The following is a 72,089-nucleotide window of genomic DNA, read 5'->3' as shown; positions in this document are numbered from 1 at the left end:
CCTTATGTACCGACTTGATAATGATTATCTCCAACACTCCAACTTGTTATAGCCTGCTCCTGATTAGCCAATACTGCTGCTATATGCACGCATGATGTTATGGAGATAACGAGGGTATAACGCTGAGATTCACGAAAACAAGGATCGACATCACATTATTTCCCAGTAGGAATTATTCATTGTTATGACGATGGTGATTACTATTTCTTATTTTTTAAAAAGTGGCCCGATTGCTCGTTATAGTTTATTTGTGAGTCAGAGGAAAAGCTTCTGCAACAGTTTGGATTTCTTTTCTCTGTGAGGTTGGCTCACAATAAAAGACATTGTGGACATTGAGCACGCCCTTTACACACGGAGGTCTCTGATGTCTCGATTATGATTGATGAGAAACGACCGTAGGTTCATGTAAAACATGCAGGAAAGAGACTCAATTCATCATTTGAATCACCACTCAGCTGTTCTCTTTTATCTTTCAGACAATGAGTGGTTGTAGGTAGAGCCTAACATATTGTAATAGGCTTTTAATTAAAATGGAAGACTCATTTTGATTTGGGGAAATATTTAAAATGTTAAAGGGGGACGTTTGCTTTTGGACCATAATGATTTTTGCAAAATAAAATTGACCCTTTTTTCTGTATAAATTGCCAATCAATAGCATTTTTGAGTTTTATCTGCGACTGTACCTTCAATATAAAATCTGAATTATTTGACTGCATAAATATGACTACACAGCCTGTTTCAGATCGTTCTTTAAATGATACATTGCTCATATTTTAAACACACACAGATGAAATGTACGTGTCATTTGCTGCTATTATATTGGACAATATGAGGAGCCTGATTAACTTTAACAAAGCAATCATTAATCATCAATCACTAAAAAAAGGGATTCTAAAATGGGAGATTAAATATATATAATTGATTGCATATAAAAATATCAACATTTTGTGAATATGGTGAAACTGGTTCAGTATATTGTGTAGATATTAAATGTGACTTTTAAGGTAATCATTGTTTTTCTTAATTCAAAATAAAGATGCATTATGAATAACTTCATTGCATATCTCCTCCCTATCGGAGTAAAACCCACGAGTTTGGTTGGGAAATTGTCAGTCCTCCTATAAAGTACATCTGTTTTTAAATACGGACGTGATTTTTGAATTGAATGTCTTATAATAAATGATTCATTATTATATCAGAGTATTCTGCACAAGCATACATTGTATATCCTGACCCATATCCCCCTAAGAGTCAGATTTTAACTTTAGATCGGCTGTTTTCTTTGTACAAACAAAAAGGTTATCTCTCTCATGAAACTGAAATGAAAACACACTCAACTCATCCATTGTAAATTTGCAAATGCATGCAGGGTGCATCAGTTCAGTTACATAGATCAATTCATGAGGGAAGTTCTCTGAATTTCTCCTCATCTTACATTAGCCACAGCACCTGAAAGCCTTTTCCTGTATTTATTACCTCTGTATCGTGCTGCTGCAGCCTTTAAAACATTGACCTATTTGCTCTTATTTCATGGAAGACACAGTTACGTTGTATACCTGCACAGATCTGTTTCCCTCTGTCCTTCTACTGAATGGCAGCCTGTCCAGAGCTGCCGGAGCAAAGGCTGCTGGGAGGCCGCCAGCGCCAGACTCTCCTGTTTGAAGTGGTAGATGATTAAACGGGCCGTGACAGGTGTAAAAGCAACCTTTGTCATTTCGGACATGTACCGTCCTTGCTTCCTCGGCTCGCCCACAACGGAACTCCTTGCTCACCTGCCTGCTTATGCTGAGTGTGAATCTGTGCGTGTGTGTGTGTGTGTGTGTGTGTGTTTGGGTGTGGAAGTCAGTATTTAAAGTGTATTTTCCGGTGGGGAGTTCAGGCTGCTAACAATCCCGCACCATCACACTCGACAAGCTCAATGTCTGCGTTGTTTTGGCCACAAGAACATGAAATGCCACCAACGACGGTGCACATTCCAGATGCATGCGTGTCTGTGGCTCGAGAAAGATGGAGGCACATTTATCTGTTGTTATGGGTTATTGTTTGTGTCTCCAGCAGCTTCAGCTTATCACGTCAGTGTCATGATGTCACATCAGCCTGACATCAGGCGTCAGGGTTCATTTGACCCATTCCCTTAACTTTGGCTCCAAAACATGCAATCAACTAGCATGTCACTTGTGCTGCTCTTGTCTTCAAGGACCCTGGATATCAGCGGGAAAACTCCAGTTAAACTGCGATAAGAAGAAATAAGATGAAAACGTTGGTTATAATCACAGATAGTTCACTTTAAGATTTGATATGCAGGGCTTGTTCTGTAATGGGGTTCAAACAATGCGTTGATAGGACAAAGTCAGGCTAAGCACATTGTCCTGTAACATGAGGGATTAAGTGGATTAGTAGAGCAAAGACTTGCTGCATGTAATTATGATATTAATTTGCACGCTCTCCAGGTTGTGCTCGGTCATATTGGATGTGGGATTAAAGGGAAGGAGCTCCTGTCGCAGAGGATAGTGAAATAAATATGAACAGCTTTTAAGCTGTGCTTCATTTTTGATGTTTTTATCGGCAGAAAGTTGTTCACCGTACGACAGAGAGCTCCACTGACGCTTTCACTTTTGGTTGTGGAAAAGTGAATTACGACACATGGGAAACAGAGTTTGCTGTATTTCTGAATGAAAGCAGAACAGACCATGAGGATTGAGAGCAAAATGTTGGCTCAGTCTTAACATCTTGGTTCATACTTTTGTTTGTTTAACAAGCAGTCGACTCACAGCAGGAATCTGGCAATGTTTTGGGGCCTTCAGGGAGCCGTGGTCATTTCTGTAGTCTGATCCCACGTCAAAGGAACCCTTCCTGGAAAGAGCCAGTAGTCAGATAAGCCCCCCATCAATCACCTATAAAAGTTAAGTGTTTAAAAAGCCATTAAAACAAGATAAGGGAGAGGTGTACAACTCAACACACTTAGCCAGGAATTGCATTTGTGACAGTGGAACTGTATTATGTGTTAAAGTGGAAAAACGTACCATTAGAGTAACATCTCGGCCACAGCTGCATAGAAACGGAAAAAGGAAAATCGACACTGTGTCAAACCCCAAAAAAGATGAGAGTTTATTTTCGGCTGCTTCATGACAAAGAGTATCGTGCAAAATTAGATCAAGATTTCATTTATGTCTCTTCGCGCCAAAACTGCTTTTGATTCATTGCAGTTCAAAATCGTTGGTGTTTGAAATCCAGTGGATTTGATAAACTGGTCTTAGACCTGGGGGTCGGGACCCCTCCACCGGGGTCACAGATCATTTTAAAACTTTCACATTTTTGAAGATATGCTGATTCACTTTCTTACCAAGAGTTAGAGGAGAAGATCTAAACCACTCTCACATGTCTGTACGCTAAATATGTACTTTATGGCGTATTTGTTTACCATTTGGACAGAGCCAAGCGAACTCTTACACCGTTTCCTGTTTTTGTGCTAAGCTAAGCTATCCGGCAGCAGGCTGTACCATAACATGTAGTATCTAACTCTTGGCAAGAAAGCAAATCAGCATATTTTTCAAAACTACATGTTTTAATGGCTCTAATCTTTTTTTTGTTTCTCCTTAGTTTTTCATTGTTTTAGTTCTTCGGGCCTTTAAAACACAAAGAAATTCAGCTTTCGATTGGACTGTTGACAACCCGCAGACGCATGCAATCTCACAAGCAGGGAAGTTTGGAAGCCGCCACACAACAAATGGTTTGAGATCAAAGAGGGATCGAGTGGACGCAGAGTTTCGTCACAGACGCCCGGCCGCCAGTCTTTCTGTCTCTGGAAAACCAAGCCTCATCTCTGGTGTAGATTCGGAGGCCGTGTTATTGTTTCCACGCTAACGCCTCCATCCTGTGGAGCCAGGCCCTCTCGATGTGTTTTGTCTCAGGAGAGAAGGTCAGGGCTCCAGTACACTTTGTGACTTTCTCTGAATCAGCTGTTTGGAGCCCCAGCTCGAGAGAAAACAGCCTTGGCCAGAGGTGACGTCACGGATAGCAAAACACAGACCATTTGGAGGTGAGCGGGTGGAGGTGGTGGTGGCGGAGGTGGAGATGGAGGTGGGGATACGAAAGGTTGGATACTTGGGCCTGGCACTGTGGTGGATTATGTACAGAGCAGCTGGCAGACCTTGCAGGCCCACTCATGCTTTCAAGGTCTGAGGAGGCTCAGCTGCTTGTTAGGAAGATAGGAGAGGAGCGTACGGTGCAACTGAAACAATCACCAATTGTTCGAGTCTAAATTATCAGACGAAATTAAACAGATGGAGCAGCCTAATTTAGGTGTCAACTTTGGATGTTGATTAAGAACGAGGAAACGCACGGTGAACATAATAAAAACGCTTCAGTTTCAGGGTCCTGGTCTTGTGCACGCTGGCTCACTGTCGCGATTCTCATTGAATACAACAGAGCCTTTGTTGATGTTCGCGGTAACGCCTGTGCTTCTCCTGCTATTACAAGACAATATGTCTGCTGTGAAAAAGGCCCATTTGTTCAAAACCAGACCTAACTTCTTATACTTACTACTGTTCTTACTGTCAGTACACTGGAAATACAAATAGACTTCTTCATAAACCTGCAAGCTTGTGTTACCCTGCAACCACCTACGTACTTTGAATAAATGTAAACGTCGCTCTCCTCTGTTTCCTGTCATCTTTTTTTCCCCACCTATATTTATTCATGGGGGAGTTTCAGTGAGAGAAATGCTCTCTTTTTCAGGAACGCCCTGATTCCATTAACACCTGGAAGCTGCCCAGTACAACCACGGTCTGATCTGCCGGCCGCTGAGCAGTTGTGGTTTGGGGCCTTGCTCAAAGGCTCCTCGGTTGTGGTAATGAGGGAGGGGAGACCCCAGAGACACCCAGTACCGACGACCTTCCACTCACAAAGCTGAGCAAAAGGCTCAACAGCTTTCTGCTGTTCAACACACATCTAGCAAAGCCATCTCTATCACAGTGCATTCAAGAACACAAACACAGTGAATGCAGTGGATGTATACTGAGAAGCAAGAGGCAATCATTCTATGTTTAAATATGCACACGAGGTATTATCTTATGAAATATGTGCTGATTTGCATACATCTCCAGGACAGAAATCTGAATATTGGTTAAAGCCCGGTTCAAAATTCTTGTTTTATTTTGTTGACATGTCAAAGAGTCAAAGGTTTTCACAGAAGTAATTCTGGATATCTTTGTATCACTCAAAACAAATCTTAAAATACCCTCAACACCCATTAAAAACAAATTAATTTTCGCCATGTTTTTAGGGATAAATATTACATAAAATACATAAAACAGGTAATGAATGACATATGAACAAACCCAAACTTGAGTTGAACAGGGTGAATAGGATAAATAAAAAAACTTGAATGTCACTCTGGGACTTATAAATCTCCTTGGCAAATAAAACCCAAACTATCTGCAAATGCACGGCTAGAAACCACTGGAGGTGAGGAAAAATATGTTTTTGCGCAAATTCGGGTGAACCGACCTTCTGAACGGATGCAGAAATAGCAGCAACATGCTAAACAATGTTTCAAAGAAACTGTCTCTCCAAGTAGGAAGTACCAACGTTTGGCCTTGACCTAAATACATTTCAACTTTCTTTCCGGGCGGAAAATGTGTTCAAATGTGTCTATAGCTTTTTCAGTCAGAAGAACAAATGAGCCTTCGGAGATCTGATAAGATTCGAGCTTCACTCAAAGGGGTCTGGAGCGCCACCAGACATGGCCGCCTTTTGCACTGCGCTTGTCCTTCCGTGACCGCGTAACCTCGCCTTCTCACACTCAGCACACAGGCAGACAAACACACACACTCGCACAGCTCCCCTTCCGCACACATTAAACACACTCTCAGACGGGACTTGGAGGTTTCTGTCGCCCTCTCCTTCACTTTAGTCAGTTGCCAGACAATGAAAACATTGAGCGGCAGTTTCTATGGCGTGACCAGGGCTTTTGTTTGACTGAAAAACATATGCATTCTACATGCTCCAATTCTGGTTTTATCAGATCGCTGTCAAACACACCAATCACGCGCCTTCCTTTGTGCCCTCTCTAACGGTGTGTACTGTACCAAGCGGAGCAGTGGCTCGCTGTGTTTGCATGTTTGCCCATGGTGGGAGTCTAATATCTGGGACTGCTTTTTGTCCCCCGTTGGCGGAAAACCCGCGGCTAAATCGAAAAACAATGCGTCATTGTCCCTTGTACCTCACAGTAACTGATTGGTTTCGAATAGCAGAACTTCCTTGTGTGAATATTTAATATTTCGGCAGAATTAAACGCGGCGTTGCCATTCTCCTAGGGCTCCTGTTTAAAAAACAGGAGGCCGTATCAGTGCGATCTGGAGCACGTACAGTTGAAACCTTCATTGTGACGCCTCAACAAAAGACACGGCTGATCGAACTTCACCGTTGGCTCAGGTCTCGATTTCCGTTCAGTGTCAAAGTCACATCACCAGCTATTTCACAAGACTGCTGTTATGATAACTTAAGTTGTTCCACCACAATATTAACATACATAGACTGTGTGGCACACCTGCAGCTGGGACATTGTTATTAGATACTTTTTATGAACTCATAAACTGTCTTTGAAAATAAAAGATGAACTTCAACAGGAGAAGTCGTCGAGTTTGACCCCGGCCAGTGTGCGCGCTTTGTTTTGATAGACTCCGATCAGCAGCGTAGGTGCTTAGGCTCCACTAAGCCCAGTGTTTACAGATCTGCTAGAACGCAGCCTTTATAGCCTCAATATGCCGCATGCAGGCAGGCAGACATCGCTGAGGTCTGGACCAGCTGATATTACCCATGAAACATGATTAACATAACATGATAATGACTCAAGGCGAGGATGGAGCTGTGGCCACAGACGGCAGCGGCAGTGTAACTCAATGTAAACTGTAAAATGAAATGTGTGGAACAACTGTAAAGATGACCACAGCATGATATACGGCTTTTTAAATTTTTTATTCTTTATTGCTTTATATTCGGCTGCTGCAAGATTTGGATTTTTCTGCCTCAGTGTCCTTGTTGGTCTGGACCAAAAAAAAAAGTCAAGCGCAAAACCAACTCTTTCTTCAAAGTAGATTGCAGCTGCAAATAAAAATGCATCGACTCCTGAAATGCTTTTTGAGGCGTTGACTTAGTTGACACAATACATGGAAAGACTGTTATGAGGGAAACTCTTAATTGCCTTCTGGCTGAGAATTCAATTGGGAAGGTCGATAGTCGACTTCTCCCATGGCGATTTGTCAATTAGCTTAGCTTAGCATAAAGCCTGGAAGTAGGGAAACAGCTAGCCCCGATAAACTCTAATGTTCAAAAGTTAACTTATCAAGACTTTCGAGGCTTACTAATAACACCAACATGTGTCTTACAAGTACAAAAACTGAAATTTAAAATAAAATGATTTATTTTTCGGGGAGTTAGGGGCTCTGAGGACTTATAAACGTAACTCTCTGCTGATTAAACAAACGAGATAAGACAAGTTAGTGAGTTCGTTATTGCGCTGTAGAGGTGTCGGTAGACACGTTTCTGAACTAAAGAGAGAGCTTCGCTAGCCGTTTCCTGCTGCTTCCAATCTTTGTGCTAAACTAGGCTAATCTCCTGCTGTGTCTCACTGCAAACTCAACGCCCAGACAACAGATCGGTATCGATCGACTCTCATCCAACTTGAGAAAAGGAAGTGCATCAGTGCATTCCGCCAAGTGTTTCCTTAAAGACACACATTTTCTCATCTGGTGTCATCTCAGGGCTGTGGGAACAATTGGTAGCATGTAGCGGTTGATAATGACAGCGGCTGACAAATAAAGTGAACCAACCGGTTTTAAAATCAACGGGTGGCATTACAGACCTTTAATGCTGTTTCATTTGATGAGAAAAATGTTTCTAAATTGCTAACGAGAGCCTTTATCTTCCTGCGCTGTGATGGAAGTATTACATTACGTAATGTCACATAAGCTCTGATCGCAAAGCGTGTTCGCGCCTTGGCATTTCCTCATCTCTGCGCAGAATGCCGTGCTGTACATGTGCTGTGAGTAATTCATCGGCGTCCTCTCCACCTTAGACTTTTGCCCCCACAGGAAAGTACCCGGGGCACTACCAACACGGCTCCTCTTGACTTTGCACAGGACACGTTTACGTCTTGCCGTTTTATGGCCGAAAAGGATAAAGGTTGCCGCGAAGGTTCGTTGAAAAGATTCAGCGAGAGGGAGAGAGAAGTGAACAAGCGTGCGTGGGAGGGAAGGGAGCAAGGAGGGGTGGAATAAAGGGAGGGAGAGGAAGAAGAATAACGAAGAATTATGACTGTAGAGGGGGAGGTTGCTTTCCAACACCACGCATTGGCGAAGGCCGGTGTGTAAAAAGCCACACCGTAAGAGCACGCAAACACACACGGAGAGGGATTCCTTCCTGCGACTCAGGCCGGTGGGAGCCTCGAGAGCGAGAGGCAGTAATCAGTAACGGTGTTATATGGCCGTGTTAATAGTTAACGTGGCCCCGAGAGACTGTGCCCCTGGCCCAAGCACCTGCAGCCCCTTTTACAGGCATCATCCATGGAAAGAACAAATAGTCTGAATGCTTGTTGGGCACATCGGCTGGACGTGAACCAACTCATCTGACATGCCAACAGGTGGTTTGGTGAAAAACACTCCCCCCCCCCAAAAGAGGTTTGGTTTGCAGAACACGGTCAGTTATTGGAGGTCCATAAAGCCCAAGGCATGCTCCATACAACTGTAGTGCCCAGTTATTCTCTCCTCTTCTCTTCCAGCTATCCTCTCAGGGTCATAGTAGGAGTGAGTGCTATCTGTCAGCCCGACTCCCCCAGACGGCCTTCTGGCTTCCCACATGCATATTTGTCAAACACCTATGTCAAAATCGTATAGTCGCTGCTTCAAAAGTAGCCCTCGCTTTCTATCGTCTCTCTCTCTCTCTCTCTACACATAGAGATACACGCACCGTCCATCCGTGCAGCAACAAAACAAACAACCACAGAGAAACACATGCCTCCCTTGGTTCTTGATAAATAGAAGCAGCATCAAATCAGGCTCAGGTCAGGATAACCTCATGGTGACCCACCGGCTCCGTCTCCTGTGTGTTGACCTCTCTCGCCCAGCTGCTGAGTGCGGCCTGTTGGGCCCGTCCCTGCTGCCGGGGTCAACCGCACACACCCAGCACTGGTGCACAAATCGACATGCACGCCAGCGCTTCCAACAACCTGACGACTTTCACGTCTCTCGTCTTTCTACAGTCGGTTTTGCGGCACCTTTATTTTATTTTTTTTTTCTTTCTTCAGCGTTCCACTTCTGAGCAGAATTGATCAAGTCTCAAAGTCCAAGAGCTTGATGCGAACGTAATGGCAGTGACATCAAGAGAGCACTAAGGCAATGTTGATGCTTCTCTACCCGGGCAGATGTGTGTGCACAGTGCAAACAGACCCTTGTACTGAGGAGGCTAAAGCTGGAGCACTCGGCAGTGTAAAAAAATCCGGACTAATGTCTGTTTCTCCCACTAAATTGTTTTTTGATAAGAGAATATCTGGAGATAAGTGTTGTCACCATCCTATCTGAGAAGCGGAAGCCAGTTCGATAAATCTCTGTAATCGAAGAGGAGTCATGGGCAGTAGCTGCTATCCAGGGATACTGTCTGCTGCGCTTGGGCTCAAGTGAAGACTTACTCTGATTAAAGAACAGGAGAGAAGTGAGCCAACACTGCCAGCTTGTAAAAAAACGATAACATCTTTACATTAAACAAATGACTATCGCGACTCATTCAAGATTACTCTGGATTTGTTGACATTTTAAAGCAATACTGATAGCCTTTGTCAGTTGCCCAGTGAAAGTATATCTCTGTTTTGCCGCACAGAGCCAAAAAAGAAAAGAAAAGTGAAACAAAGTGGAGAAACGTGGCATTTGTGTTACATTTGGTGTACCTGAGGCAGGGCCAAGACGGTGCTTTCTTGTAAGGGTGAAAATGTCAGAAGCCAGTTGGAAATAGCTTTCTGATGAACACAAACACAGAGGATGTTTCTATGCAGTATCACCAATGCAAGTCATTTTCCAGCTGTTTCATAGAAAGCCCAAAACAATGATTCCTGAAAAATATATTCTGCAAGAACAATGAGATAATAATCTACAAGACCATTTTATGTATTTGTCTCTTTTTGCATGTTGCAACCTGTGTAGCTTTTTTAATTCGTGAGGTCGGAAAGTACGTGAACTATAACATTGCGTGTGCTCATTTTTTCATGGGATTTTTGACAGCATTAAGTAAGTATACGTGTAATAAGGTAAACACTCTGGGGTCAAACCTTGTTCTTATAGCCAGTTGATGACAGGGTGACTGTTGCCTTAATGGGCAGAAAAAATAATCTGAAAATTGTTATTTTCTCCCTTCCAGGCTAGAATTGAATGAAGTGATATATTATATGTTAAGTTGTATAAAAATCAACGAGCAGAGAATCTTGTTTGAAGCAGTGAATCCATCGCAGCAAACATGTAGCCCTTTCTATGTCTGTGTTACCACACTGTGAGGTTGACACTGTGAGAAGCTGGGTAGTTTTTGAAAACACTTCCTCGTTGGTGGATTTTACTGTGGGAAACTCCAACATCTGGGATTGGAAAGTCAGCTGCAGAAAAGCATTACATTTGTTTTAAAACTAGGCAGGAAACCAAATCGGGATGAAAAACAATATGTTAACGCGGATGTTGTAAAAAATACCCCCCCCCCCGAAAAAGAAAAAGTACAACAGAGGCCCTTCCCCATTCTACCTCCTCACTGTTCTCCAGATCAGCAATCTAACTCTCTGAGCTGGCGGCGAACAGGGTCTCCTCCCCCCCCCGCTGACCTGAGCTCACAGGGGTTGGTGTTAAGTAAACTTTGTCAGCCACGCAACGATCTCCAGCAGAGAACTGTCTCTCCGCTCATCAGGAGACCTCCTCCATGACCCCCACCTCTCTGCCTTGGCATTCCTCTGCCACACCACCTCCCTGACCCACCTTGTCTCCATCTTTCCTGCCCTCCCCCGGTCGGCCCCGCCATCCGTCCGTCGCCTTGGGTCCTGCTCTCTGTCCCAGCAGCCCGCGCGGCCCGGCTGGTGTCTCCTGCGTTGGAGACAGCCTATCAGGGGCCTCACGTCATCTGTCTCCAGGACCTGACTGACATGTCGACCTCAGAGATTACCAGCTACTATCAGAGAACTGGGGGGGTTGTCTGTGCTCCCTGAGTGGATGCTCCTTTCTCTCACCATAACACTGGTTGGGAACTGGAACCTGCTTTAGAGCTCTGAAACTCTGGTGAGGCATTTTATCTGTCTGGGAGCTGCCCTGTTGATTTGCTACAAGGTCTGCAGGGACAGAGTGCCAGGCAGTGACAGATATCAACTATCTCGGCCAGCGCAGACACAGAGAGGAGAGAAAACGTCAAGCTTGTCGGTCTTTGCTGTAAACATCTAGCGAGTTTCTGCTGTCCATCCAAAAGGGTTTGGAATAACAGCGTGGAAAGTCTGCTGGTCTGCTATCAAGGTCCAGATGCTGCATTCCCAGGCTGCATGCTGAGACCTTCAACCTTTATATTCACGGAGTTTGGGTTTTTTTTTTTGGTGAAAATTCTTCCCGTGCAAATTGTAAAATATAACTGAAAAAACTGAACTTACCAGCTCCTCTAAAGCTCACGACTAACACATTGAATCCTGTTCTTAAGTGCACAAAACTAGTGTTGTGGCGTAACGGGGGATTATGTACCAGACTATTTCTTGGCTGCCATCATCGACTCTCTTTAAGAAGTGGACGAAGTCACCGTGACGTCACCCACTGGTTTTTTGACTACGGTTCTAAAACCTTGAGTTCGGCATTTTGGCCATCGCCATCTTTCAAGAGGGTGGCGCTCAGGAAAACGGAACGCTGAATATGAACTAAAAAGGTTCAAATGAACTTATATGCACTGAAAATACACTGTGAAAGGGTTAAAGTTGTGAAAACACAAACACACTAAAGGACACCCTGCTTTATCGTCTCTTTTACTACGTAAATGGGACCATCATACTGTAATGAAGAAGACTTGAAAGTAGCAATTGAGACCATAACCTCATATTTACAATGATGAGGTAATAAATCAAGTGAGAAGTCGGGTCATTTTCCTACATATTTCGGTACAATCAGTCTTTGCAAGTCGCCCCCTGAAGTTTATGGCACTTTGGCTTCAGTTTCCAGACCCGGAGGTCTGGCCGCCATAGAATCTTCAGTCTATGAGCCTATGCTAAGCTAACCATAAGAGTGTATCGATCTCCTTGTCCAACTCTCAGCAAGAAAGTGATTTTTTTATTAGCCAGGTTCAACCTTTAAACTGTCAAAACGTGATCTGAACGTGTTGATAAATTCTTGCATTTTCTTTCCCCAGAAGTGTATCATATAACCTCCCTCTCTCTACATTGACTCTAGCACGAGCTCCTGGCCTTCAGAAAGAAAAGACCTTCCTCTCTGCCAGCTGGTGTGAAGCGAGCTAACTCTCAAGCTCTCGTCATTGCTCTCTGTCTAGAACATGGAGCCCTGGGATATTTGTGTATCACGTATTGATTTGGAGGTACAACCCTTGGCTGTAAAACAAAGATAAAGAAGTTAGGCATTAACTATTTTTTTTTTCCAGGGGTCACTCTGAGCTTGTTTCACATAGCTGGAACCCACCTGGAACAAAAAAAAAAAGGACATGAAAATGTCTGCCTGTGTGATGGACTCTGGAATATTGATTTTTCTCTCCGAACACAAAAAAAAAGGCCTTTTCAGTCAGTATTTTCCTCTGAGCTCCGATAGGGCTGCTGCATTCCTGTCTACTCCCTCCAAGGTTACTGCCTGCTCGGCGGAGGCGAGCACCTGTCAGATGTGCGCTTGTTTTGTTATACAACGTGTCTTTGTAGCATTTGCTGTCTCTACAGACCTCCCCACCACCTTTTTTTTCAGAAACGGGAAGAAATTGTAAGAAACAAAAAAATAAAAAAAAAGGATTGCTCAGGGGAATCAGGTAACTTGAGCTCGGGGAGTTTCCTTGTTGTCTCTATCCGAGTTCACAAGGATTACAACCGGGTGAATTCTCTACTCGCATGCGGCTTAAACACTGATCCCAAAGCTAACCTTGTGTAGAAATCCTCACCTGGCTCCATTGCAGGAGAACAGTGTCATCAACACCACCTTGTTTGCCTAGTTGAGAGTTAAATGTGACGAGGTTTGCACTTGTTGATTAAGTATGTCTACCCCATTGTTCCACAAACTCGCAGAGGTGTGACATTAAGTGCATCTAAAGAGAGCAGAGTGACACTATTGCTTAAATATTTGAATAATTGACTAGTTCCTCTGATTGGACCGGATAGTACTAAGTTATTAGGTTTTTTGTTTTTTTTAATAAATAAATCTAAAATATGATTTGTATTATTAGCATTATACTACTTCTGTAAAAGTCATGCTGTTTGTGTTAGATTGTCGACTTATTCATGAATTATTTATGCATTTTAAAACATTTTCCATGCCTGGAAATGACCGGTGTGTTTGTAATCTACTTTATAAAGCGAATAGGTTGCAGCACTTCTAACCCCGTCAGGAATCTTTTCAATCTCCGCATCAAAAGCACTCTACAGTTTACTGCCCAGGCAAAGGTTGCACCTCCACAGTTTTATAGAATTATTAAGTAAGCAATTATGATAACCCACTGTTTTAAAGATAATAGGATGATAAGGTTCTGCCAAACTCACACTGTAGTTTGCCCTTACGCTGCTCTTCCTGAGGAGCAAATCAATATCTTTTGCACTTAGTCCACTTCGTCCTCTTGACTCGCAGACTTGTTTATTTTACCTGTTGAGCATTAAAAGTTTCAGATAATCCACAGGAATTAATAATTACAATCCACATATGCGTCTCGTAGCCACACGTTGCAATGGCCCCTGCATGGCTGGTGGCATTTTATCAAAGCTCATAAACCTTGAATGACTATATATTGATAAAGACTGTTTAAAGTGTCATTGGAACGATAACATTTGCACTGTAAATGTGGCTCGCAGGCTCCGGCCTCCAATCGTGCTGTGATGATAAGGACAGCACTGACTGCGGCGACAGGCAATAGGTCAAAAGCCACAGAGTATCTGGTTTGGGGTGATGTTGAAAGCCAAGTTTTACGTGGTCAAAACTCATGAAATGAAGATAATTTAAACCAACTCAGAATCAAAGCTGCGGGGCCTCTTAACGAGAAGTTGAATTAACTGTGATGATACCCGGCAAAGTCTTTACAATTGATGCAATTTGTCCTTAAACGCCGAACTGGAAATCGTTTGTGTTGCGTAAGGAATACTGGATCTGCAAAACATGGATTTCTTCTCACAGCCTACCATTTCATTTATGTTTGTGCAACACAAAATGTAAAACAAATATATTTTATTGACAGAAATTTAGTTTATTAAATCACAAAAAAGTAGACGACATACAAGATCAATTTATTTTGCGACAGTTACAAATGACTTCTTTCTTGTTTTACTTTCAGATGTGTTCCACCAACATACGCAGGACTTTACTGAGTGCTGTTTGTGTTAACCTTCTCCCTCTGCATGCATAAATAACAACGGCCCACCACTGAGAGAGAGAGAGAGAGATGGACGAGTGGTTTGACACTTTGCCCTGATCAATATCAATAAAGCAATCAGCATGTCAGGGGCCTATATGTTGTCGAGGAGGGATCTGTAGGAGTTTATGGCTTTACTGTGGAGGTGGGGCTGCTGCCTTCAGGTACACCGATCCACCCTACAGACACACAAACACATGTGGGATTATATCACATTTAGGGACATTCAGCGACTTAAGATAATTTGTTTGCGATATCTGCAACCACGTTTTACGTATGCTAAACTATATCCCAACTATAAAATGAACCAACAGGTAAAACTGAAAGAGTTTACGTCCTCGGTTTAACCAATGTCCCCAATTAAAAGTCCAAAAAATTGGTCCCAAAATGTGACGCAAACAAATCTTCAGGCCCTTCCCCTCTCAAAGAGCCCAGGCAGCCAGATTGCACTTTGCTCAGGCCGACCATAAACTGAGACAATAAATTCAGACTTCTGAACTGGATGACATGAGGGAGAAGGAGAGGACTTTCAGACAGCCAGCGATCAATTCCTTCCAACATGGAAGCAAAAGCCCAAAGTGGCCAAAACAGATGGAAAGAAGTATTTCTCCCCTTTTTATCTATCTGTGCGGTCCGACTGAACCCAGGGAGGAATTGATTTATGCAGGTTTAAAGAAAGAAACACCGACATTGAGAACTTGTAGTGTGAAAGATGTGTAATAAGACAATGTTTTGCAGATGGTAATGATTAAATGTAATAACTTTGCCCCCTTTTTTCTGTCAGTTTAAAGCCAGACGTAGAAACAATCCTCCACTGAGACACTGAATCAATACTGTGAAATCACAATCCGTTTATTCAGCAAACTTTTAGTTTCCACAGATTGATGCCGAACGATATTCGCTTCTTGTTTCTGGGCTTTATTTATTTAGCTCAGACAGTTAACTGTGTCTAGCAGGAACACCTGGCATTACATCATGTTAAGTTTCAAGTTCTGAATCAATCAGTGAATGTAAGCTGCTGTATTTGCTGCTGCCAGCCAAGGTGAGGATCAACAGCTCCGTTTCAAAGGGAGCCTCCTGCACTGAAACCAGACAATAACCTCGAGATGAGTGATGCGCCTTACAAACAGCTGTTAACACCAAAATAGAACGCGTCCAGCGTGACTTATTGTACATTTTGCTGAATCGTCCTCTGCACCATGAATATAAAATGCATGTATGACAGCAGAGAGAAGCTACAGGGTTTAGTCATTGGATGTACTGCCACCTTGTGATGTGCTCTGAAACCTGCATGTCAGACCCCGCATTTACTGTGAGCTTCGTCTCACAGTAAATGTGGAGCGAATGTATTCATTTTCTGTCGGGTCAGAACTTCAGAACCGCCCACCCGAGGGGGCACGCCGACTTTCCTGCCCCGCGGCGTGCCGACTCCACCGGCAGATGGATGTCACTGATCCTTCTCAGCGATCACAGCAGAGACTTGAAGCACGGTCACAGTCATTTTCTTGATCCACTTCGCCTCTATCTGCTGCTCAGTGAAGCCCGCAGTGCCGAGCCACCATCACTCGCAGCCCGGTGGATTAGCTGACCCCCCCCACCCCCTGGTGTGGGAGCAACAACCCCTGCAGTCCAGTCAGCAAACACTGCAGCCCTCGAGCAGCTGAAACCGGCAGGCGTGGCGGTCAGGGATCCTCCCCAGGATCAGGCCGTGGCCAGGGGAGAGATAGCGGCGTCTCCAGCACCCTGACAGTCAGTCGGCAGGGCCGGACAGAGTGATGGACATCTGCCTGGTCCTGACGTTCAGCCCTGAATGTCTCTATGGTCAGGATGTAGACTGTTCTAATGATCTGTCATCCAAAAGTATATAGACGTGCAAAACTCTGGGCATTAATATGAAGCTCTTGCAGGACTTTTTGCATTTCTCTGGTGTAAAATGGGATTTCTTTGATTTGTTTAAACAAAAACAAGACATTTGAAGAGGTCACCTTGGATCCGGGAAAATTGCGAGGCGCTTTCTTTCCCTATTTTGTGACATCAATAGGTCATAATGTGCAGAGTATTAAGTAGTACCTTCACAAAAACAGAGCCATCTTCAAGAGTAAAACATAATGATCATAATTAAAGGACTAATAAACATTGGTAAAATGTAGTTATCTAAAAATCAAACCTCCACAAACATAAAGTCTTCACTGTGTGACGCTAAACAGCTGCAGAAGAGGACACGCTCAAGCGAACCAGAGCGTCCACATACTTATGGCCACACAGGGTTTTATTCTCCATGCAGGAAACGACAGCAGCTGCCATTCACACCGCTGTCTAACGCCGTAACAGGTAACCCCCATATGAGGGCCCATCGCTTTGAAGGCAGGTACTTGAGTGTAAAATGACAAAGCGCCACAGAAATGACAACAAACCGTCTGGGCCTGGAGCCAAGTCCCGGAGATCTGAGAGCGTATAAAAAGGTGTCGGGGCCTCCCCTGCAGTCAGCGAGCATTGACGGAGTGAGAGGGCGACAGCGTGATGGATGTCTTTGTTATGAGCGGCTGCATACTGCTGCTGCTGCTGCGTGCAAGCTCAGCCCAGAGATGTCCAGGTTATGAATGGACCAGTCAATGAGCCGGAACATAAATGGCCTTTGGTCATAATTTCTTAGTGCTCGGAGGAGACGCCTTGTGACATGTCATCCGCTCACTGGAGAAGACGCATCACTCTAGTCGGGTCTCTCATCTCTCCTGAGTGTTTCACTCCTGCTCTTTTCTCTCTCTCTCTCTCTGATTAGCATAGCTGACCTATATCACACACTGGTGCTGAGTCATTATGAGGTGTTAGCATTTTCAATGAGCTCACACCTCCCCATCTCTGCCACGCCGGCTCCTCTGTGAGGCAGACGCTGCACAGCGGGAGAAAAGCAACAAAATGCTAATGTTCCGCTCGGAAGAGGGAGGCCGACTACATCCCAGCTCAACTGGAGAAACAAAAACACAAAAAAACAAAAGAAACGACGAACAATGCGGTAGAAGTTGGATAAACAAGCAGCACCTCTAGTGTCCCGTGGTTCATGTAGAACTTTATTTCAGCTATATGGTTGTTTTTAAAAGCACTTATTAGCAATACAGACTGAACGGTTTCCATGATACATGTCGTACTGCATATGTCAAACATTCATGCCAAAGAAAATACTACCGATACATTTTCCAACAGGACAGTTACAGGTATTGAAAATAAAAGTACAAAATAGGCTTTTTCATAACAACCATAACAAGACAACACTACCATAAAGCGTATTAGTGCTTCCAGCTTTAAGTGGTATCATGATCAATGAAAAGAATCAAAACTGCACTCAAAAAAGTAGCTTTCAGTCAAAAGGAAGGAAGGAAAAAAAAATGCTCTTACGCAGATGCAAATTCCCACATAGAGGAGCAAGCTAGCCTCCTCGCGGAGTCTCCACATGGGCCACTGCCTTTTAAAACAGGTAAGGCAGTTCTGTCTTAAAATCATTAGCTTTCCTCCCAAATAAAACACTGATGAAAACATACTCGACACCTTTGACGACAAAATGTCTTTTTTTTCCTTCTTCTTCCGTTTCACAAATGAACACGTTCGGCTTACAGAGATCCATTTCAGAGAAAGAAAGAGTGCTTCTACTGATGACTGCTAGAAAGCTACTGCCAACGAAAAACATCACAAACGGATCTCGACATTAATATCAAAGCAGGATGTTAAGAGAGATTTTGAGGCTACATATTAGGAAGGCAGTGTTGCCTCTGAATCCTATTTTTTTGGGCAGCAATACAAAATAATTTATTCTACATTTTCATCTTAGTGTTCTAATAGATTTTACTCTCTAGCCCAAATAAATCCTTGATTTTGAGAGAAAAAAAAGGAAATACACTTAAATAAAAAAAGTAATACAAGATAAAGAGCACCTTATCCCCATACAAGTTATTTAAACAAGTAGATTTTTGGAAGCAAATGGCACAGCGTTGTCAATGGTAAATTAGCACTGCTCATTGAATTGTACTTTTTTTTTTTTTGTCAGACAATACCACCAAGTCTCAACAGTTTTAACATCAAGTTGTGACAAGATACTCTTGTGACAGAAGTGTTTGCATCATGTAGGTCTGTGTGTACAACGAACGGGTACAACAGGGGCTGATCACCGGACAGAAGCTGGATGAGTGGGAGGGTTCTTCTGGAGTCGCTACACGGCGGCCGTGGAATTCACAGCCAAAAAAGGGTGTTGGTATAGCATGGATGACAAAAACACGGGTGCGGTGTGTGTGTGCTCCCTGGCAGTTACTACAACTCCATCTGCGTTTTATCAATGAGCTGAAGTGGACCTCCAAAGTCACTGCAGAAAAGAGCTTTTACCCTGACTCTGCGTTTCTAGTGCAAAACTGCCAAAACATCCGGTCTTCAGTCGGCACACGAGTGTCACAACAGCCGAACTGAACAGCGACATGAAGCTGAAAACACTCGCGGAACCTTTTTAAGTGGTGCAAAACAGTAATGTGTTACAAACTGGCCATTAATGTGTCACAAACTGGCCATTAAGTTGCGAAAAATTAAGTACTTAAAATCCACATCTGGAGCTTCCGATACCAATACACGTGCATAAAGATTTACAAATACAATAAAACTCGACTGCAGCCGGCATAGACTGCGACAGATGTGCGAGAGCTTTACATCGTAAGGGACCGGAGGGGCCCGACCTCTTCATCACCGCCTCTACAGTTCTGCATTAGCGGGGAGCCGTTCTGGGGTGAAATCCCGAAATGAGCCCCGAAAAAGTTCATGTCCAGGAGCACGAGGCTAAAAGGAGCCACCGTGGACTCGTTCGGAGAGAAAAGAACTTTCACATTAAAAACAGAGAATCACACAGAGAGGAGCGCGAGAAGATGACGGCGGGAGAAGAAAGGCGAGAGAGAAAGATGAGAGAAAAAGGCGACGCGTGTGATGCACGTAGTTCTTAGAACACACGACAGAGCAGCAAAACTGCTAAAAAAGTCAATTCATATTGTTTTCCTTGTTTTGTAACAGAAATTCCATCTGAACACAAACCATTAAGAGAGCATTTGTCGTGTCGAATAAGACGTGAGCGAACGCCCTCGGCTGGCTGACTCGGGTGCTGTGGGGATGGTGAGCAGCGGCAGCACCAGCTGGTGTGATTGTGGCTTTGCGGGCGCGTTCGGCGAGGGCCTCGGTGAGAGGAGAAAGAGTCTGTGGTAGTGAGGAGGGGGGGGGGGGGGTCTAGTAAAGGAGGATGCGGCGCTCGATGGCCTTGCGGCAGATGGGGCACTCGCTCATTCGGTCCCCACACAGCTGGCAGGTGCCGTGGCCGCACATGAAGATCATGTTCTTCAGCCGGTCCAGACACACCGGACACATAGTCTGCAATCACAGTGCATGCTTTGTTGTGATAAAGTCATTTAAACTTTCAAAAACCTTTTCATGCTGCACATATCCGTTTGAACACACGACATGAAACATCACCCTGTTTGGTTTTATTCTGACTTGGTAGTTCACGAGCCACACCTGGTTTGCGTCTTCATGAAAAAGAAAACAGGGTGTGCCCAGCTTAGCCACATTACGGTAAAACATCATTATTTAGCAGAAATGGTCGCACCTTGAATGTCCTGCAAGGCATTGGTACTTTAACAGGGTTCATACACATTTTGACCAATGGATTTCCATGACTTTTCCATGACTTTAAACCAAATTTCCATGACCAAACATTTTGTGAAATCTCTGTGTATACATGAAAAAGTTAGAAAATGTAGTATTTAAAATAACAATGAGAATTCAAAAGCATACCGTCTACCTTAAATGACACAAACGAATGAGAGACAATAGTTTGATTAAAAGAATAAACATTTATAAATATACTCTGGTTGACTCTGGTTAATTTGCAATTAATATGCATTCAATCCAGTTCAATTATTGAAATTAAAATGATAATCTACTCTGGCTGAGGTAGTTTATCAAGAATAAAATAATAGCTGTGATCTATACACACCTCTGCATTAGCAACCTGCTGAAATGAAGGTAAAGGCACCGTAACCCTCATTACTTCAGGGTTCTTGAGAGCAACGTGGGACTGTTAGTACACTGGCTGTGGTCATCACAGTGAACAGTGTGTTCACAGTGTGATGACAGGGCACGTGAGCCCTTGTTGCTGTAGTTCATCTCCTTGGAGCAGAGGCTGCATTTAGCATACCTTGCCTTATCAATGTATTTAAAACACTGTGACAGCAGGAAGCTGTACTCACGTCAGTTTAGACCTCCACCTTTATCCAGGCCCAGCTCCACTCACAGCTCAGCCCTGCGTCAAGCTGCGCTACAGGGTCTCCTCTCCCTGAAGCTCTCTGACCTCATCATCTCATCAGAATCTGGGCCTCATGTTTCGTGGTCATTAAAGTTATTCTGACCACGAAATCATTCTACTTTGAGTTAAAACAAACAACCTGCAACCAGATGCGCCGGTGTTCGGGTTTAACGTTAACGAGTGACCACGTGAACTGAACCGGAACACGGGGGGCTGCACGTTTCATCACGTTACGTTTTTTCCTTCTAAATCGCGATAATGACGAACGTTAACAGTCGATAAAGTTCCGCATGCAGCGGACGTTAACTTAACCCAGCAAGTCTGAACGGTAACGGAACACAACCGAACTTAAACTTTAAAGGAGGGAAAGACGCTGTAGACATCTAAACGCTGATTGGCCAAGACGTGACACGTCACATCAAAGATGTTCTATTGCGAAGATCACCACATCACATTTTCTCCTCGTCTCACTCCAATCTGAGAAACGCTGGCTGGCAACTCAGCGCAAATGAACGAGAAGAAAATATGAATATAACAAATTTCCATGACTTTTCCAAAACTTTTGGGATTTTATTTTTTTCCATGTCTTTTCCAGGCCTGGAAATAACCATTTTAAAATTCCATGACTTTTCCAGGTTTTCCATGACCGTACGAACCCTGTTTAAACATGGCTGCTTCTAAAGCAGATGTTTCTCTTCACCTTCAGTTATTCAGAGGAGAGTTTCACCAAAAGCAATGCTCTCTTTTTCAGAAATGCCCCGATCACATTGAAACATGGCGGCTGTCCAGTACAAGCCCCGTCTGATCTGCTGGACACCGAGCGGCTCCACTGGAGCAGTGCCTTGCTCAAGGGCGCCTCGGTGGTGGTAATGAGGGAGGGGGCAAGCGCTGCTTATCACTTTGCCCACCCATACATGTCCTGTCGGTCCGGGTTGATCGAACCCATGACTTCCGGTCACAAGCGTTGTTCTCTAACCTGCAGGTCACCACCGCCCGTCATCAATTTACCTCCGAGTGTGGTCTATTAATGATTTAATCATTTAAAGAACGACTCGGGAACAACGCTGTGGATTTGAAGGCTCAAGCTTATGATTGTAAGTTGAATATGAAAAAAAAGGAAATTGAAGACATTAACCTGGAATATTTGATGGACATTTTTGACTATTTTCAGCTTTTTTTGGCCTAAAGAAAAACTAAATAAATTTAGAAAACACACCAATACTGAAAATAATACTCAAAGTGAGAGTACCACGCCCTGCCTTCCTCCGCTCTGCACTACAGACAGTCTGGACTCACCTGCTCCTTGATGTCCTGCAGCTGTTGCTGGAGCTTCTGTACATCAGCGTTGACGTTGGTGTTGTCCTTGTCTCTCTGCAAAGCGGGGATGTTTCCGCTGGCTGTTTGGACGCAACAGCGCACGGACACGTTGAGGGGAAAAAGGGAATTCAGTTACCAGCAGAGAGACTAAACAAATCAAAAGAGGGTTGCGCCAGCGGCCAAACCAAACTTCACCTCCTCGTAATGATAAACTACATTGCCAATAAAACTGAAATGCAGCCACACCGACGTTGCCCTTCTGAAACAAGCTGGGAGCCAGATTCCATTTCAAACATGTGTTTCACAAACAAGCAAACATATGCACTCTGAATTTTAATATATTGGGCTCGAGCAGTCTGTGTTGGCTTTGCATTTATTTTTAAATGACTTGAATTCAGAAATGCACACTTTGTAATTATCTGAAAAATAAAACTAACACAGGACAGAGCATTATACAACACTACAGGCATTGTAGGAGCCACAGGATGAAGGAGTGTAATGATATACCAGTTTGAAACTACCTGAAATATATCTGAGCACTCAAACTAATTAGCTGGACTGAGACCCTGCTGCGGACTCCCTTCCAGACTGGCAAACATCTGCCAGAGACAGTGAGCGCCAATGTGATTCTCGGCCTTTGCATCACAAACCTACTGTATCGGCATATAATGTTTTGGGTGTGTGTGTCACTGAAAAAGAAAGGGAGGGGGTTTAAGGGGAGGAGACAGGGGCCAGGGCAGCACTGGGGGAGCTCTTTGAGAAAAGGGTCTGATAAGGGAGGGGATCATAGAGGTATACTTACACCAACTTAGTGCCAGATTGTTGGGCTGGAGAAGATCCTGCGATCCCCCTGCCATAGTGTTAGAGCTCCCTGCTGGGGATAACCAGTCACATTGTTATAGTGGGAGCTGTCCTTGACCAGCTCAACAGCTGGCCTGGGGACCAAAACTACTCACTACAGCCTCTAAGGGAGGTTCAGAGACAGAATTTGAAGGAAAAAAGCCAGCAAGCTGGAAAGAAAGGGAAGTAGAGCCTCTTCTATGTAGAATATAGAGTTAAAATGCACAGCGGCAAAGTGATTATTTCGCTTTTCTTTTTGCCGTCAGCCAATGTGAAGCACGAGTCGAATGCTTTTACTCAGTTAGAAGTACATATCAGAGAAGTAGGGAGTGAAAATAATCAAAGCGACGGATGAATTTCGTGCATTGGATTTGCTTTTGTAACAGTCAGCGTTACTGGGATGACGGGAGAGATCAATGCTGCCCCTTGCATGAGTGTATGAAGTGTTTGGGTCTGCATTCACTTTGTTTTGCACGTCTGGTAACGACTGCAAGAAATATTTGCCTGCCAACAAGCTGACACGTGGAAGAAATGTAAAATAATGAACACGGGGGTAAACATGAAGTTAGTGAACTTACAACAGTTTCCCTTTTAACTCAAAGAAAACACGACAGGAGTAACCACTGGTGAGATGCTCCGCTAAAAGAAGGTCATGGGCAATACAAAAACTGTGTTCAACTTGGAGACAAGAAGATGGATTGTGAATGCAACCAAAAATAAATCTATTTACACACTACGTTGAATATTCATGACGATTTTGGGGTAAAACTGATGACATTCAGCACTTGAAAATCGTGCTTTTTAGGTGTTTTTCATCATTCTAAGAGTTATTTTTCACATTCATGTCGGTATCAACATGCATATATATCATTAATACTACAGGTAATTTAGCATATACTTAGAAACAAGTTCGTCAAACTTTAAGAGGACACAGAAACATGAAAAAAGGACATGAGGCTGTCTGTATATTAGGACATTATTGTATTACTCGGCAAAACTCAATTTAGAAATGGCTTCTGAGATTCTACTGATAAAACGATTATGATCTGACACACAAAATCCGGTCTCTTTGGAAGATCTAGTTGGGCGAATGTTCAGACAAGACAGCCAAGCACTTGTGAAACCACTGTCTATTTCAGCCAGAATCTAAATAGAAGCTAGAACAGATGACATGATCACAATGATTGCAATGGTTAAAACATGCCAGATCTAGTCGTGGAACGTAAGATCAACTGATTCAAAGGTCTGACTTAATTTGTACATTTCTACTAGGATGAAAAAAACAACAACAACAACAACAATGTATCAATGGTGCAAACAAAATGAAATAAAATGCATAAGCAAGGCAGCAACAAAGCAACATATAAAAACAGGCTAAAGCAGAAGTGGAAACGAGAAAAGAAAGGAGGAAAATAAAGGGGAATTAAAAGGGAACGTGTGGAAGATTCACTCACTAAGGTCATCATCATCATCATCATCATCATCATCATCATCATCATCATCATCATCATCAGCGGCCTCATCCTCCATACCTTTCCCACCACAGCAAAGAACAAAGGGGGTACGGCGTTCCACTACAGCCCGGCACTGTACGCACTTCTTCATGAGGCTGGCACAGTCTGGTGACAACAACACGCATATCGGTCAGAATACAAAGTCCTTTCTATACACAGCGTGTGTGTTTTTATTTTGTTATTCAGCAGCTGGTCAGAAAGATGCAGAGGTGTAACTTACTCTCACAAGCGCACATGTGGCCACAGGGCTGGAACAATACGGCTGCTTTTTTGTCAGAGCAGACTACGCACTCTTCGATCTGCGGAGGGACAAATCAAACAACAAAATAAAAACATCCGCTCTTCGTGGCGTTTCTATTTCTTGGTAGGACGGACAGCGGCACTGCTTCCGATACCTTAGTTCTCGACTGGACCTGATCCTTGCAGATGAGACACTTCTTGACGCGAGGCGAGCAGAGGGAGCAGGTGGCGATGTGTCCGCAGGGCCCAAACAGAGTGTCTCTCTTCAAGTCCGAACACACCATACACTCATCCAGGGTCTCGATGTTGCTGTTCAGAGACGGGCTGCGGGTGCCCACCTGACCGCTGCAACATTGAGAGTAAAACCACAGCGTGAGAGCGCGGAAGGGAGGGTGTAAGAGAACAAAGACAAAGACAGAGACATTACAAAAAGGAACAGACGGAGGAGAACGCAAACAAATGAAAGATTTTTCGCTAAAAAGGGAAATCAATAAGGTTGCTGATGATTTTCCTGAGATGGTTCCTTTTTCTAAGTCAGCGTAGGTGAATAAATATATTAAAAAACATCTCTGTGTGTAGCAAAGGTTTCTTCTAGTTTTAATCGCCAAGTCCATTTGATTTAACAGTTAACTTTTTATTTGGCCACATAAAAGTGAAAAGCAGACGAAATAAATAAAATAGGTCACAACATCTAGGTCTGCTTGTCTGTTCTGATATGACCACAGTCTGATGAAAGCTTTGTTAATCCATAAAAACAAAAAGTTAAACCGCCGTCAAACCACAAATTAAGGATTTCTCACCTCAGTTCTTGTACAAACTACTTGAGCTTTAGACTCGTTAGTGGGTGGATTAGTTGTTTTTTACCTACAGCCCAGGCATTGCATTAGATTCATATACTTTTGTCCGAAGCAACTTACAACAAGTGAAGCTAGTTGTTCCCAGTTTTTACAGTTAGCTAAGCCAACTGTCTTCATATTTAACGGACGGACATGAGAGTGGTATTGATCTTCCCATCTGACTCCTGGAAAGAAAGCAAATAGGTGTATTTCCTAAAATGTCAAACTATCCCTTCAAGGGATGTTTACCTGCTTTTCTCTTTGTGGCACTTGGCCAGAGCCTTGCAGAGGCTGGGGTCTGGACACAGGTCTAGAGGGGACTGGCCCTTCTTGTTACGAATGGTCAGGTCCGCTCCGTTGGCTGCCAGGAAGCAGGCGATGGATGCCGCACTCTTCTTCTCTGCCCCCTGGGTGCCCAAGCCCATGATTAACTGCAGGGAGCCAGACAGACACACAAAAACAGATACATCAGAAGTACATCAGGCACTTTGGACATAAAAGATTGTTTTCAAGTTGAACCCAGTGGGACCGGTGTCTCTCCTCCTCCTCACACATCTGCACGAGAGTAAAGAGCAAAGAGAGTAGGGAGTCCTGATTTTGATATTATTCAGATGGACCGTGCCAAAGTATCATCAGATCATCGCTAATTAGCCAATCAAAGACATGCCTTAAGATGGCTGTCAGGCATCAGGACCCCCCCCATCCCAAGCCAAAATCCCATTAACTGTCCCGTCTCTCTCTCGCTCCTCCAGCTCAGTCGAGCCCAACTCAAAGCCTCTCCCTCTCTCTCTCTCTCTCTTGCGCACAATTTGGGCCTTCCATGTCTGATTGTCTTCAACCAGTAGCTTTTACATCTCTGCTGATGGAGCCACCGGGCCGGCTAATTCAATTCTCATCTCGAAGGGGGGGGGGGAGCTATGGGAGAGTGACCCAACTGCACATATCTCAATTAGGCCTGCTGTCTGTCTCTTCCGCAGGGAACCTGGGAGGGCAGGAAGCAGGATACAAGAGAGCAGGCCGAGAGAAGGAAGTGGGAGGGAGACAGAAGGTGACAGGTAAGTCTGGAGCAGCAGCTAGGCCCCGTAGCCTTAAACTCGTCCCTGGAGGGATTAGTGATGTGTTAACATGAAGAGGGTTCAGGTCGGACACGGCCTCTACGGAGGGACACACTCATTCAGGCTGGTCCAGAGGATGCAGCGAGCTGGTTGGCTGCTCCGTCGGGCTGCTGTCTGTCCCGTCAGTCCCGTCTCTGCACACTCTGGTGTCTTTTAACAGCCCAAAGACAGCTCATATGAACTCTAATGTGTTTAATGAGTCCGATTGGTGTTTGCTAACCAGAATTACGACCCTGCTCCAAACCTAAATTTAACACAGATCTGACACCGTTAGGCTTCAGTATGAAAACATAACCATGGGTGTCATGCGTTTATTCATTAGTTCATGCGAGTTATTATAGTAATACTAGAACCAAAGCAGCTATTGGTAATAACTCGTTGCCCTCTCCATCCCATAAACACTGCTCTTCAATTTCAGATACAGAACAAAATCTCCAGCAAGTTGCAAAAGCCGGTGACTTGTCCAGCGTGTTTCCTAGTGTTTTTCACAATTTATGCTGGGTAATAACCAGACCCTCAACCGGAGGAAAAACAGGTAAAGAATATAAACGGAACAAGACTCTTTTAACGAAGCCTTTTAAAGAGTGGCAGTAAAGCCATGGCAGGCAATCTTAAATTCTCATGACACGCTGCATTCTTGTGTGTGCCTTTTGTGGGCAAATATATTTGGGAATGTTTAAATGAATCACACCCGCCTATTGGACACTGAGGTGCGACATTTCCTGATACAATTGGCCTCAAGTGTTTTCAGTTTGCTGTTTTCTTGTTGATAACTGCATCTCTTGGCTGTTAGACAACGTTTCATTTCACTTTAATGCCGCGATGCCTTGTGATGCCTTAAGATGCCTTAAGGAACCTTGACCCAAGCTAATTACTGTGATCTAGGAGGAACAGTGAGGTTCATAATTGATGTATACGCACTGTGTTCTTGGAGGGTTCCCAGGGCTCCACTTTGCTGACGTCCTGCATATCTTGGAGTTGTCGCAGTTGGGACAGTGTGTGGTGACGCAGTGCCTCGTGGAGCGGCGTGTCCCCGTCCTTGTCCTGCACGTCTAGCTTGGCCTCCGCCCGCACCAGCAGCTGTCAAGAACAACACGTCAACAAACAGCCAGAAACGGTGAAACAACTTTAATTTGATGCTGCAGTGCAAATGCTTCAGTGCTGATCTTTAAGGTCTCTGCTCAGTTCCTCAGTGTTGTACTCCCCAATTATGGAGTGCATTTTTTCTTGAGTCCACAAGATGGCAACGTGGCAATCTCAATCCAATACTACGCCAAATGACTGACCAAGACACTGCCTCAGAGAACATTATCCCGACACAGCATCAATCTGAGGCAGGACATCCACCCGTGTAAATAAAATATGGGGCTGCACCGGGGCTGTTCTACTCCCTTCTGTGTTTAGTCCACAATGAGAAACTGAAACAAAATCTTCAGTTTGTGTTGGAAACGAGGAGAAAAAAAGGTGTAGAAGCACAAGAAAAAGAAGAGGGTCCACTAACCCGGACTATCTGGGTGTGTTGACGCTCCACTGCCAGGTGTAACGCCGTCTGCTGGTTGACGTTCTGGATGTCTAAGTTGGCACTGCCCTTGAAGGGGGAGAGGGAAAGCACAACACACAATAAACATGTGGGCATTTGTGCATACATTAACAACCAACCATAATGAATCACACATATGTATACGTGAATATGACAGGCAAGTGATACATGTAACAGGACCAAAAGAAAAAGTAAAAAATTAAAATAATTGTTGAAAGATTGTAACAACCATTCTGGCTTTCTGTGCCACGGCAGAACCTTCCTGCTTTCCTTCAACCCTGCCGACCAACAAAGTGTCACCTAGGGGGCTGGAAAAAAACGCATTCCTACAATAACGCTGCATGTGATTGTCATTTCCAATTGCGAACACCTCAGCTGAGGAGATGTGGAGGGACGATAAGCATTGTGATCAGGCGGTGTGTGAAATCCCCAAGTAATAAGACTGGCTGGCTGGCTGGCAGGGAATCTGCAGTGCACCTTGTAGTGTGGTGCAATAACTGAATAGAAAGCTGAGCCATCACTGCAAACCAGCCCATTGCAGAGACTTGGGAGGGAAAAGGCCGTCCCCGCTGAAAGGTATAGCTTGCGCAGCGAGCGTTCATGCGTTGGAATGTTGCAGCAACATCGCTGCCTTGCACCATATCCAAATTAACCCAGTTTCCTGCTCGGTCAGGTGACTTTTGCTGTAAACTCCTGTATGTGGTAATCCTGAGAGAGTTAAACCTGCAATCTCAGAAGGGAAAAAGAGCACGAACCTATGATTGCAAGAGGAGGAGGATGTGAGGGCCCAACAGCACTAAAGAATACCTCTGGAGGCTCTGTGAACCGTATGGATTCAATAAAAAAAAGGCACTTATAGCAGCTTCAACTGGTCTATAGCTTGCTGGCTGCAGGGAGTGCAGTGGAAGCTGCTCTTAATGGTCTGTATGCATGCGAGTGCTTGTTACCTGGTGCACCAACAGCTCGGCCACCTCGACATGGTTGTTGAGGGCGGCCAGGTGCAGAGCGGTGTAGCCGTCGTCCTTCTTCTCGTCTACAATCCAAGGCCTCGGCAGTTTAGACAGCAGCACGCGCATGGCACTGCACAGAGGACACACGCGGAGACAAAAGTGAGTGTTTGAATGGCCTGCGCTGGGAAGCATGCCAAAAAAAAAAAAAAAAAAAGCCCAAGAAGATACATAAAGTATGGTCGAAATGTTATAATGTAAACTGCTAAAACGAATCGATCTGTGACTGTATTGTAGCCGGGGACCAGACACAAGCTGCTGGAAGCAAAGACATCGCAGCGCCTGTACTGCTGATACACAGCATATTCAAACACTTTTTTTTTTTTTTTTTTTTTACAGCAGAGCATATCCCATTTTCACACATAGGGACAAGAATACTAAATCAACTTAGGGAGGAGTTGCTTTCCCAAGCAGAGTGTTATTTACATCAAGCTTTGAGTGCCACAAGAGCGCTGTGTGTTATGTTAGAGTACATGTCCCGCGATCATCTCTTCAGTTAAAAAGGGGAAGCCACTTGCCCCTTGATGATATACGCAAACGCAAGCCTATCATTGGGAGGCAAACTGGTAATTATACATTCACTCGGGTCTCCTCCTGGGGTCGAACAGACAGGGTGGGAATTTGAGCGTCGCTGCTTTAACAGAAGTAGCCCGGTGTGGTGGAGAGAGCCCGTCAGTGCTGAGCCACTGAAGGTCATTTAGAGGATGTGTGCAAAGAGAAGCGAGCAAGAGGAGGACTGAGAGAGGGAGTCACAGTGGGGAGAGAGAGGGGAGAGATAGGGAGTCACAGTGGGGAGAGAGAGGGAGTCACAGTGGGGAGAGATAGGGAGTCACAGTGGGGAGAGAGTGGGCGTCACAGTGGGGAGAGAGAGGGAGTCACAGTGGGGAGAGAGAGGGAATCACAGTGGGGAGAGAGAGGGAGTCACAGTGGGGAGAGAGAGGGAGTCACAGTGGGGAGAGAGAGGGAGTCACAGTGGGGAGAGAGAGGGCGTCACAGTGGGGAGAGAGAGGGCGTCACAGTGGGGAGAGAGAGGGAGTCACAGTGGGGAGAGAGAGGGAGTCACAGTGGGGAGAGAGAGGGCGTCACAGTGGGGAGAGAGAGGGTGTCACAGTGGGGAGAGAGAGGGTGTCACAGTGGGGAGAGAGAGGGTGTCACAGTGGGGAGAGAGAGGGTGTCACAGTGGGGAGAGAGAGAGGGAGTCACAGTGGGGGAGAGAGAGGGAGTCACAGTGGGGGAGAGAGAGGGAGTCACAGTGGGGAGAGAGAGGGAGTCACAGTGGGGGAGAGAGAGGGAGTCACAGTGGGGGAGAGAGAGGGCGTCACAGTGGGGAGAGATAGGGAGTCACAGTGGGGAGAGATAGGGAGTCACAGTGGGGAGAGAGAGGGCGTCACAGTGGGGAGAGAGAGGGCGTCACAGTGGGGAGAGAGAGGGAGTCACAGTGGGGAGAGAGAGGGAGTCACAGTGGGGAGAGAGAGGGAGTCACAGTGGGGAGAGAGAGGGAGTCACAGTGGGGAGAGAGAGGGCGTCACAGTGGGGAGAGAGAGGGCGTCACAGTGGGGAGAGAGAGGGAGGCCGACTGTCACTTCCTTCTTGTCATTGGAAAAAAGAGACGTCTGTTTTACTAGTAATAGGAAGCCACACGCGTTTCCATTTCTTATTGGATCATAAAAAGGCAGCAGTGACACATTTGGAGAATAAACAAATAAATAAAAACCTCCATGAGATTCGACTTAAGCTGTAATAATGTTATTAGAAATAAATAAGGGGGAATTGAGCACCCTTCTTCCTTCTAGCTTTAGTTTAGTGTTTGAACTATTATCTATTCACCCCCCAACTTCCACCTCTCTTCCTCCTCTTCCTGCTTTAGCCCCTGGGCAAACATCCAGGCATATGGCACATGAGAAAAATGAAATGAGATGCAGCCTTAATCTAGTGAATGACCAGTTCATCAATTGGGGGATGTGTGATGGGGAAACAAAGGCTGCCAACACAGCTCTTCAACTATTGCAAATGCTGTGGAATATAAAACAAGGCGGCACTTAAAAGTCGTACCCCTGAACTGCTCTTGTGTCTTGTCTGTAGCAAGGTACACAATGTACCTTCAATGAGCATTAAAGCCGCAAAATGCTGGAGGGAACACTTCCAACCTTGATTAACCCTGAATAATCACGCAGGGCATATCTTTGAACTGCGACAAAAGGAGGCACTTTGATATGGCTGAACGGCCCCCTATGCGAGCACCGGAGTGTTTACATAGAGCGAGTTAAAGGGAGGAAATGGGCTCGAGCACAGAGCAAGAAGGCCACAGCTTGCGCAATCAATGAAAAAGCCGTTTACTATTAAGAAGGAGAAAAGAAAGAAATGCTGGCAGGCTTTACAGCTGAAGGTAATCAGGATGGCTGGTTCCCTGCGGGTTTTTTTTGCGAAACCTACATCTTGTCTACCCTCCTTGTGGAGTAATGAAAGAGAGCATCATCAGCACACCCTCTTGAGGAAAGCAGAGGAAGAGGGGCCGAGAGAGGGGGGGGGGGGGGGCAGGCAGTCAGCACCTCTGTACGGACAGAGATCCGGGGCTGCTGTACTGCTGCAGTGATGAACAGCGCAGCACACTGATCCCAGGCTCTCTCTCTCTCTCTCTCTCATTGCACAGAGGCTTACGCACACACACCTGCATTGCTTGCAGCCATCTCCAACCACTTAATGCAGCGAAGCGCCGCTTAAATGAGGTAGCAACCGCACCCACTCTCTGCCTAATCTCACATTCATAATGTGTCGCCTTTGTTACAAAGAATTATTTGCTTGCATACTGTAGATTCACCATCTCGGGGGGGAGACGACTTCTGAGTAATTTCATCCGTGGCGCTCCCACTGGGCACGAGTTGAGACTTAAACAAGCAAATTATTCAAGGCAAGACCTTGCCACATCACATTCTCGCCTGAAGCTGGAACATAAAACTCAATCCCAGTGGTTAAACAGCACTCTTTTAGCTTCTTTTCAAGTAAGACTTTTTTTTTTTTTTTTTTTTTTTTAACTACAACAGTTTCCATCAGAATCAAGGGCAATCGTCCCACACAAAGCCTTTGTTATTTTTGTGCCCACTATCTTCCTTCTATTGGTGCAATGTATAACATTTGTAAGTTCTGGATTGGCTGGAAATATCTCCTATATGTCGAACAAACGCCTGCAACACCATACGGGCAGCCCGGCGCCTCCTAGTGTCAGAAGCAGGCACTGGAGTGCTGGGTAGGTGTTTGCTGGTGTCGGCAGCCCCTCCAATAGAAGTCTAGATTGACAGGCTCCCTGCCACGCTGGGCAAAATAGGCGGACATTAATATTAATGTCCCATACTGGCACTGCTGCATTGCAGTTAAGCCATTTGCTGTAAAGGCAGAAAAAAATTGAGTGCGAATTAAGAACCAATAAATAAATCCTGGTTGTTGTTTTTATCTCTTCGGTAAGCGATGTTAGCAGTGGCCGAGGGTGGTGTGAGAGAACGTGTGAGCCGGCCCTTGAGGTTGGTTGTAAAGTGGGAGTCAGAAAAGAAAAAAAGAGAGTGAGTCTAGTCAGCTCAGGCTGCAGACCTTTTACTGAGCAGAAGAAGCCGACTTGACCTGGGAGTTAACATTTAGACAACTCAGGTTATCTGCTAAGAGAAGCTACTTAGAGTGAAGTGAGGATCACCTTATTGCATCTGAACTTTAAAACCAACGTGACGGTCCGTGTGAACGCTGGAGGACGTGCAGCTGAGAAAAAGGGACGGTAGAGGAGAGACGTGATGGAACTGGGTCACCCTGTGAGAGATCTCAAGAGTCCCTCAGGAGAGCCACACCGGGGCCTGTTGTCTCGGGCTGCAATTTGTCTTTGACCGGGACGCTCTCCGACACTCTCGGCTCTGTGTGTGTTGGCGTTTGTCATTGTATGCAAGATGGCGGAAGTGTGTGTGTGTGCGTGCGATGTGTGGGAGTGTAGGGGTCGACAGGTCCCTTCTGCTGCCCTCGCCTGGCTGAGTGGGGGCACAATAACTTGGGTAGGACGGGGCAAAACGGGAAGAGTCAACAACATCCAGCCCGAGATTAATGGCCGCGCACAAACATATGGTTACTCTGATCTAGGAGACGTGTTTGGCATACCGCCGTCCATTAACTGAGGCTTCGAGCTCAACAAAAGAGATTCAGCATAGGGCTGGGCGATAAATCGATTTAATCGATTAATTCGAATGTGTGCTTTAAGGCGATGTGTTTTATTGAAAATCGAGAAAATCGCCCCCACCCCTCCCCCCGTTGGGTTCCCGTAGTTGAGTGCGCGCGCATTGTTTACAAACGAAAACAATGGCGGCCAGCAGTGAAGCTCTCGTTCTTAAGAGAGGGAAGAATGTGTCTTCCGTGGTCTGGAAATGGTTCGGGTTCGTGTCATCTGACACAGAACAAACAGCCTCAAACAGAGGCATGCCGCCGAGTGGGAGAAGTGGAGGAGGGAGCAGGACCGCGGGAGCACAAGCGACGCTGTCTTCCTGGCAAAAAATATTTAGAAAAAACATGCACTACTGTTTAATACTGTTGGTTATGTTGTGAATGCACTTGATTTTGTTTACATGCACTTATTTACTGTGCACAATATGTTATGTTGATGTTAGATCAGATGTTGGACTTTTGAAAATGTGAATGGTAAAGGGTCACATACATTTTATTTCATGCTGTGTTTGTATCAGTGTATTCAGTTAGAAAAGCTTACTGTCAAAAGTTACATTTGCACAGTTGTTTACAATGGAAGGCTACTATTTAATGCCATTTAATGTTATCTTTAATTTAATTTTATATTTAAATGATTCAGGCAAACAAAAGAGTGACCAAATACTTTTTGTATACTACAGGCACCTTTCTACAATGTTCAGGTTTTGTTTGCACTTTATTTTTATCAACCTACGAGGGAAAATCATCACAAAATAAAATAAAAAATTGTTTTCAACAGCTTCTGTCATCTGCAAAAATTTGTGGGGGAAAAAATCGATTTAAATCGTGAATCGGATTTTTTGTAAAAAAATCGGAGATTTTATTTTTAGGCCATATCGCCCAGCCCTAATTCAGCATCGGAAATTAGCCACCAAAAGGTGCCACCTGCCTTAGGAAAGTGAAACGCTTCATAAAACCGAAAGTGATCAGTGGTTATATGGTCAAACATACTGATCTATTTTATCCACGCTGCCTTCGAGAACCTTAGCTGGTCACAATGTTCCATGAGGTTTGGCTATATATTCCTTATTGGAACAGCCTTTGGAGCTGAGACGACTTCAGAGGATACATGAGGCGTCAGCTCATCGGGGACGGGATCAATACTTTCAGGTCCTTTGAAATAGTGAACCCTGTTCCCAACAAATTATTCACAAACGCAACACACCAACTCTAAATGGAACCCTCCTCTTCCCTCTCTGGGCAGGGAGTCACTCTTCATCATGTGTGGAAGGTTTGGAAGGCACACAGTCCTTAAGTCAGAGGCAGCTGGGAGGGTTAGAGACATGAAACTGATCTTAAAAGATGCTGTTTTGAACGAGAATGTTGGCGTACATATTGCTTGTTTTTGATGATGAAGGCACATCTTACACACGAAAAGGGGAAACTTAACTCTCCATTCCACCGCTGTCTCTAAATAACGCAACAGATATTTGACAAGACAAATAATTTAGGAAGCCTATAATCCCAAAACAAATATAACTGGTTGATTTTTCAGATCCATAAAGCTCATCCTGGCCATCGGTCCAGCCCTAGAAGTAATTAGCTACCAGTTCACCTTGTCATGGCCGCCGCACAGATACTCTGGACGGAGTAAACAAACACAGATAGCGTCCGGACCAGCAGTGCAGCAGAGAGCTGAGGACAAGAACCTAGCTGGCTCCGCTCAATAAAAAAAAAAAAAAAAAAAAGGCTTTCATTACCATGCCGTGAAGAGAATAATTCTCCCTACAATGTGACCTTCCTCTGCCTGCCTGTACCTGAGGCCCCTGAGTGAGCATGCTTTTATTAAGGACTATTTGCATAAACCGGGAAAGGGGGGAAGACGGGCAAGAGGTGCATTTCTATGATGTTTTGGTTATCACTCTGGCTATTCGCCTGTGCCTTGAAGGTTGTTTAGTAGACACCAGGTGTATTTCCAAACATCTCAGGTACAGTTGTCTGTCCATTTGGGGAAGTATGTGGGGGGGGAGGGGGGCCTATAAAGGCTGAGATTTAATCAGGCATAATCATCTGGTATTATGGGCGTCCTGATTCATAGCAATTTATGAAGGGGGCAGCAAGACAGTCAGAGAAGCCCAATGGCGCGTTAAGGTCCCATTGGTTCCAGATGACCCAATTATTCTCCCGTCCTGCTCTTCCTTTGCACTTTATTCTCCTCAGCACCTTGAAAAAGCCTCTCTCATTTCAGCACCGGCCTTTAATAGTCATAATATACGTCCTTTTACGCCAAAAAAGAGAAAACCCGACATAAAAGGATAAAGCGAGGACATGCAGATTATATTAGAATAAAGAGACAGCTAAATCATGCACACTATATTGCTGAATAGCATTATTACCTATAAAACAACCACGTAATTACTGAGCATCACTTTTCGCACAGGCCTGGGTCATAACGTCGTAAAAATGTTGTGCATTCATCCTTAGTCTTTTGGTAGTGCAAATCTGGGGACAGTTGAACAAATATTAATACAACTGAAGTGGAATCAACCTGCTGTATGAAAATGACTCGCAAGTAGTTGACATAAGAGTGACACGACGGAGTGAACACAATTTAAATGTGCAAATTAACCAAAATTGAAAGGTGACAAAACCACAAAGACAGGATTCGATAATAGCACTTTGAACACTTGACTTGACGTCGGACAAAGTGTACAGACCGAGGCAGGGGAAATGAAAAGTTGAAGCTCAAATGACTCATCAGCCAAAAAGACACAGACAGACGTGGGTATGTTGTCACCGGAGCGTCCTCGCTCGCTGACGCCTCTCTCTGCTGTCATCGCGCCTCAAACCGAGCCGCTAATAGAGCAAAGAAAACCATCTGGAACTCATTTTCTACTACTATAGAAATTGAATTCATGAAAACAAAACCTACTCAATATCTGCACCTCTGCATTTTGACAGATCCATACATCCCAGATACTGTTTAACTTAATGTATGTAATCATGTTTTGTTTTTTGATGGTTGCGACTTGTTTGTGCTCGTCCAAAGTGAGAAACTGAACTCATTAATATGCGGTACTAAAAGCAAATTGGGGATTTTATGGCCCCTGTAACTGTTGGAAACCCAAAAACAAAGGCTTCAAAACATCCTTTTCTAAACCTAAAGGTCACACATGCACTACCTGTGCTTTTCTTAAGTCTCAGATGCACACACATTTTTGGAGGCTTTTTTAAAATCAATGGTTGGCTTTACGCAAGTGGACTTCAACTTCTTGCCCCAACTTCCCTAACTTCCTAGGTCATTAGCAGTCTTTATGTTGAGCCACCATCCCATTTGCATCATTTTCAGGTTTTTAGCCACAAGCTCACCCACTCAACAGCATCTAAATGACTTGTTATCTGCGAAGCCAATGACTCATTAACTGCGAGTGAGATACTGGAAGTTTTGTGATTATAAAAGTTCCTTTCAGTTTATATGAAAGAAAATCAGACGTACTCTCCTGGCCGGTGACATTAACTGCACGTGCGTGGACAGACTCGACACCGAGGTACAAAGCAGTAAATAGAACAGAGGGATCGACTCGGGGTTTTTGCAGAGCGGTGGAGAATTCAGTCGCGCTGAAGGTCCTTCGATCGACGGCGACTCAGCAGCGCGCCACGCTGTCACCGCACGGACAGACGATCTGAGAGGCTTCCGTGATCTACGGTCTCACCGCAAGTCTCGCGCTTTAAATCACCCCTCACTCCCTGGCCAGGCCTGCCTCCCCAGAAACGCATTATACTCCCCCCTCCCCCTGAAACAATCATTTCTGTATGTTGTAACCCTGTGAGGGTCCCTTCACCACCAGTACCAGTATCGCCCCTTTAACACACCAGAAATATCTAATTCTCTTCCACAGTAATTGGCAGAACGGATCCAAAGTGACACAAATAAGTTTCCACCTTGCAGCTGATGAGCCTGAATTTTCAGAGGAAGAAGCTGTGGCTGACGAAGCGGTTTGGTAATTAAAATCTATTGTTTGCAGAGGGAAATAATAGGGATCAAAAGGGACTTTTATCAGCTTCTGCCTCCCCTAAGCACAGAGACAACAGGCCAAGCGCCCCAGAGCTGAACACGTCTCACAGCCAACTTGATAATGATGGGGGGAGCCACACAGATAAGGCTCCATAGAAACTACCATGTATTCCACACAGATCCAGGATTCTAGAGGATTGTGCAAAGGACGTTTTCGCCAACAATTTTGCCGGCTCTATTAAGTACAAAACTGGAACATACTAAAGAATATATATTAATAATCAATCACGCGAGTTAAAAATGTTCTCAGTGACATGTTTCCTTGAGTTCTGCATCATGTGAAACCATATTTACTTTACTGCAAGGTCTATGCTGGTGTTTTATGTGCGCTCTCACAGCTAAGAAATATTCAGGACGTGTTTCATAAAAAGCACAAACCAAAGTGCCATCACGGATGTTAAAGTACCATCAAACACAAAAACAAATTATATCACTTATTCCAATACATCAAGTGAATAGATAAACTAGATTTGGTTTTAAACGGGGGGGGGGGGGGGGGGGGGGATATTAAAGATGCCTGACAGCTGTGCTGTGGAGGTACATCACCTTGCGCTGTCATGTTTATTACCTGCATTGCTGAGGCACTTTAAGTGCCACAGATAAATCCTGCTCTTTCTAGGTTTGGCGAGTGGACAAAAAAAATATACCGTCAGAGGTTATAGTGCCTTCACAATGCAAGCTTTTCTCTTTGCATCCTATAGTCACTTTCCCAAAAGCTCTTTATGTCCTTGAGTCCATTCAGGAAGAGATGCACCCCTCCCTGTCCCTCCCTCCCTTGATCCCTCGTTTCCTCTCTTTCCCCTCTATCCATCCGTCCTTCCCTCCCCCCCCTCCCTCTTCCAACATGTGCTGTAGCAACATTGCAGTCAGGACTCAATGTTTCAGCATGCCACAGGACAGACAGAGCATTACAGCACGGTTGAGCTTATCTATTGGCTCAGGGCCACTGATGGGCCCGGCCCTAGGAGGAAGTGTGGGCGTTCTGATTGGTCACAGGGGGATTGGGGCTTGTATCAGCTCGTCCTCTGGCTGGTCTGTTGGACTGGTCCCAGCTCATACAGAGGTGGACACTGGGAGGGCATTCAGGATTGGACGACTTTTCAATCAAGTCACAAGGCACGCTGCAGCAAACTGGTACCCAGGCTTCAATGGGAACACTCTTCAGTGACTAATTTAACTTGAATAAGCTACAACAACATTACATCGAGTCTAATTGAAGAACCGAAGATAATAACAGAGAATACTAAGGAGACACTTGTAATTGCAAAAAATTAATCAGCAGAACCAGTCTCTCTAGACCACATGGAGTAGGTTTTGATAATTGTCCGACATGAGGACTTGGCCTCCCATCGTGGACTACAAAAACTGACTGAGTGCAGTTCACCTGGATTCCGAAGGTTACTTCGACATATCTCTGTGATCGGTTATCTTTTAATGAATTACAGCCAGGCACCTGTGCATACCCTCTCCCCTGACCTAGCTTATCTCCTCCACCATCAGGAACATCACTCTGTAAAAATGGGGAGTTCATAGAGACGGCAGATGAACACACAAACACTCATAGACTAATCACTATACCTAAGTGAAAGCCCGCCTCTAATGTACCATGTAAAACCCTAAGATTCTACCATCACGTATTTTGTGTGTGCGAGCATATGGTGACAAGGAGGGACTCATACATTGTCCTCAGCAGCTTCAACACCTTCCCTGTCACGTCTTTATTTCACCGATAGGGTTGTTGGTCGGTCCATCTGGCTTTCCTCACGTGTATTAACATCTGAAAATCGTACACACTTACAATCATTAAAAAACCAATTCACACTAAGCGCATTAATACAAACTAGCGCACGAGTATACACGCAGCTACTTGAGTGGCTCACTGCCAAACAATCATAGCTGTGGGTGTGTGTGTATGTGTGTGAGTTTGTGTGCGAGAAAGTGGTCTCGCAACACATACGCACCCCTGCAGTGCATAAGTATTTGTGTGGTTTGTCACTCGACGGTTGCATGCGGTGCCGGTAAGGCGCGGTGAAAAGATCAGAGGCGAGAGGAGCTTCCCCTGCAGTGAGGCTGGAGGGAACAATGAGCCGCTGGATCAGAGAGACCGACTGCCACTGGCTTCCCCCTCCAGCACCCAGGTAGGCTGGCCCATTCATAAATCACTTTTATTCCTCCGAGCGCTCTACAGCCTCACCTCTTCAAATGATGCACTGTGTAAAGGGATGAGGAGGGAGGGGCAGGGTGGTCGGCAGAAGAGGGGGGAGGGGGAACAGGAGAGGAACTGACAAGAGAGAGATAGAAAATGCAGGAGGAAGAGCCAGGTCGATGGAAGATGGACTCATTAGGAATGGCTCTAATCCCTCTATGATGCTGACTGGTGGGCAGCCACACAGACCTAAAACAAGCTGAACGACCGAACAAGACTTCACCAGCAGAATTCCCGTTACGAAACTTTCCAATCCGAGAGGAGATCTGCATCAAAGGGATGAGCCCTCGTTACATGAAACAAACCAAAAACTCATGTTTTATAGTTTCACAACAAGGAATCACAGTGGAAGAAATCAGTCTTTCTGAAATTTCTCTAAATGTCAAAGCAAAAAACAAATCTCCACGAATTAATCTTAATTAAGTACAAATAACAAAAACTAAATGATTGATTGTATTCACCCCTGCAAGTCAATATTTGGTGGAGACTCATACAGCCTCGACTCCATGTGTGAACACTGAGCTCTGTTATGGTGCATGAGATCAGGGAGAAACCAGCCATTCTAAAGTCCTGCTACAGATTCTTGATCAAAAGCCTGCTGCAGAGAATTACCCTCACAGCAGGCGGCTGCCACCATCACTACGCTTCACGGTGGGGGACTGTGTGTTTTTGTTCGACTTGCACCAAACACGGTATTCACTCGTTGACTCACCAGCGGTGGACCTAGCGGATGGAGTTGCTACATCACTTTACGTCACACACGGTGATTTTTAAAACACCACAGATGTTTTAGAAACAGGATCAAGAGCAAATACTCCTGCAGCTTTTTTTATTTAATTTTTTACGATAATTAATGTTGCATTTTTTCCATCCTCTGAACAGTAATCTGCTTTATAATTAACTTTTAAAATTTGAATGGAGATATGGGAGAACAACACGTCCCGCCCCTTCATCCAGTGAAAGGAAGCATTCGTCGACCCTCTTCTTATTGATCGATTAACTGCTCAGCTAAGCATTCAGCCCCGCGCTATTCATCATGGCGGGACGATGTAAGCCGCGCGGCAGAGTTTCAGGGGGCAGATGGGATGTCGGGATGTAATTGAGATTAAACTGGTGGGTTGGGTGGCTGGAGAGCAGGCAGGGTGGAGACGCACTGGGGATACACTACACATCATCGGTGGAGATGGTTAGAAACCTTAACCGACGGAGTCGGGAATTAATGAACACCATCGGGTTCAAACGCACGTGTACAGTAAAGTGCATGTACTGTGTGGGAATTTACACACAGTAGGGAATTAAGGCTGTTGGGCACATTCAGTTTTAAGTGGTGTGTATACTTAGACACTCCAGGGCAATAACAGGCGGACATTTATAAAGCCGCAAATTATGCATTTTTGATTGGCCGTGTAAGGTCACGTTTTGAGCAGACGCATTAACTTGGAATCCATTTTGACTCTCAACTGGTCAATTCCTGTTAACAGCCGTAAAGATAAAGCAATCGAAAAGCTATAAATTGCAGCGACAATGCATTAATTAAATTGCAATTTATGCAGAATTATCTCCGCCATGAAAGAAAAAGAGATATTACTGCAGAGTGAGGGTAGAATGACTGGGAGCTTGTTAAAAAAGGCTTATCAAATCAAGGAACAGAGAATTGGGTGACATTTTATTCTGGATTATGAAAATACACTTTGACAGATGTTCATGCTGTATTGAGGGCGTTTGTGCGTTTTAACAATCTCATTCATTTTAAACCGAAATGCCACAGCCTGGTTTCTACATGATTACCTTAAAGAGCACTGCCTCACACTTACTGGGGCGTCGTGCAGTTGAAATGCAGGTTTGGCGTAAGCAAGAGGACTCGTGCGCTGTCTTGAGGTATAAGAGGAGAGTGTGAGAAAGAGCGGAGGGCACAGAGGACGTTGCTTCTTTATAGTATAGATGTTCCCCGCAATGAGACCAACTAATTAAACAGATCCTTCAGTGGCCGCGCCTCGGGAAAGCTTGAAAAATACACTTGAAAATGAATGAGCTCAAAAAGAGGAGAAAGCAGCCCAAACTTCTCAACGCAGCGGAGGTAACGTTGCCCCTCATCTCCCTCTGCATTGCCAAAAGCAGTCTAAAAAAAATAAATAAAATGGGGAAAAAAAGTAATATTTCATGCTGTTCTGCACTACACGTTCACCCTTTTCCCTCTCCTCCATTTCTCAGACATGCGGTGGTTGTAAGTGTAGAGGTGAGCACACGGAAGCTCTTCTGTGAGCAGCGTGTTGGAGCTCCGTTAGAAGAGAAGACCGATAGAGACTGGGGGTGGTCAAAAGGAGACAGCGAGTGAGGGGGTGGTATCAGGGGAGGAGGTGGTGGAGCTGCTGGTGAAGGATGTAAAGCAGGGGAGGAGGAGGAGGGAGGGGGAGAATCAAGAATATACAAGTGGAAGCACGAGACACCACTTTATTTGGAGCTACTAAAAATAGCGCAGCAAATGGTAGCAGAGGCTAGCTGGCCCAGCGCTGCTCCTCTCTCTCCTTCCAGGCTGGTGGAATCGATAGGCAGGGAGCTGGAAGGGAGGCTTCCCGGAGCAGTTGCTGGGGGGGGGGGGGGGGGCAGGGGAGGAGCAGAGTGGAGTGGAGCGGAGCGGGAACTATTTTTTGCACTGCTTGACTAAATATGGTCAGGGAGGTGGTGAGACAAGACACAGGAGCAGCCCGGCAACAGGGGCCGAGGAGTGCTTCAGATGCTTGGCTTCCCCACAAAGTGCTAACTGTTCAGCTTAGCCCTCTGCACTGTGGGGTAGCAAGCCTTTGGCTGCTTGACCTTATGTCCCTAATTTGCTGCCACGGTGTTCTTCCTGTGCTCTCTGCCCCCCCCCTCGCCCCTCGCCCCCAGAAAACTGCAGCAGCGTCTCTACTTGATCTTTCCCTAGTAAATAAAGGTGACCCTGGAGATGCACTATTAAGAATGCATAAGCTGCATGTTGAAGATTCGCAAGCGCAAAAAAATATAAACGTAAAACTCCAAAAAAATACCAAAAAGATATTGCAATGTGCTCTGCCTCTAGTCCCTGACAGTGGTAATCAAATGTACATGGATCGCAAGGGACTATTAAAAGTGCAGCTGTCTTCTACCGCAGAGGCACAGCTACGTCTTCTTTAAATACCGCGATCAGAATTCTGCTCTCAACCCATTCAATAAACTCCCTCTTCTAAGCTGCTGTGTAAAGTTCCACTGAACAATAAAAGCGCATTTTAGGAGCAGAATGAAGCTATGGGGCTGTGTGTGTGTGTGTGTGTGTGTCGATGGAATGAGAAAAAGGTTGGTACACTTTCTGCCTTCTCCACCGACCAGGGCATCCTCCCAGCTTTCTCCCTCACAATGCACATGATGGGGAGGAGAGTGCTGCAGATTTTTTTCCCCCTCCTTCCCCCCCCTTCTCTCTCTGCCTCCCCCTTTTCTTTTTTTTTTTTAAATGGCAGCTCTACGTCTTCCTCTTCTAAAAGGTATGACTTGTGTTTGAATGGGAATGTGTGTGTGCTTTCTCTCCTTTTCCCCCCCTCGTTCCCTCCCTGACTCTGGCGCTCAACCCGCCCGCCACCACCCCTCCTCCTCCCCCCATAGAAGCTGATTCAGCGAGTCAGGCGTGCACCCGGCACACACGATGGCTGCAGCAGCTGGAGCGCTCTCTAGGTCATTATGGCTCTCTTCACTACGGGAAGAGGAGGAGAGGAGGAGCGGCTCAGATAAGAAACTGATCTGACAGGTAATATATGCTCTTCCTTCGCTCTTTCGGACGGAGTTTACCCCTGACGGGCCTTGACGTCTCCTGTCCCGTCTCTTCACTCTCTCTCTCTCTCTCTTCTTCGGATGCGATCAGTTATTCAGCGCATGGTTCGCCGGTGAGTCGCGGGGGAGTGGAATGCACTGTTCTGCAGCAGCGGCAGCACTGGGACAGAACTTAACCAGAGACAGCCTTTGAGGTTTTTTTTTCTCTTGTCTTGTCCCTCTTGTCTTAAAAGAAGGAAAGAAATAAAGCTTTTTTTTTTTTAAATATGGAGAGAAAGAGGATGCAGGTGGCGATGGAAGAGGGAAAAGGGAGGCTGGGGAGTTGCAAAGGTCCACATGGATTTTAGCCCTGTTTTTTTTTTTGCACTCTCTCATCTTGTTCTTTCTCCCTCCCTCTCTTGTCTTGCACTCTCTCTCACTCGCCCCTGTGTTCCTGGCACTGGCCGGACATGCTGCAGCAGCAGAGCTCTCTGGCTCATTAGGCTTCATGGTTGCAGCTCTGCCGCTGTCTAATGACGGACTCGTTAACTCAGACCTGCACCGGTGTGGAGAGATGTTCCCTTATGCAAGTCGCCCTCTGCGTCCGACACCTTCCAAGATGGGTTTTTTTGCCACCATGACTAAGGATACTATAATTACTGGGACTTTTTAATGTGTTCTTTTTTTGTCTGTTTGGTGGTCTTACCAGACCGCTTTTCAATTTAACTGATGGGCTGGGGGTGGGCGGGGGCGCACTGCCATTCTAAAATTGATGGGAGGTAAGTTTGAGGACACGTCACACTTTGAGGTCCAAGGTTGGCTGATTGGGGCAGAGGGATGGAACGTGTCGACCGGAGGGATGACGAAGCATCAGAATAATGAACAGCGGGCAGGTCAGGAGTGCTGAACGGGGTGGGGGGGGGGGGGGGGGGGGGGGGAGAGATTGACGGCACACAGCTGTGAGAAGTGTATTAACACAGATGTGGGTGGGGTGGGGGGGTGGGGTATTGGGCAGCAATGGTTGGCTGAGTAGATGTGTATAACCAGCTGAACCCACAGCACTTAGGGTAGTAGCCCAGTTTCTTCTTCTTCTCTCTCTCTCTCTGTGTAACGGATTGCTGTAGGCTAGGCAGGGCATGCAGGGCACACAGTGCTGCAGTGCTATCGCCCAAACCAGAACAGGCACCACACGTTCCTCCAACCTTCATCCCGCTGAGTGTCGGAAGGAATTTCAGCCCCCCTCTCTCTCTGCTATTTGCTCACCCTATCGGGTGGCTGTGACATTTCCTAAACAGGACGTCACACCTTTAGGACCAGGACTCATCCACCAACTGTCACCTCCAGTTCAACCTCCCCTCATTGCTATTCCAAAGCCTTCCGCTGCAAAAACACTGCAGCAATTTTTTTCCCCCTGTTTATTCCGTTTCTCCGCCAGCAAGTCTCGAAACTCAAATTGAAGTTGGTCTTCCCTGATCCATTTTTTTTTTGTTTTACACCAGTCGCCTCGGCACGCGGCCGGCTGGCCAGCTCAGCGCGGTTGGAGGCATTGTTGACTTGTGGAATGTGTTGGTCTGGGGCAAAGACCAACAATGGTTGCAAATGGTTATTGACCCCCCCCCCCCCCCCCCCCCCACCACAGACAGGTGAGGGTTGCTCAGAGAAAAAAGGGAAGTGAGAAAAGATTACCATTAAAACAGTGATCTATGTGTGTGGGGGGGGGGGGAAGAAAGAGAGCGAGCGAGCGAGCGAGAGAGAGAGGTGGGGGTATAGCCAGGACAAATCCACAAGTGCTGAGTGGGCATTAACGCCTTCATGTGACCTATGGCCTGCCTATGCACCTAAAGCCCAAATCCTGCTCACAATAGCTTCCTGTTCCACTTGGATCACTCCCGTTTTCAAACATCAGCAGGCGCTCCGGCTCGCCTCTGGGGACGTTGCTGACACAAGAGAGACAAGCGAGAGCTACATATTGGTAAAAGTGTGAGGTGGGATATAGAAAGCGGGGGGGGGGGGGGGTGAAACAGGAGAACGAGGTGGCGGTGAGGGAGGCAGACTGAAAGAGAAGTGGGAGGAGAGAAGTGAAACTGTTTTAGTGTGTCAGCTTATAGGTGCACCCCTGCTCCCGGGACACACAGTCCAGAGCGTGATGATCACCCTACAAGACAAGGCGCGCACAGAGGCACCTTACACCACGGACTGTCTGCCAAGGAGAAAAAAACTCTTCTCATCTCTGCTGCCGCTTTTGTCCAACTCCTTAATCTACCTCCTCAACATTTTTTCCTGGAAAGAGAACCTTCTAACTGCAGTAAAAAAAAAAAGGAAAAAAAAGGGGGGGGGGAAGCTGTATTCCTCCCCCTGATCCTCCTGGTTTCTCCCAGTTGTCTGGAGGACAGCGGGGGTCACCCGGGTGAGTCGACTATGGTATGGACTGCAAAACTTCTGTTATGTTCAGGGGCGGGGGGACCGGCTGCTCATCCTTACATGGCAACCAAAGGAAAGCCTCGAGTGTTGAGCTGCATTTACACTCAAAGTCACCTTACGGTGCAGACTACCATACTTGGGAGAGAGAGAGAATGTCGCTGCTGGTAACTTCCTGACCTTGGCGAAAGGTGAGACATTTTGAAAGGTGAGACATTTTCCGACCTAAGATTACCTCCTTGGTGTACATACTTCTTTATGTACCCATATGAACATATGACAGCTATGGAATGTAAAGAAGTATGTATTCTTGGTGAGGTGCTTGTCCTCGTTCTGGGAAAATGATGCAGGACAGCAGTGTCTGAGGATGTGTTTGTGCTTTGCAGATTGTTAATAGGACTGTGATCATGGTGTGAGGGGAAAAAAGAGAACAGCAAAGTATAGCGAAAGAGAGAGGGGGGGCAGAGAGAGAGAGGGGGAGAAGAGAGAGAATGAATGCGAGTGGGAAGGCTCATACATTAGCTATACTGTCTCTGGGCAGTCTCACTGCAGCAACATTCACTGTAGGGAACTTACTGCTTTCTAAAACTGGCTGACTTGGCCAATAAAAACCTCTCATCCAAGATCTGCCATCAACTCATTGGACAATTCCGCTAGTTAGCACAATGTGATAGCGGTCGTGTTTTGAGATTGCTCTGTCAGCAGAGTGCGTTTAAGGCGCTACTTGCCACTCACACCTACTATGGCCTAGTGACATCGTCACACGAACAGGGCCTCCTTTCATTATCGGACCGATTTTACTGCATTACAGCCCTTGAAATTCTGCCAGCTGCAACTTAGAGCCAACTTCAGCAGGCCGTGAGAGGTATGCCAGAGCTGCTCCTGACCAGTAATACCATAATCTTTCCCAGTGCTCCCACATGGCTCAAGGGAGGGGTGTGTGGGGGGGGGGGGGCAAGGTGAATTGGACCAAAACTCTGCCACTGTTGCTGGCCTTTTTGTTTAAAACATGCAACTGAAAGAGCAGGAAATAGTTGCTGAGGCAGAATAGGGGACAGAGGGAGTGAGGTTGCTGCTGCCACAAACTGGCTCTATACTATGCATCATATGGCTTTTCCGTGTTGACAATATTTGTGTGTTTAACTGCGACGGCCCTCCCTTTATGCCGCTGCCCTTATCCGCACCCCCATCTGAGTCCTGCTCTCATTGTTCACGTTTGCTACGCTTGCCAAATGCTTTGCCGGGCTGCATGGCAGTCAGATTAGACCATCAAAAAGTCACAATGCAGGATCAGAGTCGACTGTGGCCCGTCAGCTGATTCCAATTGTTGACCGCTTCAAACAAATAAAAGGCAACTGAATATGGACAGAGGCGCAGGGAGAAATGAGGCCAGAGGGGGGGGGGGGGCGTGGAGAGCTATTCATATATATTTCACCTATTCTGACCCCCTCGCTGGCCTGTGATCAGACGATCCCGGTACAAGTTAGAGGTCATTTGTTCCACTTTGGCTCTAGCTTGAGCACCTAAATTAAAGAAATAATAAATAGAATAAAACATGGAACAATGAAAAGGTGTGCGTATGCCCCTGTAGTACGACAGCTTTATTCTAATGAAATACAAGACACTTAATTCTGAACTAATTGATATGTAAGGCTCACTTACTCCATTCCCCTTCAATGGAAGAAATCTCTAAGTGGAGGTGACACGACCGGTCGCAACTCTGACAATCTGCATTCCTTTCACCTGAGTTTAATGACGATGGTTAAAAACATACTTCAGTCATAGTGACAAAATTGTTTGAAGTCTATAACTCCCTTTCTGGTGATTCTCTTTTTCCTCTGACGAAGTTGGATCAAATTTCTGAAATGTAACAATCCTTTTTTTATTCTTAATTTAGGAGAGCGTCATAAGGAAGCTGTATTTTTTTGGGCTTCCGTTTCCCCCCCCCCCCCCCATTCAGACCCCTCTGCTTGATGTTCTGTTTAGACCTCTCTTCTCTGTCAAGAAGCAGGAGTCCATGGCTCGCATTGCATGTTGCTCCCTCAATAGCACCGAGCTGCTGTCTGAGTGACAAACACAGCAGATGCTGACATTATCAAATGCCGAGTGCCTGTCGTCCCCCTGGCTTTTGCCCTGTTATGGCCCTCAGACGAGGTGAGCGGCCTGGCCACCTGACTCTGAGCATGTGTGTAAGTGAGCGAGCATGAATGTGTATGTTACAAATAGACCTGCCTCTGGTGTGCCGTATCAAGCTGGCCCTACACTGACCTCCATCCTGTCTACAAGCAGGGCCGTATATCCCTCAGCTGTCATTGGCCACTCGGAGAACCGTATCCGTGCCTTGGCAGAAAAGTCAATAATTATAACAGCTGACCTATGCTTCATATTCCGCTTGCAAAATAGTGTCAAAGGAACATTTATACCACTAATGATAATGAAAGTATGTGAAATGTTTGACGGTTTATTGAGCTTATGATTGACGACAACTGTGTGCTTTAGGCACACAAACACATAATCAGAGATCTTTATGTGGGTGCCACTGCGATCGTTTCCTGCATTAGCACTGCGATCGATTTTTAGCGGAAAAATGTTGCATTACTGTACTTCTGTTGAGCCCTGAAAGAGAAATAAAATAATCTGCCCTCAGTCACTGTTCAAACAGCACCCTCCACACTACAAATCAGTCTCTAGGACTTAAATGACTGCTTTAAATTAATGTTGTGACTCGACACCCCAGAGTGCTGCTGTAGGAGCGAGAGCGAGCGAGCTTGTGTGTGTGTGTGTGTGTGTGTGTGTGTGTGTGTGTGCTCATGCCTCTGCATTTGTCTGTCGGCCGTCTCGGTGACCGCAGAGGCGGCGTGTTTGCAGCAGGGCCCATCTGTCAGAGCCTGTAATTGCGTCACGACTCCGGGACATTTGACTCAAGTGCACTGCCACAGATTATTATTATCCTTTTCTCAGGGAACAATTTGTCTTGCTCACTGGTAGGGGGGTGGGGGGGGGGGGGGGGGTGGGGGGGTGCAAGCATAAAACTTAAAAAAAAAGATAGCAAGGAGGATAAATAGACTGCCCGGGAGGCAGCAGAAGAGAAAGTTAGGTAAGGTTGATCAAGTGTACCTGTGTGTTATTGTTGTGTGCTAAATGTAATGTGTGTCACACAGGGTGGGTGAAGGTGAACGGGTGGGATTAAAAAAGCAGAGAGAGAAAGACATCGCATGTTTCAACCAGTGGGTGGATTAAACTGTACTGCAGTTCACTTCACAGCAAGTCCCGTCTCTGAAACAGTGATTCCACAATGCTTTGCTAAAGCTGGTAAAATGGAACCAAATCACCTCTTGAATGGATTTGGTCCCCTTCAACCAGCTGTAGCTATGCTTTGATGACTACAGGAGCTCCTTCGACACAATTACTGTCACGGCAGTGGACCACTTCCTAATGACGACCTCGACCAGCAACATCTGCACTGTTCAAGACTGTACTGTTCAATGTGTCATTTCTGACTAATAAATAAAACCAATCCCAGCTTCCAAACTTTTGGTATGGTCCACTTTCCTGTCTCTCTGCCTCCAACCGGATTGATATTCGGACCACACTATCAATGGCTGTTTCAAAAATAGCAGGGGGGGGGGGGGATGTGCAGCGTGCGCTATTTCAGAACCACAGCGCTCGCATGTCTGCACGGCTGTCTTGCTAAGACACCTCCTAAACTGACTGCCACAGGACGCTAACAGTCAATTACACTGTGGGTGGGAATAGGCAAAAAAGAAATAAAGGAGACAGTCAACACAGCTCAGCAGGGGTACAACGGTATTGTAAAGTGCTATAGATAAGAAAAAAAGACCATACGAAAAAAAAAAAAAAGGTGCAAAATATAGTTAAGAGACTGCACATTGCACAGATTCAAACTCCTCGGCCTCCAGCCCGATACCTCCTGCACTGGAGTTAAACAGGCCGGGGTAGACGAGGGCCAGATGCTCTAGAGAGGACAGGAGCTCAACAAATCACAGGGGCCTGCTGCTCTCAAACACTCGCTGTTCCTGCAGATCAAACCAAACTCCCCTCACGCTGCGTCTCCTGACCACCCTCCTTTTCCTTTGCCTTCCCAATTTGGTGCTCAAAACCACATAACCACAAAAAACACAAATTATTTGCTTGACAATCGTTCTAAACGCTGTAATTTATCCAATTTGTCTCATTATACAAACTGATTTGAGGTTGTGGATATAGCGTAAACAAAAATATGTATTGAATAAATGGGAAAAAAAACGCAGTATTCTCCATTTCTTATGAATTTAAAGTGTTTTCCATTGGACCAATAACCATGAAATCTATTTGGCGTACCGTAAGAGGCACTAGCTTACTCAATTACATTATAGTCTGACTTGATTAGCCTAGTCTGAAATGAGCACGAGAGGGCGAGAAACTCCTGATTCAATCATTGGCAGCCATGAAGCGCATGTGAATTAAGCAGCAAGTCTCTAGAAGTGCAAACATTTGTCCCATTCCGCAAATTTGCCTCAAAGGGCCCACAACACGTTTTCTATCTAATTGAGATCTCCGTTACAATACTGCCGCCTATTAGCACCGACATTATGTTGGGAACACTGCATTTTGGAGTGCGGTGTGATTAATGGCGGAGCCCTTGATTACCATGTGGGGTTTGTCTGTATGATGCCATATTTAAAAAAAAAAAGAAGCTCAGCACTATATGAGAGAGGGAGGAGGGCAAATATTACAAGGAGGTGACACGTAAAAGGGCACAGACCGCCGCTGCAGGGCTTGTTTGGAGCCCTTTTATGAGTCATGGGCTATTAATCGTGTTGTTTACAGTATTGTAGCAGCTACTGGCTCCCAGCAGCCCGAGGGGGAAGACACAGATACGAGCCAGGCTCCCCTCGCATGCTCGGGCTGCGGTAAACACAACGGGGGGAAAACATAATGTGGATGTCCGAGAAAATCCTTTCCTCGACGCGTTACTACCAGTACTTTCAATTTAGTAGCAACTGTAAAACTTAACAACTAGGTCTAATTGATGAGGAAATGCCTTCACACGCTGTAGTGGTATGTGTGTGAGTAATGAACGAGGTGAAATATAGTAAAACGCCCGGGTTCCTGCCGCACCCCTGTTGGTCGGCTTGATTTCTCTCTGTATCTGGGAGTCCAAGTTGAAAGATTCATCCGTCACCCACAGGGTTCTTCCTATACATCTTCCTCAATCTTCTTTCCACCGCTGGAAGACAAACCCGCAATCTTAAAACACCCCGGCACACACACACACACACACACAGGGGCCTCTGACGCACTCTCTGAAGCCAGCATTTGATGTAGATAACTTACAGAGCACAAAGTGGAAGCAATTTTTCCCCCCCGTTTTACATGAGTTGTATTAGTTTTGATGAAAAACGATAGATTAGGCTTGTTTAAGGCGCGTGTGCCAGGACATTCTTTGCCGGTGCTCAATCTAAACACGAGGCGGGAGCGCGGATCTACTATCAGGGAGCATTAATAGCATCGATCGTAAACTGGAGGGGGCTTCATATAACACCCTTCGTCCAAGGGGGCTTCCGATCAACTCCCAACTCCAAGCACTTCCTCATGACAGTTGTCAAAGGCACTTTTTTTAAAAAATATGATTCGGTGGTAGGAATTCCTCCAAGCACTCAATCGAAACAACTGCCGCTCCACTAAAAACACAGCAGACAAGGTACTTTCATTTCAACCTAGGGAGAGCTTTCCGAGGGCTTTAGGACTTGTGGACTGTCTTCCCGATGTTGCAGGTGCTCGAGCGTGAAATAAAAGTAAATGGGCAGACTGGAGATGGCGACATATATATATCTTCGTTTCTCTGAAGGCGAGGGGACAGAGCGTGGACGGAAGAAAAGGAACGCGCACACACAACACAACAGCAGCCCTGATACAGAGAATAATGCTACTCCAGCACTTTGTTTCCGACGCTAAATCAATGCGTGCTGCCGCAGACCGGCTTTCTGCTGCTTTACACTGAATGCTGGTTTACATGTACACATTACACGCCCGTTGCATTTTAATATTTATAATGCAAGCAAGTGTGTTTACACTCTGCCAGTCTGTGACCTTTCCTAAATGAGTTTACCATCATTCATTAAAGTTTAAAAGCTGTAATAAAAGACAACACAGTGGTGTTGTAACATCGTTTCACACACGGACTACAAAGTCAGGCTGGGATTTCGGACCACATGGCCAATTTTGTGTGTCGTGTGTGTGATTCTTTTGTCAATTAGTGGGTATGATTAAAAAATAAAATGAACATGTGGATGAATCAGACTCGAATCTATATAATTACATTTAATTAATTAAATAATTTCAAGGACCATCAGCTCTGGACCGACCTGCTGTATGAGATCGGTCGGGGAAGCTAGTTCTGCATCTTTCATAAAATAAATCAAAAATAAAATACGTAAAAAAATATAAAAAACATTTATTTTAAGTATTTATATTTCCTGCATTTTTGCACTTTTGTTGCTGTTCATACTTTGTCTTTATGTTTGTCTGGTTGGAACCTTTTCTGTTTGTGATCACTGTCTTTCCCCTAAAAGTGTTACTTAATTTGTCCCAAATTATTGTTATTACGGTACAACCATCATTTTAATCATTTGCTTGTCAGAGAAAATAAGTCCTTTCCTGACAATCCGTATGTTAATTACATGTATTTGCCAAAAAATGTCACTGGAGATTAACCCACGGACAGCGGATTTTCCTTGATAGGCAATGCTTTGTGTTTTCATATCATTACTCTTCATGTCCAATCAGTTGGTCAGTGTACCGCACAGGAACCAGGCCCCGGCTTTAGTGCGCCAGAGGTGGAAGGCTGGGTCTGGTCAGGCTTGTGGCAGGTGTTCCACAGCCCTCCGACCTCAATCCTACTTGTCCTCATGCCAAAACGAATGAATGCCAGTGAAGGGGAATGACATTTAGCCCGGGATAACCACGCTCATGCGCAACCATACACGTACACACGGAAAAGCGCTCAGCGCGTGAAGCAGATGTGAAGGCCGCTCCGTTCTATAACGCCGACCCTGTAACGTCAATGTCCATCAGTTTAAGAGACCCCGAATGAACAACCGGATACAGGCAGCCGTCTCACTGAGCCATCTTTAACACGCTCATTGAGAGACACGAATGAAGTAGCCAAAGAGTGGAGCGGTAACGTCCTCCAGACAGAAATAGCTACGGCCAAGGACAAGGCGAACGGCTGCCGCTTCAGGCCGGCCTCTGCTCACAACACACAGAGACGGACCGGCACACCAGTAAAGAAGAAACAACAAATGAACTTCAAGGGCTATTAACTACACTAATAAACAACAATTCAATGAAAGACAGATGCTTTCATGGCCTAAAAGGTAGTCTGATGTCAACTTGAGACCGTAGCATCTGTTGGGGAGATGGATGAAGCCTTAAGGCCCGCCTCACACCTCAATCAATGTCAAACCAAATTGAGATCCAAAGTAAATTGTATCGTTGGATGAAATGTGATCAGTGAGGAAGTGGAATTGAACTTCTTTTAGTTTTAACGGCTTTAAACTATTTTTTAATTGAGGTGGAATCTGTGGAATAACTTTAAACATTGATTTATATCTAAATATCTCTTTGATTTATTTTAGATTTACTACTAACGTTGAAGACCTTTGGAGAATTTTAAGGGGAAGCATCACACAAGACTGCAGTAGTGTATTACACAACACGTTTGGAAAATACTGGAACTTTGATTTATAGGTTTTGCATATTTTCCTTGGGACACATTCAACAGTGCAATAATAATCCAGGACTGAAAATGTATCTTAAAATTGGTGAAATCAATGACATTCTGAAGTGCTTTTAAACACTTTTGATGATAAAGTTTTTTACTCGTTTATGTCAATGACCCGACCGAGTCTGTCTCCCAGTTTAGACCTGTAGGTGGTGAGCCCACGTCTTTCATTCCAGTGGACGATGACTCAGTAACGGGTTCGTAGTAACAGATTAGTGATTTTGCCACGGCCTCAAAACAGGAAGTGTAGTGGTTGTAGTTTTGACTGATGTAGTTTCCTGAACTAAAGTTGTTTCAGTTGGGCTGAATATTGACAACAATTATCTATCAGTTGAGTTATTGTTCAATAATCAAGTCTAAATAATCACAATTTTGGCACTGAAGATATTTGTGTTATGACTGTCACGCATACAATCAAACACTGGTCTGGTGCAAATTCACTATTAGGGCAAAAAAGTCTCACGGTGCCAACAATCAGATTTCTCAATTGATATTTTTTAAACGCACTGTGAAATCTCTTTTCCAGTTCTGGAGTCTTGTGCTTCAATGCTGAATCAGTCCAGAAAGAATCAGTGTGTGGACATTTACAAATATGTAAGGCGTTTAAGGTGAGACTATTGCGATCCTGAGGATCCCGTCTCCACAGATTCCAGCCAAACATGCCCCGGTCCCTCGTAGACCCCAAACAGCTGCGACAGCAAGCGGGAGAGCAGGACAGTGTCTCATACCTGGGGTTTCCTCGAAGGGCCGCGTGATGCAAGGCATTGAAGCCATTATTGTTGGTGATGGTGACATCAGCACCAGCCTCCAGCAGCACAGACAGCATGTCATCTCTCTTCTTGCTTATGGCATCGTGCAGCGGCGTGTCCCCCTCGGAATCCTAAAAAGGGGAAACCTCGTGTAACTTCCTCCTCTCGTACTCATCTGTGATTCAAACCCTGCTGTAAACGACCTCTCTACTCTCACAAAGCATTTATTTTTTTACCCGTAAATAAGTCGCAGTGATAGATACCTGAAGGCTGGGGTGGCAGCCAAAGTCCAGCAGGGTTTTGACCACCTGCAGGTGTCCCTTGTTGACCGCTATGTGTAATGGAGTCTGCCTTCGCTTGTTCCTGGCATTCAAGTCAGCACCGCCCCTCTGCAGTACCTCAATGACAGAGCCCTCATCGCCAAAGGATGCGTGGTGCACTGCCCGGTCTCCATCTTTGTCCTGAATGACACACCAGCATAATGACTGAGTGAAAAGCACTTACTTAGCCTAAGATGTATTTTGTGATCATGAAATGGATGCGAGACGAGGATTGTGTTTAACTATACGAACCTCAGCTTCCAGGTCCACGCTGTGTTTCAGCAGCAGCTTTAGGACGTCCACGTGACCATTCTGACTGGCTGCCTGCATAGCGGTGTGTCCAGCACATTGGCCATTCACCTGTAAACACATCGAGAGCGAGAATATGGGTGTGTGTCGATGTCATGTGTTGATACACATCTGCTGCATTAGCCGTTCACCTGAGGGGCTAAGAGCTCGGTGAGGGCGTGTTTAAGCGTCAGTGTGAGCGGCAGCGCATGCACGGCTGTGTGTGCATGTTTCATCAGCAACTGCAGCGCTGCAAAAACTCAAGCCTATAAATATTAATGTGGACTCCTTTGGGAGTCTTAAGACGTCTCTTGTCCTGGCAGGCGGATCACTTGGCCGAGCTCAGTGTGCTCAGCTTTAAGCAAATAATTCCACTGAAAGGCAGTAGGGCATCTGGCCAGCCTTTACAACTGACACACACACACACACACACACACACACACACACACACATACACGCGCACACACACACACACACACGCACACACGCACACACACACACACACGCGCACACACGCTCTTGCTCTCTGAGTGAGGACAGTGTTGCAGACTTGACGTAACCAGTTCTCATAACCTACACCGGGCGCGGGCTTCTGCCCTGTGGCAAAAAGGATGTTTTCCCTGGCCTGTAGCCTGTAGCAGGGTTTGTAGATCTCAGCTTGATTTAAAGAGGGAATCGGGTCTGTGCTGCAGTGCACACCAATGCTCCTCGTGCCTCCTCTGGGCCCAGCCTTAATGCTTTTCAGATTGAGAGAGTGGGAGGATCTCAGAGGCCTTCCCGAGGAGAGACTCAGCCTCCTCGATATACTGAGAGCAGAGCAGAGCTCAGCTAGGGATATTCCAGCTACAATCATCAATGGACTCAGATCTCTTGTAGATATTCAACGGCAAAATGACTATCTAATATCTAGAAGTCCAGCAGCAGTTCATACCAAAATACTGTATGTTGAGCACTTACATCTACATCAGGTCTCTTCAGGATGTCCTCCACTTTGGCCAGGTCACCATTGGCTGCTGCCTTGACCAGTTCCTCATTGATGTCTCCGGACTCTTGTGTCTCAAACAGTTTCTTCAGCAGCTGAGACAGACGCTCTGGCCAAACGGAGGGAAAAAGAGCAGACAGTGACTGCGTGTTAAGGTGTCAGAGAACAGGCAGCAGTGAGGACAAAAGAACCACAATGACACTCTCTCCACGTCAGGAGCGCTTGTTCACACATACCTCCAGAGGCGTTGGTGACAGCGGAGCCAGAGGGGGCAATCTTGGTGACAGCGGCGGGATTGTACGTCCAGGAAGTTCCACAAACCTCGACCTTCAGGTCGCTGTCAGAGTAGATCTGCTGCACACGGCCCACCTTGCCGAGGGTCTGTTGGTACATGTTGCGACAAAACTCATTAGTACGTGGAGGGCTGTTGTCTATGGGCTATGTTCTGTGTAACGGAGCCTGTAAGATTGGTAGGACGAGTGCGGGGAAGGACAAAGAGCAAAAAATTAAAAACACCAGCTCAACAAAGCAATTGTCCCACTCGGAGCAGTAACAAAAATAAAAACCTGACAGAAAAAAAACGAAATATTACAGATTTAAGATGTGTTCTCATTATTCAGAGGACATTTACTTGCACAAGAAACAAGATGGATATAAAAGAATGAGACCCCGCTACTGGCTAGACTATTATTCATCTATACAGCCGATACAAAGAGGACGGAGCAAAATGCTTTCCAATTTTGAATCATATCGTCTGGATCTCGGCTGTATGAGAAAGAGGCACTTTGAGTGTGTCGAGGCGGGTCTGGGGCCGTCCTGGAGGATGCCATCAATAACGGGGGGAGCTGCTGCTGCGACAAACCGCCGTGGCTAGTGATCAAAGCTACAACCCGTCTCTGGGTTTTAAGGCTCATTAGATGCTGAAGGGGGGGGGGGGGGGGACAGACAGTTTGGCAGGGACAAGTGGCATATTGAAGTAGACTGGCGATACATAACCTCAGGCGCGCTGGGCAGCGATGAACAAACAAACAAATCATAATAAGGGAAGAATAGAGTCTTGTTGAGACCAAAAAGGATCAAAACAAACAAATTGGCAGCGACACAGACGCGGAGTGATTTGCAGGGGAAACAGCAGAGCGAGATTGATTCAGCCTAATTTATAGAACCTGTTTGCATATAAATTGTGTGCTCGTAATGAATTAATGTAATGATTTAAACAATCACAAAAATGTCTGGTGCAAATATCAAACACAACACATATTGTCTGGCTTGTTTTAATGACACTATCCACTGAAGTGTACATTAGATTTGAAGATGTTCCGTCACTCACACAACTTCACAGTCCGGTGGATAGTATCATGCCACACTATACATAAACTCGTTAGCACTCTTACAGGTAGCATTGCCTCGGCCCACTCTCCGTGGCCTCTTTGGAGCAGTTTGATGCGGTCGATGTCGTAGCAGATCTGGACCAGGTCTCCCACTACGAACTGGGAGGTGCCTCCCTCGGCCCCGGCTGCTGCGTCGCCGCTGCGCACTACGTTGGCCTTTGTCAGCACGGCGGGGTTAAACGTCCACCTGAGGATACGGAAATGAAGGCATTGTTCGAACTTATTTACTCACAACTCATAAAATATGATACCGGAACAAGAGTAGATTCGGAGCAGTCGCATGGAATATTTGGGGTTTCGCAAGCTACGATTAAGTAATGAGAAAATATAAAATAAATAGAAAACCTTTGTTTAAATGATCCATGTCTGACTGAGTTATGAGTTTTTATGAATACTTGAAGCAGACTGAAGTTGACATTTAAAGTGATGAGAAGATCCACTTTTTAAATTGTATTTTACAACAAATTGACCACTAACTTTTAGAGAGGTTCTTCTCTCAAGTGTTACAAACCATAACTTAATCTTGTTATGAAGATGTACTTCAGCGTTTGGTGGCATTTACCTGAGATGAGGTGAAAGGGGGTTATATAAAACTGAATTCATGAGACGCAGTTTCAGCTGACAAATCTGAGCTGGTCCATCTCTAGGGACTCACCTGTTCCCACTGGGGTACTGCACGACGATGTCGTGATCCTCATCGATGCCACACACTGTGCCGGTGGTGGTGAGCGTCTCAAACATGCCGTCGGTCCACCCACCGTGGCCGTGTTGGAGGGACTGAACGATCTCGAGGTCTAAGTCGATGTTGACCAGGTCTCCGATCTGGAGGCCGCCAGGATTTCTGTTGCCATTCTGCTCACCTGGGAGATTAAGGTCAGCGCTATCGATATAGTAACTTTTTAACCACATATGTGGCAGCAAATTGGTAACAACAAAACAGAGGCAAGGCATTACTACAAGTACTCAATGTGGCTATTTGTGGATAATAATACCATCAAACGTCTCACTGCATGACCTGAGCCTGTACGTGGCTTTGGCAGCCAGGTGACTGTGCAGTGCTGCCATCTGGTGGCCAAACAGCGCTAACTACAAGTGAAACCTCCCCTAATGCCCTTGAATTCACTGCACCAGAACGATAGGTGAGAGAGAATTGGTGCAATAATGACGGTGGACGCAGATCACAGGCTCACTTACCTAAAACGGGACAGTGGTCTCTGTAAAAAGAGCCTCCTTTGGCATCCTGGACACATTTCAGATCAGACTGAGAGAGAAAAGAGGGAAGGGATTAGATAATTACCCGAGGTAATTACATTAGAGGAGGGGCAGGAGGACCGTGAATGATGGCACAGAGAATTTACTCACTTCATGCTGTAGTGTGAGTGTAGTTGCCTAGAATACCAACAATATCAGTGCCCCGAGGGTAAGGCAGGACGACGAAACACTACATTGCTACAGAGAGAAGGCATCGCATCGTTTGTGATGACTCAGATGCGCAGCCACTGTGGCAGAGTTAGAGGGCAGAGATGATTGTGAGGCAGAGCAAACATTCCTCTGAGCGGAATGAACACTAAAGCCCTGAGTAGAACAAGTCCAGACAAATGAATAACTCCAGTCTATCCTACTGCATCAAGCCAGCGAGACACTTTGGATCTCACGATGCTCTGAGCACAAACCAGACATTCATTAACAGGGAAAGGTACTTCACATAAGCAAATGTGCTGTAACTTTGTAGTTTTTTTTAGCAGGATTTGATCATTTTCCATAAAAAACTAAGCCAAAATAAAACAGTCAAGATGAGGGGGTCGAGGCTATTTAAATAATCCAGAGGCAGATGCCACCTACTTCTCTATCAGCCTATTAAAATGACAAAGAACAAATCTGTTATGCAACCGAGACACCCGATTGGCCTCTTTCGTAAAAAGGAAAGGGCAGTCTCCACCAATGAGGAAGAGGCTTCTCATTTGAGACGCGTGTGTAGCTGCGCCTGCAGCAACCCCCCCCCCCCCCCCCCCCCCCCCTTCTAAAGTTGACCTCCATGTTCACTCTCTCCCCCTAAAATGCAGGAAGAACAGCTTGCCTTTATCATGTAGATATCTTCCCCTTCCAGCTGCCTGTACAATTGTGCCTGACTCATGCCGGCTGCGTGGCTCTCACAAAGGCCTGGCAGCAAAAGAAAGAGCCCCCCCGGCCCAGCGGTCAAACACAAATGCCACCTGACAGCTGATCTTTTCTGAGGCTTTGTGTGTGTGTGTGTGTGTGTGTGTGTGTGTGTGTGTGTGTGTGTGTGTGTGTGTGTGTGTGTGTGTGTGTGTGTGTGTGTGTGTGTGTGTGTGTGTGTGTGTGTGTGTGTGTGTGTGTGTGTGAGACTGAGCGATAGGGCCAGGCTAGAAGTTTGCTCACCATTCCCTCAAAGCCCACTCTGTACAGGTTCTTGGCCCCATTGTCCCACAGTACGTAGGCAGCGCTGTGAGGGCTGGCTGCACTCCAGTCCTGGATCTCCGTCACCTGTGGAGGAGGAAGAGGAGGAGGGGTTAAGATGAGAAAGACAAATAAGGCCACATTGAGTTTTACTCCTAATTTTGGGATAAATTATTGGCCGGGTGTAATTGGAAATTAAAGTGTCGGCATACTGTGTGTAAAAATACAATATCGACCAGAAGGGGATCACTTTCTTAATGGGAGCTTTCAAGCAGGTGTTTTTCATCTTGAAACCTCATCATGATGGTGAATATGACACTTTATTGATCCCTGAAGGGAAATCATCTTTTCAAACTAAAGGGCAGAGTGAAGGTTGAACTACAGAACAGTGACCCAGGAGACAATATGTCTGCTCACACAAGTTGAACTCTCGTTGAAGGGTCCAGCGTCTTCTAGCCATGCACTGGGTACCGATTTGCCGTGTCGCTCCGGGTGCGAACACATCAGAGAGTTTGAATTAAGTTGTACCACTGCTTTCCCAACATGGTTACAGAGGACATTAAGAGTCGTCGGGATGCTGGTGCAGTAAATCTATACACACACAGCCACACAGCTTCAAATTCAAGGGGGGGTTCTTTCCCTAAATACTCAGAAATACTAGGAGTGGGATACATCAAGAACACATTCGATTAGGCTTTAATTCTTGGGGTCGCAATTAGATTTAATTTAATTTCAACTGCATTGCAATCTTACAAGAAATACTAAACTTTTGTCGTATCCACACTGGATCCACACTGCGGTCGTAGTACGCTGAGTTTAGCACGAAAAGCATTTTCTCTTCATAATCATGCCAACGTAGACATTTGAAATATACCGACAGTCAGTAAGCATCGTTTTTGCCACAGAAATTTTCGGCTTGAAAACCAAAAAGGGAAAAAAAAAGGGAAAAAACTTTCAGGAGATACTTAAGAAAACGCTCCTATCATCACAGAAAACCTAAAAGTTATGAAATGACGCCGACTTATGTATTCAGGACCGGCTCGCGGCTTTTGGCTAAAAAAAATAAAAAGGCTCAGTAAGCAAAGGAAAATGACGTGTTATTGGCATAAATAAGCAATGAGCTATGAATGGGGGACAGAAAAATCAATTCAAATTTGGAGAGAGGGTTGGGGATTTTCACACGAGACAACTTTCATCATATCGAAAAAGTGTCAAGAGAAGAGCTGCACTGGAGTAAATTAATTATTTTATCAGAAGCTGTGCCTTTAAGGAAACACAGAAACCAAATCGTTAAATTACTTTCAGGGTAATTGATGAACTGGCCTGGAGAAGTAATATTCATCATCTAAGCGTCAGGACATGCAGTAGCAGTTTTCTGGAGAGCATATTGCTTACAGCATCATAAAACAGTAATGAGATATGCCATTAAATAACACAGCAAAATTAAGTCTTAAATCGCCTGCAGGGGCTGTTAAATGGAATACTCCGGGGTCTGGACCAGAGTCAAAAGACAAGCACTTTACAGTATAAATCTAAATAGACTGGGCTGGACTCATCAGACATAGTATTGCTTTGTAATAATGGGTCTGAGTCTGGACTAACCTGCAGGAAGGAGGTCTGTTTATAGCCTCAGGAAACACAAAGAGCAATCCGCAGAATTAAACGAAGGCTTTTTAATACTTTTTTTTTTACGGGGCTTGAACAAAGGCAATAAAGTAGTCCATGAATATGAGATATGAGTTTACAGATCATTACAATCCCTCCTCTGTATTGTGGAGGTTGGTTTATGGCTTCTTGCCGCTTACACCCACAGTCTATAGGTCACACTTGTTGTCTTTTTGATTCTTCACACTTCATTTTGTTTGTACGCCCTCTGGCGGTTTTTGGAAAATAATGTAACAAACAGCGTATTGTGTGTAAACGCCTCGCGCGCAATCTGCGGAGGCTCGCGCTACACCGCCAAGCGCGAGTATGAACAACGCTTAACGAGACACCAGAGCACTGGGCTGTGTTCTCGCCTGGCTGCAACATGTCCATGCTACAAAACACGTAGAGTCAGGCAGAGCCCTTCCTGTTTTGGTTGAGGCTCCCGCACATTTCAAATCGAATCACATCCTGAGATGCAAGCTTGTTTTTTCCTTTCTACGGTCGTTGAGGGCAAAGGATCCTTCTATGGCGCCCTTAAGGGCGTTCATGCTCCGCTCGGTGGCACACATGTGGTCGTCATGGCCTCTGTCAGACGTACTAAGTCTGCTTTACCACCTGGGATTTATTATCCACTTAACTGTGCAGCTTTGAATTAAAAACAAAAAGCCGAGTTTGCCTACGTTTTTGAAACTGAATCATTTAGTAGTCATGTTCATTCAGCAAGGAATGGAAAGATGTATGAACTTTTATACCTCACAGGTGATAAAATGATTTATAGAAGACAATTCTCACTCTCGGCCTTATTTTTATTTTTGTGCCTTGTCCACGGAAAACTGTCAGCGTCTGGAGCCCAGAGAAGCTCTCAGGTGATGTAAAAACAAGTGGCAGAGTGATAAAGGTCACATGCCTTTCACTATATGAGGAATAGCAAAGCCAGAAACATCTTTCCAGCACTGGCCCCGGGTTATAACTGACTGCCAGACTTAGAGGAGTACTTGTCTTATTGGCCTCAGTGCTCACTGATCTCAGCTCTGTACTGTATTTACAGGTCACTGGCTCGTGGAGAAAGAAAATGGGCAAAGTGGAGTTACAGGCTCTACTTTCTTGGCTGGAACCGATCCTATTTGAATTATTTTAGACCCAAGTGCAGCCTTTGACACAGTAGACAATTTTATTCAACAGTCTTAAACGATGCTGCACTTAAGTTCGTTTTATTTTTATTTTTTTGAGCTGTCCAGTCCTGCTTCCTTCAAACTAGAACGGTCTCACAGATTCAAACCAATCCACTCACACGCTGACCTGGAACAAGTCATTCATGCTTTTATCTTCTCAAGACTTACGAGTTCAGAATGCAGAAGCTCGGCTTCTCATTGGTTGAAACAGACAACGTCACTCGTCACTCTTGAAATCACTTCTTAAAACCCATTTTTACTGACTGGCTTTGATGTGATTCTGTACTTTTACTGCTTTATCACTGTCTTTTATTTTTGTTATTATTATTTCATCCCTTGTTCTTATCGTATCGATTGGTTTTACTATTTCATCCACTGTACTGTATCAGGGTTTAACGTTTACTTTAGTTTCCTTGCTTTGTCTGTCAAAGCACTTTGTAAACTCTGTTTTTAAGGATGCAACATAAATAAAGTTCATTATCATTACCTTTCCTCTCCTTCCGTTGCCTCCATCTTGGTCTTCCCACTGCCAGTCCACTCCTCTCACGACCCGGCCACCGGTGAAGATCCCTCTGGCTGTGATTTTCTTTGACTTTCGACGTGACTCCAAAAGAACTCTACTCAAAAACAAAGATTTCCATTTGGGTTCAGCTTAAATCACTCTCAACACTGTCAGAATACTCAACAGCAGGTGTTTACAGGGGCTCTGTTTCCATGGATCAATTGACAGGTATTTTTCCGAATTACTAGCAAATATGCATCGCAGAGGCGATGCTTCCCTTGTGATACCTCGCGTCCGTAATAACTGCCCTTCTCTGTGTGCCTACTGCTCCGGAGTCATGGTGTGAATTACTTTCAGCAAATGGGACATGGCTAACTGGGACGTGGCCTTAACAGCATCTAATCTGCTGAACCAACCATGCAGTCCACTGAGCAACGGATGTTTGACGATGGCAAAACAAATCAAACCAGAAATATTTGTCAAGAATTGCAACCAACACATCAGCACTGATCTTTTCAAGTCATTGAAACATCAGACACACATTATTTTATTGTGGCGAGCTCTTTTCTATTGACTTTAGGTATACGTTCGATTCAGGGAACACGCTGTGCGAGTGGCAGGGGTCGTGTTGTAACTCGTAACATTACGAATAACAATAATCTTTGTAATGACACGGCATTTACACTTCACTGACAATTCTTTCCGTTCTCAGCCAAACCCAACAATCATGGCAGTGCAAATGCAAATGAAAAGCCACCGTTAAAAAAAGTCTGAACGAGCCGGAACCAATGAAGAGGTAATAGCGAATGATAGCTGAGCGCCAAGCATCAAATAAGTGTGAGCCGTGGTGGTAGACGCGACAGCTGGACGGTGAGGGTCTAACCAATGCAGACCGCTCGTGGCCTCTAACCACTCCCTCTCCGGCAGTTAGTGACAGAATCTAATGCGGTGTAACTAAACACCCCACTACGATGGGGAGACCTCCAGCACCCATTGTGCTTTATGCAACGTCTGTCTCGGGGGAAATGAAGTCGCGCTCGGTTGAAAAGGCTGCCAGCTGTTGGGCCATGTGTTCATTTAGTCAATGATGGTATTTGGCTGAAATAGGCCTGAAATGGATGAAACGTCATCACAGTACTGACAGTCTTTGCAATAACACAATCAAATGCAAGTTGTGGAATTTAATGAGTGTGCTTACTCATAATCAGGTCCAAATAATACATTTAAAGTCTTTAAACCACATCACTGTGAACTGATTTGATTGTTTGTTTTCCTACTACGCAATAATCTCCGTGTGGAGCATCTTTAAAGGAAAGGAACGCTGCCTTCTTGTCTGCACATGCATTCATTCAAAGTTTGCCCAAACTGTAACAGCTTCTGCGCCAGCTTCCATTGTCCTGACTAAGATCCAAAACTAATTTAACATCATTTTTTAGGTCAACTTTTAGTGAGTCAACAACAACAATGCTATCTAATGTCTTGCTGACAATGTCAACACGTCCTGAGGAGGCTTGACAGTAAACCCACCACTATCTTCACAGCACAACAACTTCTCACTAAAATGCATTTATTGTCATACAAAGTGCAGAGTTTATATAAATGATAGTTTTACACACGAACACTGAACATTGAGTGACAATAGTGATAAATAAAACAATATTAAGCACAAGGGACATCTGTAGCACCCTGCTGGGACTGGCCTGTACACGCCTAGTGTTACTCTTTATATTATTATGTGATTGGTAAATTCTCACAGTTATAACATACTTGTAAGTCCTTCGTACTAAACAGGAAGCAGTCTTACATGATGTCGTGAAAAGTTTTCATTGTCTCTGTTCATTATATGCAATTACAAAGCTCGAAAGTCAGCTGCGAAACAGACTTTTTCAATAAATCCGTACGTTATATTTCATGAGCATGCAGCCTTCTGAAGACATAAACACAAGAGCAAAAAAACAAATCTGGGAAATCTACTCAAATAAATTCTATGTTGCATTAATGTGATTTTTTTACAAAAAGGTATGACTGGCTCTTAAAACGAGGCTGAGCTGTTGCCTGGCAACTGAGGGCTGGGAGCATAGAGATAGATCCTGTCTGCACAAAAGACCTCTCAAATGTCACACACACACTTAACGCAACATAAGGCCAGACGAATAGGGGCGGGGCCACCAATCCACAATGGAGTGGCGTTACCTGGCTAACCGCGTGTCTGTCGTATACAACGTATATACATATATACGGGTGGGTCTAAAGTGAGAGCACAAAACCGGCTAATGTTTGGGCTAAGCTCACCTCTCGCTGCCCGGGGTGGTGATCCGGTAGAAGCGGTGTCTCAGGTGATGCTTGTCTCCATGGTAACAGGTTGTGCAAAGGTCGTAATTGGTGCACTCAGCACATTTCCAGCGAATGCCGATGATGGGCTGTTGACGGCAGGTGTCACACATGGTTCCGTCATGCTTGATGCCTGAGGAGGGGCAGATTTAACATTTGAAGCAAACAAAATGGGGTTTTATTGTGTAAGACATTGCATGCGATTAAAAATACGACTGGAATAACATCTATTTATACTAACCGTGCAAAAATAAGAACTCAATTTGCAATCTGAAATCTATGATTTGACATAACTGTGCACACAATGGAACTTATTCCACATATTCCTAGTCCACATTACCTTTCAGGAGGGCTATATCGCACACCTGTTAACGTGAGAACAGCTTGACTAATTTTGGAGTTAAAAGTTTAAATCTAGAAAATTGTTGATCTTTAAGGATCCTGATAATAAGAACCACCAAAAGCCTCTTCTGCTCCTTATCATGTGACTGCATCATCAGGTGGTGACATATATGGAGCCAGTCAATGGGATACATGCGGAAAATGGCATTTAATACTATGACAGGTACGGAGACATAAAGCCAAAAACATGGTGAAGTTTTATCTAAAGTGGCAATATCAAGATTTTCATGTACATAACTGTCAACATCATCAAAGGAGGAAACACAATGGTGATCAAGCCTGTGGCCCACTGATGAAAGTTTTACAATATTTATATATTTGCAGTATTACAAACTGGATGTCGGTATTAGTTTTCTCTATTATGTACACAAATTAACTATGCACACATGTGCTAAACTGTAATCACAATTATATTGTTTGTATTTAAACAGAAATTCTAAAACGTCAACCACGACTAAAATAGTATTTTTATGTCTACATTTTACTGATATACTTTTATATAATGTTGGAAATGTTTTCATCTAAAAAAAGGTGTAATAAAAAATCAAATATTCTTGACTCTGAATGTGCATATCCTGTGTGTGTATGTGTATGTATATATATATATATATATATATATAGGGGAAGTCAAGCAGACATTGTCTGCCTTCAACACAGAGAACAATGCTTCCGAGAATTGTTTACACTAAAAGTTTCTTCAACAACCCAAAGAGCTTAGCCTTACTACCATGCAGTAATACATTAATTACAGCAACAGCTTGTTATCGATCTCATTCCTGCACCGAAGCCTCAAAATATTGACCATGAAGCTGTGATCCATGTCTATAAAGTCTCTTTTATGTGAAACATAACTCTGTGGCATCGAGACACCTGTCGTACATCAGTCTGAAAGTGCTGTAAAGTTACCTGTTGGAGCACTGTCTAATATCCTCACGTCGTACGCTCCAGAACAGCGGTAGTTAGCAGCCGTCCCGTTATCCCAGACAACCACCACCTCCTCTGGACTTTCAAAACTCCTCACGGTGCCAACATGTCCCTCTCCACCATCCTGCTTCCCCCACTTCCAGTCGGGTCCGCGGACCACTCTGGCTCCGACTCCTTCCATCATCGCTCGGTTATTCCTGCCGGTCGTCATTTTTTTGTGCACTATTACAAGTTTGAAAGCCGGTGCGCTGGTGGACAGTTTCCAAAATCCCAAGTGCGAGCAAGTCCGAACAGGAAAGGACACGAACAATCCACAAAGCTAGCCTGCTAGCTAAGTTAGCTACCTAAAGGAGGCTGTTGGAGCCTCCTCGAAAACTATCCTCCACAAGCTAACGGTAACTGTAAGCCAGTGCCTCATCGGCGTTGACTTGGAGAATGAGAAACTAATAAACGTTCAGCCAACAGCCTATTAAGTAGCCACATTGCTAGCTTAGCCAGATCTGAGTACCCAGCAAGCTCTCTCTCTCCTCCACTCCATACACAATAATGCCACCTCTTCAACTTAGCAAGCTAGCGAGCCGAGTTGCTAGCTGTAGCAATGCTAGCAGGATAAACCTCTCCTGGCTAGCAAGTTATTTTCCGTTGAGGTAAATGTCAGTCCTTATTCTTATTGTTTTTTGTCCGTCGAGCTGAAAATCCACCCGAGACGTTCCCTTTGTCAACCAGAGAACGTTCCCCTGGAGTCAACTCAGAATAAACGCGTCGCCATTATTGTCAATCATCGTTCAGACCTCAGACGAGCAACAACTAGCTACGGAGGTGACCGACAAAGCCCGAAGACGCGAGGCTTCTTCTTCTTTCTTCTTTAAATTTGATTGGCGGGTCGCAACCAACTTGTATAGGTGCATACCGCCACCTACTGTACCGGAGTGTGCAGTTTCAGTGTAACCTTTTCTTCACTGTTTCCAACTGTTTCCAACATTACAAATAGTGCACTTATCTGAGTCCATTTTTGCCATTAAATACAGCGTTGAGTTAAGTCCTGTATGTCCGAACCTTAACCTTGATATTATGACCTCCTCTCTTCTATACTTCCCTTTGTATGTCTTCACATTTATGGATTTCTGAATGTTATAATAATGTCTTCCTTTGTTATCGTTGTCCCACTTCTTCTGCCATAACTCCCGTCCTGCCTCTCTTATTAATGCTTTAGCTTCCCCCTTTCCAAAAGGAATTTTCAACATCTCCTCTTCTTTTAGTGTTAGTGCTCTCTTTGCAATCATATCTGCTCTCGCATTACCCTCCACACCTGCATGAGCAGGAACCCAGCAAAATTGAACATGAATTCCCAGTCTTTGAAGTCTCAACATTATCAGAGATATTTCCATCACTAAATCCTCTCTAATTGTTTGTTTTGTCTTCAGGCTGTTTAAAGCTGCAGCAGAATCTGCACAGTTGACCACTCTCTCAGGCCTGACCTCTTCTACCCATTGCAGTCCCAAGATTATTGCAATCATTTCAGCTGTAAAGACAGACAATCTGTCATTAATTTGTTTGCATATTGTCACACTAAATTCTGGTGTGAATACCCCTGATCCCACGTGTCCATTCCCGTTATCTTTAGATCCATCTGTATAAATCTGCATATAGTTATAATAATTATTATTGATGTATACTTGAGTCTGATGTCCAATGTCATACAATTTTCTTTCCATCCATTTTTTCCTCTCTTCTATGAGTGTTAAATCAACATTGTGCACTGGTAGTATCCATCTGCAACATGCAAGCCCAGACAGATACAGACAGATATTCTAACAATAATTTAACAATAATTTTAACTAACCCACCTGTCCTAATTTACTGTACACAGACAAGTAGGCAAAACACATACAAATATCAATGTTTTAGTTGATTTTGTGGAACAAAATATCTTTTTTTTTAAACTATTATTGACATAGAAAATACACATATATGTTTTCTATAGGCGTGTGAACATATAGTATACAAACCATCATAGACGAATGAATTAATACATACTAAAATGAATATTCTCTTGCATTAATGCATCCACTCATACATTGTTTACTACACTTTGGATTTATGGTGGTAACATTAGAGCTCTCTGAGCTGATGACAGCTGACATTAATTCAAATACTCATGATTAAATGAGATCCAGCCCACAGAGAAGCAACAGCAGCAGCATGAGTGTGTCAAAGGCCACCAGCTGGTATCAGTGAATGGATTTTTTCTTTTTTTTCCCACTTTAAGGCAATGCATTTTATTTTTCATTGAGTATAGCTGTTAATTGTTATTAATATATTAATTAGCATATTGAAAGATCATCGTACTTTACTTCTCCAGAGTCCAGAAGGTGAGGTAGACAAGGCCACGTGTATGTTGATCTATAACCAGTATCAATCAACCTAAATTGTGCAAAATCTTATTGTTAATTCCATTAAAAAAAATTTAAAAAGTCAAGTCATATCATACTCACCAGATACAATACATACTTTAATCTGATAATCGCAAAAAATGTTCATGGACTACTTTTGAAATCAGACTAACCTATAGTGGGCCTTCAATATAATAGCCCATGACCCAAATTTTTTTTTCACTCTCTGTGCATTATTATGCAGCAATGTACCTGGTAAAACACACTATATAACAAGGCTTTAAACATATAGACTTTAACTCAGGGTCCTTCTCGACTATAGATAAGGCCCCAAGATTAGGTAATAATGCAGGTGTTGCTTTGAGCTGCCTATCATTTCAGTTTATAATGGTGAAGACAGTATCAACAAACACATTCTCAGTTAATTCAATTACCACTAACTAATTGCCACATGGTGAACCTTGAGTGGCTGGGCCCCTTGTGGGACTATAGCCCCTGGGGCAGATACTTTGCCTGGCTGTTAATTCTGTTTTACTGGAGACTACTACATCCGGAAATCCCCTGATCATTTTTTCAGAAGCTTAAGTTGTTCAATGATCACCAGGCTTTCTTTGCAAATATCGATTTAATTGTCTATTGACTGATTTATAGCCCACTAGAGACACCGAAGGGAAGATTTCAAGGCTCATGCAGAAACTGCAAGCGCGCATGGTGCACTTCCCCTCCGTCGAAGGTAGGGGGAGACAAAACCATCTGACCAGCTGATACACATAATTATATATGTAACCACCACCCAAGGTCTCCTTCCCAACTGCGGTCAAATCAGCAGACACTCTGATCTCTGTGGTCAACCCAGCATACACTTACATTGTAGTGCGCCTATATGCTGAAATTGACGGTAAACGCATTCAAACGGCACAGATCGGGAACGAGCGAAGGACTTTCCAAAATTAGCAGAAAACTTAATTTGAGACAACATCCGGTTTTCAAATAATCGGGAAAGATTACCGTCAAAGTAAAAGTCATACATTTGGACTGAGAAAACATCTAATTAAATATTTTCAGGTGCTATAAAAAGTATTTTCTCAATAATTCCAAACAATGACTCATGGATATGTGTTCAGGACATCTCTGACTCTACCCATACAAAAAAATCTAACAATTTTACGGTACCAATTAGGAGATATTTCAAAGTAAAATCATACATTTGTACCGAGAAACAGAAATTATTTTGTAACTATGCAACATTTCCTCTAAAATAGAATTTGAAATTCGACAAATTGTCTCATGAATGTGATTTGAAGTTATCTCATGAGTGAGATTTTGAAGGGCTTTGATTTAAAAATGCTACATCAGAATGTTTTGATTATGTCAGAGTGAGACCTTGAGGTGGTCTGCTATTAGCCTGTTGTGAAATTATTTTGTAACCATGCACCATTTCCTCTAAAATCTAATTTGAAATTAAACAAATTGTCTCATGAATGTGATTTGAAGTGAGCTCATGAATGAGATTCACCTCTTCCCAAGTTCCTAGACACTCGGGACTGATAACAATCGAATCGCAATGACCACTTTAGTGGGGGTAGAGCCCGCACCCAAAGCTCTAGGACATTCCTATCACCCTAACCCTAACCCTAGCCCCCAGCCCTATGACAGCTATACCAAAGGAACAGGCTACAGCCACCAAACTTTTAAGGCTATTAACCTGTGGTGAAATGATTTCGTAACTAGCACCTTTTCCTCTAAAATCTCATCTGAATTTAGACAAATTGTCTCATCATATGATTCAGTTATAGTCTGGAATTATAGGGAAAATACCATTCATACAACTTTCAGTTATTAAATGTTTTCTTGTTACAAAATACGAAATATCTCTTAATTGGTCCAGTAAAAATGTCAGATTTTCTGTATGGGTGGAGTCAGAGATGTGTTGAACACATATACATCAGTCACTGTCTGTAATTATTGATAAAATATATTTTATTGTCCCTCAAATATTCAGATATTAGATATTTTGTCAGTACAGATGCAGAACAGTTTTATAGCACCTTAAACATTTCAGAAATTAGCTTTCAGAAATTTGAAGGTGCAATTGCAGTTCACAGATGTTACTTCATAAAACGTCTTAATTCGTACAGTTAACAAGTCGGCTTTTTGTTTGGATGTGGTCAGAAATGTCCTGAACACATACATCAGATATTAATAATTGCATTATCTTTCCAGCAACCTTCAAATCAAAGAATAGAGACACAATGCAGTTGTATTTTCCCTTTAACTCACGAAATGCAGGTAACATGTTTTATAGTTAATGTTAATTAATTTAATCTTATTTCCACAAATGCAATTTGTATATACGTTTAGTTGACATCTTATTTTGAAAGCCGGATGTTGTCTCACGTTAATCCCTCCGCTAATTTTGCAAAGTCCTACGCTCGCTCCCGATTTGTTCCGTTTGAATACGTTTACCGTGAATTTCAGCATATAGGCGCACTACAATTCAAGTGTCTGCTGAGCTAACTGCGGTCCTTCACAGTGGCGCTCGCAGGCAGACACAGCTGACGTTCAGCCCTGAGCCGGCCGCTGTCCTTGCAGTACGGGGATAAAAGGAAAACAGGGAACCCTTGCAATGATCTCGCTGGACTTCAATTTCAACATTTTGACAAGGGACCTGTCACATTATCTGGAAAACCAAGTGAAAGTCGGGCTGTTTGGCTCGGGAGTGGGACTGTCTCTGGTGCTGGGCTTTAGCGCAACGTACACCTGCTATTATTTGCTCTCGGTAGCGAAGGTAAGTATCGTTAACTCGCGGTTAATA

At 44.7% G+C, this 72,089-nt stretch overlaps 2 protein-coding genes across 5 annotated transcripts in view; one reads left to right on the top strand and one right to left on the bottom strand.

The window, feature by feature from the left end:
• Positions 1-17,627: 17,627 nt before the first annotated feature.
• mib1 (MIB E3 ubiquitin protein ligase 1) lies at positions 17,628-67,664 on the bottom strand. 4 transcript variants are annotated; one of them, XM_079285082.1, is made up of 22 exons: positions 66,864-67,664; positions 65,517-65,688; positions 63,210-63,339; positions 59,886-59,990; positions 58,680-58,746; positions 58,141-58,345; positions 57,489-57,672; positions 56,331-56,475; positions 56,070-56,203; positions 55,077-55,184; positions 54,768-54,965; positions 54,484-54,635; positions 29,282-29,414; positions 28,296-28,382; positions 27,716-27,874; positions 25,929-26,110; positions 24,999-25,188; positions 24,824-24,902; positions 24,544-24,708; positions 23,052-23,123; positions 22,229-22,329; positions 17,628-19,998 (listed from the first exon to the last, which is right to left on the bottom strand). In XM_079285082.1, the coding sequence occupies exons 1-22, from the start codon at positions 67,090-67,092 to the stop codon at positions 19,858-19,860; spliced, it is 3,138 nt and encodes a 1,045-aa protein (XP_079141208.1). In that variant the 5' UTR covers positions 67,093-67,664; the 3' UTR covers positions 17,628-19,857. The 4 variants fall into 4 exon arrangements, with proteins under 4 accessions (XP_079141208.1, XP_079141209.1, XP_079141210.1 ...); XM_079285083.1 differs by having other exon boundaries at positions 23,052-23,120; XM_079285084.1 differs by having other exon boundaries at positions 24,622-24,708.
• A 4,171-nt stretch (positions 67,665-71,835) lies between these two features.
• The window catches only part of abhd3 (abhydrolase domain containing 3, phospholipase), an 11,014-nt gene continuing 10,760 nt past the window's right edge, over positions 71,836-72,089 (top strand). Inside the window, exon 1 of the mRNA XM_079285434.1 lies at positions 71,836-72,062. Within this exon, the coding sequence (XP_079141560.1) occupies positions 71,901-72,062 (162 nt within the window). The 5' untranslated portion in view covers positions 71,836-71,900. The remainder of the gene's footprint in view (positions 72,063-72,089) is intronic.

Source organism: Melanostigma gelatinosum, assembly GCF_949748355.1.
Source record: "Melanostigma gelatinosum genome assembly, chromosome: 15".
NCBI classification, from domain to species: Eukaryota; Metazoa; Chordata; class Actinopteri; order Perciformes; family Zoarcidae; genus Melanostigma; species Melanostigma gelatinosum.
The sequence above is the reverse complement of the archived record's forward strand: the minus strand, read 5'-3'. Positions and strand labels throughout refer to the sequence as shown.

What these genes read in the sequence shown, in the direction of transcription:
- mib1 (XM_079285082.1), bottom strand. Translation starts at nt 67,092, where the DNA reads ATGACGACCGGCAGGAATAACCGAGCGATGATGGAAGGAGTCGGAGCC. An exon ending in TGAAGAGACCTGATGTAGAT is followed by an intron (nt 55,185 to 56,069) that starts GTAAGTGCTCAA and finishes ATGTGTTTACAG; the next exon opens with GTGAATGGCCAATGTGCTGG. An exon ending in AACACACCCAGATAGTCCGG is followed by an intron (nt 27,875 to 28,295) that starts GTTAGTGGACCC and finishes TGTTCTTGACAG; the next exon opens with CTGCTGGTGCGGGCGGAGGC.